Source organism: Copadichromis virginalis, linkage group LG4 (genome assembly GCF_057382275.1).
Source record: "Copadichromis virginalis isolate Kocher_CV1m ecotype Utaka linkage group LG4, C_Virginalis_male_GT1.1, whole genome shotgun sequence".
Taxonomy (NCBI): domain Eukaryota; kingdom Metazoa; phylum Chordata; class Actinopteri; order Cichliformes; family Cichlidae; genus Copadichromis; species Copadichromis virginalis.
The window spans coordinates 29,354,430-29,420,166 of record NC_140621.1 but is presented as its reverse complement, the minus strand read 5'-3'; the positions used below and the strand labels follow the sequence as shown (position 1 = coordinate 29,420,166).

General features: G+C 40.5%; 2 protein-coding genes across 2 annotated transcripts; one reads left to right on the top strand and one right to left on the bottom strand.

Annotated features, from left to right (window-relative positions):
* Window positions 1-5,429: 5,429 nt before the first annotated feature.
* Window positions 5,430-43,342, top strand: rnd2 (Rho family GTPase 2). Its single transcript, XM_085454777.1, has 5 exons — window positions 5,430-5,765; window positions 6,246-6,333; window positions 36,568-36,677; window positions 39,907-40,041; window positions 42,214-43,342. Exons 1-5 carry the CDS (start codon window positions 5,664-5,666, stop codon window positions 42,481-42,483), a joined length of 705 nt encoding a protein of 234 aa, XP_085310903.1. The 5' UTR covers window positions 5,430-5,663; the 3' UTR covers window positions 42,484-43,342.
* LOC146711781 (uncharacterized) lies at window positions 21,417-23,657 on the bottom strand. The gene is made up of 4 exons (XM_085455312.1): window positions 23,549-23,657; window positions 23,032-23,314; window positions 22,245-22,850; window positions 21,417-21,428 (listed from the first exon to the last, which is right to left on the bottom strand). Exons 1-4 carry the CDS (start codon window positions 23,632-23,634, stop codon window positions 21,417-21,419), a joined length of 987 nt encoding a protein of 328 aa, XP_085311438.1. The 5' UTR covers window positions 23,635-23,657.
* Window positions 43,343-65,737: the final 22,395 nt, after the last annotated feature.

Here is a 65,737-nt window from a genome sequence, read left to right as displayed (position 1 = left end):
TCCTTATTTGTCGAGTTTCCTCAGTTTCTTAAGGACGATTTGCACACTATGCAGAGATGTTCTAAGTTTTCAGCTAATAGCTCTTGGGGAATTGCCTTGGTGGTGCAAAACTGTCGAATTGTATTATCTTTCTCATTTTTTATAGATTCAACTAAAAAAAAAGGGCATCAAATCGTAATTTTGCAAAAAAAACCCAGTTTGTAACAAATTGCCTAAAGAGACATTTTGAAATGGATCCTTTGTTTTTTTGTTATGTTTAGACAAAACACTGATTCATTCCATGACATCCCAAACAAAAGCAAACACACACACACACACACACACACACACACACACACACACACACACACACACACACACACACACACAAACACAAATGTTAGACTGGTAAAGTTAGAGCAAACAGTTACAGAAGGCCTGTAACCAAGATAACATATAAACCCTGGCAGAATACTTTCAACATATTGTTGTGGTATGATACATAATGAAACACGGTAACACAAATGTTAATATTTAGCTCAGGTGTGCATAAGCGAGTTATCCAATGTAGAATGCAGAGGAAGGCAAAATGAACAAAAACTATGGTAAAGCAAGACAGGAAATGAAAATATTGCACAAAAAGCAATATCAACAAAAGATGGATACAAGGTAACCAAACAGATCATCTGACAAAAGCAAAGATACTCTGAATTTACCCAGATTACATTTTTTGAGCTTTTCATATGGTTTAGAGCCTTGTTTTTTCAGCACTTACTTCCACCTTTAAAATATATCAGTATTATCTCTATATTACTGTATTCTATATTCTAATCTTCCCCAGATGTATTTATTATTAAGACTTATGTCTGATTTTTAATCTCTTTAATTAATTTATATAATTGCTTATTACTGCAAATCATTGTAATTTTATTAATTTTTTTCTGCAGTTTTAATTATTGGCCTATTAGTCATCTGTGAAGCACTGAACTGCACTAAGATTCATCAAATGTGCTATAGAAAATAAGATTTGATTGAGTAATTGGTACTGATGTTTCAATTTATCCGGTATTGGTATTTTTGCAAATGATATCGTTAAACACTGAGTGGTAGCTACAGTCAGACAGTCAAAGCCCTCATAATCAAGACCACAAATAGTTAAATAGTTAGTATTTTAAATACGATTGTAAGCATTTCCTTGATTTTTTTCTCCCACGTTTTACAGGCTGTGACTAGAATAGAATCTACCTAGCTACCACACTAGGTTTACTGATGTAGACCCAGTGTAAAAATACTTTTATGATGCTTTTATCAAAATTATAGATAAACATGTGCCCTCTCACAAATTTAGAGAAAAAAGCTGAGACAATCCTTATTTTTTTTTTCTGTTCCATCTCCTCACAGAGAGAGATGCCACCTGGGCCAGAAAAGCTAAATCTGAGGCACACTGGCTGATTTTTAGACAGCTCGGAAACTCTTAAACCTCTTTAATTAAAAAAGGCCTAATCAGAATTCTACCTCAAAAACCACTGAACACCGTAATGATCCCAACTCCTTTTGGAAAATAATAAAACTTTGTACAGCGATGTAACCACAGACGAGATGTCAGCTCTTAAAGATTCAGGTAATTTAGGTGAAAAATGTGATATTCTAAAGTGCTTCAATGAACTTTTTTTTAAAATCTACATCCAGGATTAGAAAAACTTACTGAACAGAGGCATCTGTCTGCTCATAGTCCTATTCGGATTTATTTCTCTCATTAATACAAACAAACTCTTTGAGTAGTTTAAAGTTGCTTATTGCTGCATATTTTTGTTTTCTTAATTCTTGATATGTCTAATCTCTTGTTGGCTTGTCCTTAATCTTTGAAGCATTTTGAACTGCACTAACCTGCATTAAAGATGCTAAACAAATAAAGTGTGATTGATTGATTAAGTTTCAGGTAACTTGTATTGGCTTATACCATAGGTGTCAAACTCTGGCCCGCGGGCCAAATTTGGCCTGCAGCCCAATTACATTTGGCCCGCGAAGCCATACCAAATTACTATTAGAGCTGACCTACTGGTATTATACAGCTAATATATATATTGTTTAGTATTAAGCTTTGCTTGTTCCATATTCAGTTTTTCAGCAAAACTTGTTTGAGTCCATAAGAAAAGATTCATTCTTATATCTAGAGGAAGATTTTTTTTTTCAATAAATATTAGCGTTAGCCCGCGACTTTGTTCCAGTTTTGAATTTTGGCCCACTGTGTATTTGAGTTTGACACCCCTGGTTTATACGCTTATGACTTGGGGTCACTGCTGTTGTATAGCCCACATTTATATGAACTGACACTTTTTTTCGTCCACAAGGAGGCGGTGTCGGTCTTCAAACAACCAGAGTTGAGTCAAGCGCTGTGTCTTGGCACGTGGTACCGCGTCATTTCATTATCTCATTCACAAAAACATTAACTCCCCTGCGGGGCACGCACTTCTAAGGGATATCAACTAATTGAAGGGCTGCAAGAGCCATAAAACAGCCCATTCACCTCCAACTACTTAATTTGATGGACTATTTTATCATGGTATGCTGCATTTATTGTATCACCATTAAAAGGTCACGTTGGCATTAAATCGAGGGGCACAATGTCCTGAGCATTTATGCAGCTTTGCCAACAGTGAAATAAGGTTTTACATTTGGTAATTATCATAAGACAAACAGCTATCCCTCCATTTAAAAAATATTACATAACAAACATTTAATAATGTATATTCTCAAAGACACATTAGGGCTAATAAGACCATGTAAATCTTAATGGGAAATTGGAATGTACCCCTTTAACTTTTTCACATTATAGTTATAGCTCTATATTTAAAATGATGATAAACACATCCATAAGTTTAAGCCTATTTACAATAATTTATTAGCAAAAAGTATAATTCCTCCCCTGTAGCTGGTCAGTAAGTCAAAACCCATCACAAAACGTTACTGAGCAGGCTTTGAATTTTTCTTATTACGCATTTATTCATTTTATACTAAATAGGCCTTTTTTTAAAAAGGGAAAAGGCAGATTTAAGCAGATGCTCCAATTTTATGTTAAACGCGTTTCATCATGAAATATGACACAGTTAAGTTAATAAAGACATGATACTGAGTCCTTATTAACTTTGAGATAATTAGCTGTAGTCTAGTAGTGTTAGTCATAACCCTAGTGATATCATTTTTGTGGACTTAATTAGGTTTCTGATGCAACAGAATACAATCACTACAGGCATAAAATAGCACTGATTGGTTTCCATGAACACTGGGTCGCTTTTTCAGTGAAATCATACAAGAGAAAAACAAACCCTGTGAGCCATTTGTATAGTTGGACCTTAATTTCTAATAATAATAGGCCAGGTTTGAGAACAACACAAACCCAAGGCAGGTCTGGGAGGGCATCAGGGCTATCACGGACTACAAAAGAAGAACACCATCACCCTCAGCCGACAGTTCTACTCTGGCTGAGGATCTAAATCTCTTTTATGCCCGTTTTGACAGGGAGAACACCGACCCTGTCCTGTCCCCTCTCCCCTCAACCGACCCTGCTCCGGTCCTGAGCACTCATGAGCTGAGGCGTGTGTTCCGGAGCATTAACACCAGGAAGGCGGCCGGGCTGGATGGAGTGCTGGGCCGGGTGCTAAAAGACTGTGCTGCGGACCTGGCGGACGTCTTCACCTCTATATATAACACCTCGTTGTCCTGTTCACTGGTACCATCCTGTTTCAAAGCAGCAACCATCGTTCCCATCCCAAAACAGTCAAATGTCACATGTCTGAACGATTTCAGACCTGTGGCACTCACCCCCATTCCCGCCAAATGCCTGGAGAGACTGGTCATTAAACACATCAGAGCTGCTTTTCCACCATCCCTGGACTCGCACCAGTTTGCATACAGGGAGAACCGGTCAACCGAGGATGCGATCGCCACAGTGCTGCACACATTACTGAAGCACTTGGAACACAGGAACACCTATGCACGGCTCCTCTTTGTAGACTACAGCTCGGCTTTTAATACCATCCGGCCATACAAACTCCGTCCCAAACTCCACCAACTGGGACTTAACTCCTCTCTGTGCAACTGGATTGTGGACTTCCTCACTAACCGTAGACAGAGTGTCAGAGTGGGTAAGAACACCTCTTCCACCCTTGTGGTCAACACCGGTGCCCCTCAGGGGTGTGTTCTGAGCCCTCTGCTATACACTCTCTTCACCCATGACTGTATTTCCTCCTGCGCGTCCAATCTCATTGTTAAGTTTGCAGATGACACTACAGTGCTCGGACTTATATCCAACAATGATGAGACAAACTATAGGACAGAGGTGCAACAACTAGAGTCATGGTGCCACGACAATAACTTGGTCTTAAACACCAAAAAGACCAAGGAGATCATTGTAGATTTCCGGAAGAGGGGTCATAACAACCATCTGCCTCTCTTCATTGGCAGTGAGGCGGTGGAGAGGGTGAGCAGTTTTAAATTCTTGGGGGTAACTGTGACCGAGGACCTGTCCTGGGGCAACCATATCACCTCAGTTGTACGGAAGGCCCAACAGCGCCTCTACTACCTGAGGAGACTGCGGAGCGCACACATTCCCAGATCTCTGATGTTGAACTTCTACAACTGTGCCATCAGCAGCGTTCTGACGTATGGATTTCTAGTGTGGTTCCCCAGCTGCACCAAGGCCGATCAGCAAGCACTCCAGCGGGTGGTGAAAGAAGCTGGCAGAATTATTGGAACAAGTCTGCCAGAGATCAGTAATATCTTCCCCACTCGCTGTCTGAGGAGGGTGCACAGTATCCTGCGGGACCAACATCACCCTGCGCGCCACCTTTTCCATCTGCTGCCCTCAGGGAGAAGGTACAGGTCTATACAGGCCAGAACATCCAGACTGGCCAACAGCCTGTATCCACAGGCTGTGAGGCTCCTGAACTCTCTGCCCCCCTCTCACGGACAATAACCATATCCAACTTCTTAATAGCAATGAACTGGTCTGCATTGATGCATCATATCTTTATTCTCTTCCCCCTCCTGCCCCCCCCCCCCCCTCTTTCTTAAATAGATAACTATCATATCTGATATCATATCTCACAGTACAATAATATTGAATGGGTTGCATTGTTGTATTTTGTCATGTTTCTCAGGTCTTTGTCTGAATTTCTACGAACATTATTGCTAAGGATTGTCTTATTGCATTGGAGTCACACTGGGTTAAATATGTACACTTGGGTTTTAAGGGGTATTTATTATTTTCTTCTTTTTTTTGGGGTTGTATGGAAGCCCCAAACGCAATTTCATTGTTCTTGACAATGACAATAAATAAATAAATACTAAAATACTAAATACTAATAATAAGAGCAGCATACAACATGTGAACGATGTGGCTCATATGTGAAAATGAGGAAGGCGTGGCCAGTAACCAAAGTAGCGGAGTTTCCAGGGTGGGCTGTGTGCGTCCTGCTCGCAGTTACGGGAGCGGACGAGTCAGACGGAGTGTGTCAGTGGGACCGGGGCACTGCGCGTCGGACAGCAGAAGCTGGATAAAGCGCACCGGCTCTGCGCATGTATTTGCTAATTTTTCTTCAAAGTGTTGAATTCCGCTGCGCCTCTTATCGGATGCTGGATGCAACACCTTTCCGTGTCAAGAATACACGTCTGACGGACAAACCATGGACAGTCTAGGGAGCCGTTGCAAGATTGTGGTGGTCGGGGATACGCAATGTGGGAAAACTGCGCTCCTGCACGTTTTTGCCAAGGACTGCTACCCAGAGGTAGGTCCAGCTATTAAAAAAAAGTCGAAACTTCGGTCTTTCTGTAGAGGAGGGAACCGCGGAGTTTATGAATAACTACAGCACCGTCATTTAAATGTAACGCTCTACTCGGCAGCTCAGTTTCAGCACTAATCCGGCAGGTTACATCCACCTGTCTAAACACACTAATGCTCAAAGAAGAGAAGGAGAAAGAACCTTAGCGCAGACATGAAATAAAGGACTGTAAAATGACTAAATGAACTGTAGTGTCTCCAATACAGACTACAAAACTTTAAGGCTTTGTCTTTGCTGTGTTTCTAAACATAATATCCCCGAAAGCATTTGAGGCAGCCCAGCTGTGAAATGTGTCTGCCTTTATTGTATTTGTCAGCTGCATCGTTTCAAATGTCATACTCTCAGCAGTCTAATCACAGTCACTATAAACAGAGGCTTATTATGCCCCTTTTCATCGGGTAACTAAAATAAATCTTTTATTTTCAGAACTATGTGCCCACAGTGTTTGAAAACTACACAGCCAGTTTTGAAATAGAGAAGCACCGGATTGAACTGAATATGTGGGACACGTCAGGTAAGACTATTTCACGTCTCTGTCTGTGCTGTGTCTTAGAGGCTGACATTAAATCAATCGTCTCCTAGCCCTGCCGTGGTGTCTGTCCCTGGGTGCGACAGGGTGGCACTGCCTCCAACTCCCTCTCCAACTTTTTCAGCAGTCATCTCTTTGACAAATTGCTTTGACCTAGCCAACTCGAGATGCCTTTTGTTTTTAGACGGGTTTTTTTTTGTTTGTTTGTTTGTTTGTTTTTTAACTCAGGACATCTGCTAGTGCTGGAAACTTTGGTGCCAGCCATGTCTCTCTGTGTCTTGTGTGTGCATTCTTTCATGAGTTGTCCACTGTGTGTGGCTGCCTCTTCTCATGATCTGGCTCAGGGTCAGGCAACTGTGGGGAGGTGAAAGGGGTTATGGCGTGGATAATTCAGACAGGATGGGCCTGAAGGGACCCGTAACAGCTATAACCATTTAAGAGCTTTCCTCAGATTTAGATGGATGCAGCAGTTGGCTGACATACTGGCTAGTACTGGGCTAATCTTTGTCTGCTCGTTTGATTAAGTTTCCCCATTTTACACATTTTCAGACATCCGATCAAGATTTATATAAAGTTTTGTTTCCTTTGGATATTTTATTAAGTAATTTGCTGACAAATAATTCATGAATGGACTTCATTCCTCAACCCTGTGCGAAATTAATTAATTACGTTTATTTTCAACTCCATACACATTCATTACTTTCAGGGGCTTTCTAAGGGCCATATCATACCGTTCACGGTAATACCGGTATAATGTTGAGCAACGATAAGAAAATGAAATATCGTGATAGAATATGGGTAAAACACGCATGCGCAGTGCCTATGTTTACATACGCACATGGCGGAAAAAGCACGGCGGTGACAGAGAATGAGAAGGGTGAAAGCGGAACGTTGAACGAAACGGATGAACCAGAATTGGTTTGTAAAAATGCTGCAACTTCAGTGGTGTGGAACTGGTTTAGCTTTCGTCTGTCAGATACACAACAAAGCACTATTTTTGGTAGAGCATGCTAGCGGCTGTCGTTATTACCGTGTTTTTTGGAAAATACGGCACACTTAAAATCAATCCTTTGATTTTTCTGAAAATCGACAGAGCCCCTTATAATCCCGTGTGCCTTATGTATGAATTCTGGTTGTGTTTACTCACCTCGAAATGATTTTATGTACACAGCGCTCGAAAATCTGTCAAATGTTTTAGTACGACTTTGCTAAGCTACGAAGCTGCACCGCTTGATGGATTGTCGGAGCATTACAACTATAGTAGGCAGGAGCCTCGCTGAGTGATACGTACTGTGCTTCAACATAATATTACCGTATTGTGTGTGTATAACCTCTTTTTAAGATTTCTGGATATTATACATGGTTATGCTGAGGATATGTCGGCCAATTTCCACTGGAAATGCCTTTTGGTTAAACTGTCAGCAAGGAATTTGCACTGTTAAATTTTTATATAACTTTAATGCAAAAAACAGCTTCTTGTTTAAGTGAAAATACATTGATGTTTTTTTTTTTTTGCATTAATAAAGTTGTGGAGTTTTGTCTAGTGTCAATTATATAGTCAGTTATATCATTATCGCAAATTTTCAAATGTATATCGTGATAAATATTTTTGATCATATCACCCTGCTCTATTTCTAACTTAAGTTTTTTCAGTCATTAAAAATGTGTAATTTGAACATGCTGATATGTTCTGAATAACAGCATCAGTGATATCAGTGTATAAGTGTTATTGTTCCATAGAAAGGAATCCACATGTTGGGAGTGTTGTTGAATCACAGTGGAACTTTCTCTGAAAACAAATCATCTTTATTTTAGTGGTGTATGACCAGGCTGTAGGACTCCTGCATGGGAAGCCAGGATCTATCCCTGTCTTGTCAGTGTGGTTAGATTTACAGCTATGTGGATCTGAGATGCTGCATGTCACAGTCTTCTCATGCCAGAGGCTCCTGCCAGTTATCTGACCGGTGACATGGCTCAGTAGTTATAGCAGTCTGTATGGGATCCTTCCAGAGGGAATTCTTTTATGTTACCATAAACATTCCCAAACCTAAAACTGTCTTGGGAGAGACTATGAGAGCATTTTTTTGTTACAAGACCAGTCAGCCAAAGAATGTTGTTTTTTCTTGAACCTCATGTCAGCTCCAGAGAGTAAATCTGCTTGAGCCTGTCAGTCAGGGGTTCCAGGCCCTCTCAGGCCCAGGGCTACAACTTAGAAGAGATCCTTATCTATCAGCTGTAAGAGTCTAATGTGGGAATGTTGTGCTTCTGTCCATCTTTAAACGCCTAAAGCACCTTTGGCAGTTTTAGACGTTAATCTTCAATCAGGAGCCGCCCACCCTACAACAAACATGACGTCACCCAGCCCACAGGGCAAATGTGTGTGTGCATGTGTGGTTGTTTGCCTATGTGCTTCTGTGTGTGTGCACATTCAGAGGTCCTTGGTGGTCTGCCATTATTCACTGATTCACGGCAAACACAGATGTTCATATTTTCTCTCAACAAGAAAAACAATTGGCTCTCACTTAGATGGAAAAAGCTTTCATCTGAAAAGAATAGCATGTCTCCCATCGTTCCTTTATTTGAGTCTGAGTATTTTATTGCTTCACCCTCTCTCCGCCTACGGCTCCCATTCTCATGCTCTGCTTTAATTTTCTTTCATGTACCATAAGCACCGTCGCCAGCAGTTCAGTGCAGAGACTCTTGGGACTCTCTTGGGTCACACAGTCATTTATCATTTATCATTGATCAAGTATTTCAGACTTTATCAGTTAATTTAAGTAAAATCACAGTGATCAGTGCTATAAAATGTCTTGACATGCCTGGCGTACAGTCATCTTTGGTGAACTTTGACCTGTGAATTTACTCTGTGAGGCTCTTGCAAGTGTTCTTGACAAAGCTGACCTTAAAGGGAACAGACAATGAAAGACCAATAGCTGGTAAACACATGCTGTTATCTGTACAGGTGCAACTACAATCCACTGAACATTTTCATTTTGACCTGTTTGCATCAATCAATTTTCGCGTTGCGCTCCAATTTTTTCCACTCCATTTATACACGCATTATTGTCTCACTTTCAGCCTCTTCTCATAAACTTTTGTCTCCCTTTTAATTGCTGCTGTAGTCTGCACGCTGTGGCCGGGCTCAGTTCACAAAACATTATTGATTGCCGTTTGAGGCGAGGCTATTTAAACAACTTGCTTCTCGCCTGTTTCACATTTCTCCAGTAAGGATAAATGGATATAATCATTTAGAAATGCTCCCAGCGTTCACTCTTGCATGGAAGTCAACCACTGATTCACGTGGTCACCATAATTTCAGTTCTTCTACTAGGTCTCATCTTTGCAGGATGGGTGAGAACAAAGGTAAGCTGTTTATCTAATTGAGGTCGTCACTCCCTGTAAATCTGTACGTTTGTTCATGTGCAATTTTTATAGAACTCCCTAAACATATGGGTATTTTAAGACGTATTAAGCAGAAACAAGGAGGTCAGACAGCTTATGGGAATCAGAGGGCAACCTTCAGCTGTACTTTGTATTCTTCCCTGCATTCGGCTCTAGACCATCTGGAGAATTAAATCAATTAGACGGTGATTGAATGGAATTCAGAAGAGAAAATAAAAAGAGAAAATAAACACACTATATTTGGATAAATGTGTGTCCATGTTACATGACATGGTGATAGATGGTGTAGTCGGTTTCAGCAGTGCTGTATCTGTTTTTTAATTTATTTTAAAAGCAACATAAGCTGTCAAGTGGTCAAAATGTCAGCGTGGGTCGGTGATAACTTATCAGAGATCGTTAGTGATAACTGTTGATGCTCGTGGGCCTCTTTGGTAGTCAGCGAGTCAGGAGCTTTTACTGAGCCTGAGGCAATGAGGCACTCATCCTCTCTTCCCATTATGGTAAAGGTGCCTGAGAAAGATTTCTTGTAGCTTTGGCCTGAGAGTAATACTTCAGTGAGAGGTGTGCATGCTGTTTCTCAAAAAGTCCAATTCATGACAAGTCGGGTTTTCCCAAAGTTCCCACAGCAGTACCTTCTTGTCTGTTTGTGTTTCTCTTCACAGCTGTCTCTCTAATGCCTGACCTGATTCTTTTTTTTTTCCTGCCTGTCCTGTTTGGATCTTTAGCCATCAGAATTGTTGTCTGAAGGCCAAGAAAGATGCCAAGTGGATTTACTTTGCCAAGTGGATCATCATGGCCTTGCTATATTGGTCCATTTGATTGACCTTTATTATAATTATGTACTGACCTGATTCTCACGTGAAGCCCAACACTTTTAAGTGGCAGTCCACAGGCATCTTGTTTTCCTTTCTTCTTTTGCTGACATCTTTAGTACTAATCGCTCATGCTGTGGTGTTATTTTGCAACTTACTTCCTCGAGCTCGCTTGTCATTCAGATCCTATCTTCATCACTTTTAACCTGAGGAGTTCAGTAAATGAAATTTCTGAGCTTCTGTTGATTTTTCTGTGTCGGATCAGCAATGTTGTCTATAGTTTCCGATTCCAAGCACATTGTTCTTTCTCTGTTTATTTCCAACAAAGTTCTGTCGCTGCTGGGAACACTGAAGCACATCACTTGCAGTGCTGTGGAGGATGTTTTTTCCTGCAACAGACCTGCCTGACTCTGGCTGTTCACAACAAAATGTATAAAAGCTTTGTTGAACTTGTTTCAGTTTGAAGCAGTGCTCTGCAGAGAAGACAGGAAGCAGGAACTTATCTGTATGAAAATGTCACAGATTGTTAATCTACACCTGGATAACAGACTCTTAAATTTAATTACCACTCTTATGAGCTTCCGAGCCCCTAGCCTCTAATGAGTATTCCACAGTTGAAGTTGTGCGCGTTCTCATTAAAAAGCTTCCGTGTGTTTTCACAGTCAGAGGTGTGATTGTTTTTGACTTGAGAGACACTAACAAGTGTGTAACACCACTCCCAGTGCCAGCGCTTCCTTAGTCACAGTCTGGCTGTCTCCCTCCTCTCATACCAACCTTCCAACATTCCTGGTGTCTTTATGCTCTTTAAACTCCACATACTTAGTGCAGTGGACTGGTAGGACATCCAGTGGCCTGTGAAAACATTCCGTGTTCAGTGGGTTTTGCATTCCTCAACACTTTCCGCTTGATTAATATTTAATGGACAATGAATGAACTACAATCACAACGCAGAGCAGATATAAAATCAACGGAGTCTCCTCTGCACCCAAACCTACGGCTCACTGGAGGTGGAGGATGCTCAGAATGTTCTATCAGACCTGATATTATCTGAGTAGGGACTATGCTGATCACTAGAGATAACTTTGTCTGCTCTTGGCTTGTATAGTCTTTCAGCTCGCCCTCTCTGAATTACCACTGCAGGACTCAACATTAAATATTTAAATACATAAATTCTTAGATTTCTTCACTTTCCTCTGAACAAGTTCCAATTTTAGTTGCTCTATAGGTCATTGGACTTGTTGGAAAGTAGCTGCAGACTGTAAATGCACCTTTTGTTTATTTTTGTCAACACCCTGATGGGAGGATGACGACATCATTTCAAACGCTGTTCACAAGTTGTTCATACTCTTTGCTGAACCAGCCCAGGGCAATAGCTGCCTAAACGAAAACAGGTTTTGATGATGCACAGAAAGCTGGAAGGCACTCACCTGCACTGGGAACCTGTTCCAGCTTGACAGTTTCAGGTAATGAGTAAACAGAAGAAGTGCAAGGCTGGTGAAATACTGTAACCTGAAATAACCGTTTGTGTCTCTAATTAAACAAACAATTGTTGAAGAAGTTTAAAAAGTCTGGTTTCACACACAAGTTTTTGCTCACAAACAGCATACAATGCGACAATTATCTTTTATATTATTTCAATTTTTAAAGAAGTTATAGAAATGGTTACAAAATAGTTCATTCCTATGATCAGATATTTCCTTAATATTGTAGAATCTAGAGTAAAAGATCAGATTTTTGGTTTTTTTCCCCCATTAATAGCCTGTCTTTATTCCATGTTCTGGTGACCCATCAAGCTTTAAAACTACCATTCACTGTTTTGTTAGTTGTTTTAAATTTATTTGCATTTGTGAAAAACTGATTTAAAAAGAAGCTGTAACCTGGATGTTCACTGGCTACACCGGAAGAGCCCAAGAACTAGCTGTTGCTGGTCCACTGGCCACTTGGCTAGCGGAAAAGACTATTTGGTTTTTCTCAGATATTCAGTTTACTAACATGTGAGACAAGAAAAGTAACAAATTGTTACTTTTTAGGGCGTGATAAGTCATCAGCTGGCATTTTGGTAAGTATTCTACTTTCATCCAGGTGACTAATTTGGATTACTTCAACAAAGGCACGCACCATCCTTGGTGGATGAATCCCTAGGATCCACTGATGATCCCTTGATTTATACTGAATGACGTTAACATGACTTTCAGTTTTATATCTCAAACTGATGGTTGCAGGGTGTAGTGGTTAACACAATCAACTTGCATGCAACAGATGCCCACTTTGGCACAAGGAGGAGGCACAAATCCAGCATCAGAGGACTGCAAGCAAGTGGTTGTGTCAGGAAGGGCATCCAATTTGAGTCCTGCATTAGCTCCATGTGCTGTGTTAAACACTTGGGAAATAAGGGATCAGATGAAAGTACTTAGTTTAATATCTCAAACTCATGCCCTTAGTTAGAGAGATTAGTTTAAGACTAATACTTTTTTGTCTCAGTTAGCAGGATGATCAAGATAGACAGCGTTTAAGCTTACTACAAAGACATTCATTTTGACTTTGTAAGCATTATAGTGTTTAGCAGAACACCTCAGTGCCTAAGTAAGACATCAAAGAGCTACTCGGCAAACATTTAAACTCTGAACAACCATCTGCTGATGTTTTTTTTGTCATTTTCTATGTTTAAATTGTTCCAAAATTAAAGTTTAACTGATGTTGTGCACCTTACCTCAATGACGGTTCGAGGTAGTCCTTGAACGCACTGAAGCACTGGCATCAATGGGTTTATCATACTGACATCAGGGACAGAGAGGCAATAGTTGTAACAGTCCAACCGTGTAACAGATGAGACAGAACTCAGATGTACATAAATGTAAATGGCTTAAAAATTCCGTTTATTTATGTATGTTAAAATGGTCTATAAACAATGTCAACATCTGTCTATATTTCTGTTTTTTCAGGATAATGATGTTGGCTGCAGACTCTAGATAAAGCATAACAATTCATCTCAGGTGTAACTCTGGATATTTTTTTTGTAGAAAAGAATCCACATTTCAAGCTTACTGGCTATTTTTATTTTCATGGAAGCACGATTGGCACGGTTTGGGGAAAAATACTAGATTTGTGACTGTTGGAATTTTGCAAAGCTTGTAAATAGATTTTGGTCTTTGTACCTCCAAGTCAATTCTATTTAATTGAGTTTTATTTATAGAATGCCATTTCATAACAACAGCTGCCTCAAGACACTTTCTGGTGTAAGGTAAAGCCCTTTGACAGTCTCCATACACAGATACTGAAATGCCTGTGAGGATATTTTTGGAGGAGGGTCTATCACTCAGTCCTTTAGGGCTTCCTGAGCATGATAACAGAATGTATCTTCTGGTCCCTTTATGTCAACCACATGATTTTAATTTTGGGATGAGCCTGCAGTCTTTTTGGTAATAAAGTTAGCAGATAAACCTGCAAAACAAACAAAAACCCTGTTAATTATAATACTATATCTTAGAAATTAGAGAGGTAGGTCTACCTCGTGTTGTAAATAACTGAGAGAAATTTAGACTAATCTTTGCTTCCTTTTTCTTCTTCGTCTTTTAGAACAAACTCTACCCCTAAACTTTTTGAAAAATGATGGCCTTGTGCATAGTGCTTCACTCCATTGCACCATGACTTTGTGAGTGGGTTTGTAAACAATCGCTTCAAGACAGCTGGCACTCCTGGCTTCTGGGCTGGATGCCTTTATTCTGGAGCAGGCAAGCAGTACTTTGTGAATTATAGTTAGATTGTATCAAGGAATCAATAATCAATGGCTCTCTTTACATTAAAGGAGGTGTGGGAGAAGATTAAGGAAGCTAAAAGAGAACAAGTGAAGAGTTGAATTCATGCATCTTTATCTGTGTACTATCGGTTTATCCCCCCTCTTTTTGTTCAGCTGTCGATGTTCTCCATCTCTGACTGCCCATTAGTCAAGACATCACTGCGTTGGGGTCACTAGCAGTTAGGAATGTGTTAAGCAAGAGGTGTGCAGAAATGCTGCATGAAGGCAGCCAGGCACACTGATGGAACAAACAGGCTGTAATTACCACACAAAATGTCTGCTCTCTCAGTGAAACTTTGATACACACACACACACACACACACACACACACACACACACACACACACACACACACACACACACACACACACACACACACACAGAGTGCAAACTGATGTTCTGTACTACATGTGCTTACATATTCCTACCCATTTTTACATGCATACAAAAGCACCTCGAGTTGTCCAAATGCCCATCTGCCCAGCACTTCTGGCAGGTCCCAGAGGCTGTAGCATCCGAGTCCTTATGACCTTCTTCAGTGAGAGGAACCTGTAAATGTGCCCATGGATACAGCTATAAGCTAAGACTCATCAGCACACGTTCCTTCACCGCATCTCAGCCTCCGTGAACTGTCAGCTTAATGTGGAGCACCAGGCAAAAGTGTATAATCTGCTTAAATAGTATGTCCACTGCTGAACAGTACTGCACACTGCTGATAGGCTGCATATGGCTTTTACTTAGCACATTTATACAATGACATATTAACTAAGTACAGTGATAAGTTATTAGGCACTGAACATTCACTGGATAGAATTAAAAGAAGTCTTTTAGAGTCTTAAAGCTTTTGATGAGTTCATACGGACTCTTAAGTCTTGCCACGCTGTGCTACTGACAGAAAAGGCTTAAGCTATTATAATGACAGATGCACAAAAAGTAATCAAATTTTGATTGCAGCTGTTTTTACTAAAAATGACACAGAATCAAAGGGACGAGGAGTGCAACATGAGAATATATTAATATTAATAGTGTTGATGCATATTATTTTCAGTGGTTGATAGAACTGGTAATGTTAGACAATACTTATAAGTGATAAGACCTATAAATAAGCATTTTAAAAAAAGATTATATCGAGTACAAAAAATATCACATAGCATATTTATTAATATTGCCTAAACCAGTAGTTCCCAAACTACCGTACGCGTACCCTCGGGGGTACGCAAGTGGCTGTAGGGGGTACGCGTGGGTTGGGGTTGGAGTGGGGATCAAAAGTTTTAAAAGCCGAAATTTGCGCTAATGCAGTTTTTTTTGCCTGTCAAATACATGACTATATACCACCCTCTGGTGTTCAGCAAAAAAATAGCTCTGACAAAATACATGGGCGTGATTTGCCCAAATGACTGACACCTAACAGTTGAAGTTGCCTCCAAGCATTCAGTGCAGCGCGAAAATGGACAAGTGGTTAACAAGAAAAAAAGGCCCTACCACAGAGACACCGGCCACAACAACCAATAAGCTCATATCTGAAGATGCATTTTCCAGTGACCGCACAGGTGATTGTTCAACAACAATGTGTTCGTCAGATTTGGATGCTAGCAGTGCTAGCAGGGATGTATCTGTGGTTACTAGCCAAGTGGCTAGCATAGCTGGAGCCAGCCATGTGGAAAGTGATGAAGTGTCTGATGCGAAGCGTCAAAGTGGGAGAAAGCATGACAGCACGGACTGTAACACAACCTCATCAAAGAAGCGCAAATATGATGACAATTATATTTCGCTGGGGTTTACGTGTATAAATATTGGTGGATTTCCCCGGCCACAGTGTGTTATTTGTGCAAAAGTATTGTCTCAGAACTCAATGAAACCTTCACTTTTGCGCAGACATTTAGAGACAAATCATCCCCATTTGAAAAATAAACCAAGGGAATATTTTGAGCGACAGCTAAAATCACTTTCAACAAGTAAAACCTGCATTCAGGTGCCAGATCTTATGAATAAAAACAGACTACAAGCATCTTACATGGTCAGTTACAGAGTGGCTAAAAACAACAAACCCCACACTATTGTGGAGGACCTCATTCTCCCTGCTGCTTTAGATATGGTAGGGACAATGCTGGGGGAAAAGGCAAAAAAGACGATACAGTCCATTCCATCATCAAACAATACTGTCTTACGGCGCATCAATGCAATGTCAGAAAATGTTTTACAGCAGCTACTTCTGCGCATACGCCACAGTGAATGTTATGCAATACAGCTAGATGAGTCCACGGATGTGGCTGGCCTGGCGCATCTTCTCGTATATGTGCGCTACATTCATGAAGGAACCATCAAGGAGGACATGCTGTTCTGTAAACCGCTGGAACAAAGGACAACTGCCGCAGATATTTTTCAAAAGCTGGACACATTCATGAACACACATGGACTCGTGTGGGACAGATGTGTTGGCATCTGTACTGATGGCGCACGGGCCATGACTGGGAGACACGGAGGTGTGGTTTCGCGTGTGCAAGCAGTCGCGCCAGATGCCTCCTGGGTACACTGCAGCATCCACCGAGAGGCTCTTGCTGCAAAGGGAATACCTATCCGTTTGAAACATGTTTTGGACACGAGTGTAAAAATGGTTAACTTTGTGAAAGCCAGGCCGCTGAACTCCCGCTTATTTGCTGCGTTGTGCAATGAGATGGGCAGCGAGCATGAGACATTATTACTCCACACAGAGGTTCGCTGGCTATCTAGAGGGAAAGTGCTGACCCGTTTCTTTGAGTTGAGGGATGAACTTAAAGTTTTCTTCAGTAACCATCCCTTTGAGCTATCTGAACATTTGCATGATGAAGAGTACCTTACCTGCCTGGCTTATCTGTGTGATATATTTTCTCGTCTGAACGAGCTCAATCTCGGATTACAAGGCGTTTCTGCAACTATATTCAATGTTCAAGATAAAGTTGAGGCCATGATAAAGAAGTTAAACCTTTGGAAGAACTGCTTGGATACAAACAACACTGAAGTCTTTCCTGTGCTGCATGATTTTCTGTGCTCTAATGATCTCACACTATCTAAAAGTGTAAAGCGCGAATGTAACGTGCACCTTGAGGAGCTGGCGGTGCAGTTACGCCGATACTTCCCAGAGACGGACGGCTCAAATGATTGGATACGTCACCCGTTCACCGCCGTGCCTACTTCGTTATCACTGTCTGACCAGGAGAGCCTAATTGAAATCGCCACAGATGGATCTCTAAAAGTTGAACACGCTCAAAAGAACCTGGCGGATTTCTGGATAGGGCTGCGCACTGAACAGCCCGTGCTGGCTAAGCGCGCTGTCAAGACTCTGATGCCTTTCGCCACCACATACTTATGCGAAAAGGGATTTTCTGCTTTAATAAACATGAAAACAAAATACAGAGCAAGACTTTGTGTGGAAAACGATTTAAGACTCAGCCTTTCCCAAATTGAGCCAAACATTGAAGAGCTGTGTGCCTCTGCTCAAGCACATCCATCACATTAAATAAAGTTCTGTTTAATGAAAGTTCATGGCCTTTATGCTCTCGACAAAAAAGTGAATTCTAATAAATCCTTTGATACACTGCTAGTATTAAGTAGTAAAGTTTGTTATTAAAACTCTGTCATTACTAAAAAATATTGATAAATTCATTTGGTGGTGAGAAATAATCGACTGTGCAGTATTTATCTTTATGCATGCGATATTGCAATGTATTTATAGACACTAATTAAGAGTCGTTCGTAGTAGGGGGTATGCGGCTGAGGGTGACATGTCTCAAGGGGTACGTGGCTGGAAAAAGTTTGGGAAGCACTGGCCTAAACCATATGACAAGGCATATAACTAATATTACAGGTTATTTAAAATGTATATGTACAGGTAGTCCACATATCATGACTTATAAATAGGCCTGTTCTTTGTAGTTTTTCACAACTAGTGGTAAGATGTTTTATTTCTTATGTCTAATTATTGTCTTATCAGTCTTCTGTGAAGCACTTTAAACTGTAACAACCTGGATAAAAGGTAATATACAAACAGGTGATTGATAATATGAAGAAATGCTTAAATGTGTTTGTTGTCCTTCTTTCCTAATACTTGTGTATGCATAAGAGGACACAGGCAAAACACATTTCCTATTACTGGTTATTGCTATTCTGTCGATTGAAAGTTGAAGGCAGTGAGGGCAGTAAAGAAGACAATGAGCAGGTACAGCTATTTTATTTGAAAAGAAAATGCATTTGACACCTTTGTTAGATGCGGCAAATGAAATGTTTTTGTAAAAAACAATTTAATTTTGTTTCCCAGGTCAGCCTAGATGTGCATCCTGTGACTTTATTTAACTTGAAACCTCAATATCCGATTAACTGAACCACACTTGGGCAGCACAAACAAATCGTGCCGCCTAATGCATCATGATTGCAAACTGCAACAGCAGTAGTCTTTGTTCAGAGTTATCCATTAGCTCTCAATGAAATACAATTCAGTGGTAAAGGCCGAGCAAAGAAAAAGGGAAATCCACATCAATCAGACGACCCCGTATGAGGAAGCACTTGGCAACAGTGGGAAGGAAAAACTCCCTTTTAACAGGAAGAAACCTCTGGGAGAACCAGGCTGAGGGAGAGACCATGCCTGGTTGGGGATGAGGGGTGGAAGACAGGACAAAACACAGACTGAGGAAGAGAGTCAGAGATTAATAATAACTCATGATTAAATGCAGAGTGCTGTATAAACACATGGTGAGTGAAAAGAGGTGAAACAAGGTCCATTATGTGAAGCCTCCTGCCTAGCCCCAAGCCTGTTGTAATATAGTGTGGGAGGGTTCAGGGTCACCTGATCCAGCCTTAACGGTAAACTCATTCAAAAAGAGAGGTATGCTCTTCTTTCCATTCTACTTTTAAATATTATAGGCCTGCAGTCTGAGAGCAAAGTCCTTTAATGGGAAGATATGGTAATACGATGTCTTTAAGATACGATGGTGCCTGATTATTCAAGGCTTTGTGTGTTAGGAGAAGGATTTTAAATTCAATTCTAGGGTTAACAGAGAGCCAGTGAAGAGAAACCAATATAGGAGAAAAATACTCTCTCTTTCTACTCCCTGTCAATACTCTTGCTGCAGCGTTTTTGATCAACTGAAGGCTTTTTAGGGAGTTTTTAGGACAACCTGATTATAATAATCCAGCCTAGAAGTAAAAAAATGCATGAACAGCATCAGTCTGAGACACGATTTTTCAAATTTTTGAGGTACTGTGTAAATGCAAGAAAACAGTCCCACATAATTGTTTAATATACACACTGGAGGAAATATCCTGGTTAGAAATGACTCCAAGATTCCTCACAGAGGCCAAGGTAATGCCTTCCAGAAGTAAGTATCTGGTTAAACACAGTAAAAAGATACAGTAACCTCTGTTTTATCTGAATTTAGGAAATTAGAGGCCATCCAGGACTTTATGCCTTTAAGACATTTCTGCAGTTTAACTAATTGTTGTGTAACTTCTGGCTTCATGGATAAAGCTGGGTATCATCTGCATAGCAATGAAAAGGCTATGCCATATAATGTTACTGCCTAGGGGAAACATGTATAATGTAAACAGAATTGGTCTTAGCACAGAACCGTGGAAATCCACAGTTAACCTTAGTGTGTGAGACTACTGCCTCTCCATTTACAAGAACGAACTGGAGTCTCTAAAATAGATATGATAGAAACCACTGCAGCGAAGTAACTTAAACACTACTTAACATCGCATGCTCGAAACTCTGTAAAAATATTATGGTGAATGGTACTGAATCCTGCACAGAGATGAGTCAACTGTCACTAAAGCTGTTTCTGTACTGTGATGAGCTCTGAAATCTGATGGAAACTCAGTTGACTGTTTTATCACTACTCTTTCAAGAATTTGTGAGATTAAAGGAAGGTTGGAGATTGACCTATAATTAGCTGAGACAGCTGGGTCAAGTGATGGCTCTTTAAGTAATGGTTTAATTACGGCCTGTGGTACGTAGCCCAGTTATAGAGATAGATTGATCATATTTAAGATTGAAGCATTACTTAATTAATGGTAGGACTTCTTTGAGCCGTCTTGCAGGAATGGAATCTGATTGATATGTTGATGGTTTGGAGGAAGTAATTGCAAACCTTAACTCAAAAAAATGAATTGGAGAGAGAATCTAAAAAAATATCAGTTGTATTGAAAATACCTCTACATAATGATATGTCTGGGGTGGTTATGAGCATTCTTTCTCTAATGGTTAAAGTTTTATTTGTGAAGAAATTCCTTAAGTCATTACTAGTTAAGGTTAAAGGAATGCTTGGCTAAACTGAACTCAGACTTTTTGTCAGCCCGGCTACAGTGCTTAAAGAAACCTAGGGTTGTTGTTGTTTTCAATCAGTGATGAATAGTGAGATGTCCTAGGTTTATGGAAGGCTTTTTTTATATAGAGCAACAAATTCTTCTTCCAGGCTAAATGAAAATTTTCTTAATTAGTGAGATGCCATTTCCCTTCCAATTTATGAGTTATCTGCTTTAAGACGCACTGCTTCTGTCTCTATTTTTGATCTGTACCAGCTTCTAAGGGAAATGTCTGTTATTTAGGCTATGTGACTGTGTCTGGAGCTTTGCAGACAGACTGAAAATCTCATAAAGTTCATTGCTGTGTGTGGTGCCTATCATATTGTTCCATTATTTTTATACTGTAATTTGATAGCAGCAATAGCAGATTTAACTAAATTAAGATTAGTTTTCTGATACTCTTTCTGATATTTGTGTTTTTTAAAAGAAAGCACACAATACATAGAAAAAAAGAAACGAGTCATGGATATCGTGTGATCGAGTGACGATGGGAATAGCTACAGCGTTGACGCTTTAATCTTAATGTTTCTCAGCTGACCAGAGACATAATGGGTGCTGTCGAAGGACGCACAGGCAGCAGCTGGGGCACAATGAGGCTGAAAAGCGCATCTGCTGCCTCAATCAGTACTCAAAGAGGTTGGGGGAATGAGGGCTTGAAGTGACTAGAAAGAATAGTGGGTGTGTTTACCATGAGAGCAGGTTGTGAGAGCAGGAAGTGTTCACTAGATTGACATCTAGAGAAAGGAAACAGAAGGAGCAAAAAAGGAGAGGTATACATCTGTGCTTTTCCCACATTTGTGGGCTTTGTGTTTTAAGGCTTGTCTTTGGGGATCTGTCCCATTCCTTGGTCCTTGACACACAAATGCCACTTTTTTTTCAAACTGCTGTAACCTCTCCAAACAGTTGTCTATACATACATATGACAATATGAAAGAGTCATTATGAATTTATTGCAGTGCTTGTATCAGTTGATTCTGTTAACTCTGCAATTCTGTAACCTTCACTGACCTGAATTACAGTTTTTGCCCACTGCTTGAACACATTTTGCAAAACTCCGCTCTCTGTGCCAAAACTGTACACACAAGTACACATGACACAACACTGGGAAATATACCATTCACATCTGTGCCAAATTGAAACTCCACTCCCAAAACCTAAACTCTGCTGTCAAAACCTAACATTCCTTTGTCAAAATGTAACTCTGTTGACAAAATGACACATACTTGCATCATATGCAAACACTTACAGATCAGGGGGAACACACTAGTCTCCTTTACATAAAACACTGCAGTCCTTGATTTCCATTGTTTATTCAGAAGGCACATTTACAGGAGACACATTTCCAAACAACCAAAAACGCAAATAGACCTACTCAATATTGTACATTGCAGTACCATGAATTCAGATAAAGCAAAAAAAAAAAAAACAACAACAACAACACAATAATACTGCAATAGAAAAAACACTATACTGTAAACACAAAAAACCATGACAATTGTGCATAAGTGGGCTCATGGATCCTGCCGTCTGTTGGGGTCTGGCCACAGGACCTCATCAACATCGCAAGCAATGTCCTCTCCCGCTAGGCACCGGGGAAAATATCCTCTTGCGTGTCGAAACCATCCATGGATTGCTGTCACCTGAATGTCGCCGCAGGCCTGTTCCATTGCCTGCAGAAGAGGCATGCGGGCATGTGGTTGGCGGTCATATACTCGCCATCTCCAAGCCGAAAAAAATTCCTCTATAGGGTTTAAAAATGGTGAGTAAGGGGGCAAGTATACCACTTCAAGTTGACTGTGGTTGGAGAACCAGGCCTGGACCAGAGCAGCCCGATGGAAACTGACATTATCCCATATCACCACAAACCTGGGCTGATCTGGTCTGTTCTGTACAACTATATCATGGAGAGCATCTAGAAATGTGAGTATGTGTTGGCTATTGTATGGACCTAGTATTGCATGATGGTGCAGAAGCCCTCGAAGGCATATGGCGGCACATAATGTGATGTTTCCCCCGCGCTGCCCTGGGACGTGCACAATTGTCCTTTGGCCAATTACATTACGACCCCGTCGTCTTGTTTTGCTCAGGTCGAATCCAGCTTCATCAATGAAAATGTATTCATGAGGCTGTGCAGCTCCATCCATGGCCAAGATTCTCTGAAAAAAAGGGGAACATATCACTGTACTACAGTGCTACACATACAGCACCCTCACCCCATCACACAGGTACCTGTGTAGCTCTCAGAATAGATCCATGTGGTACTGATATGGTACATATTCAGCTGCTACTGGACTTCACCAATACTCTATTGTAAATGTAAGGGACAGTTACACGTACCCGTACATATTCAGCTCGAAGTCCTTTGACCCTGTCACTGTTCCTCTCGAATGGGACTCTGTAGAGCTGCTTCATGGTGATGCTGTGTTTACCCAAGATGCGTCTGATGGTGGTGATGCTCACATGGTTTATGTTGCTGAACACTCGCCTGTCTGCAAGTATTTTCCGTCGTAGCTGGTGGAGACGGATGGCATTGTCTGCCCTCACTAGGTCCACAACGGCAAGTTCCTGCTGTTGTGTGAACAGGCGTTGCCGTCCTCCCCCAGAAGGTCTTCGGGTCATTCTGGAGGAATACAACCACATATTGTCATCGGTTTGCTTATTTTTCTTACAGTACTTTACTGTATGTACTGTGTCATCCACTGTACAACACTGTACTTCAATATAAGGAATCAGCCACTTTGGCTGCAAAAGGAGCATTAGCACCCCGTACACTTGATATGGTAATGTGATATACTGTAGAACAGTGCTATGAAACCATCTGAGTAGAGCAGAAGGTATGGAGGTGAAGACAGACCTGTTTTCTAGTCGGAATGTTCGTATTACAGATGCCACTGTGAAGCGGCTTAGATGTGGGTGGACTCTCTGCCCAGCTTCCCTCATAGTCAGGCCATGGTTGATGACATGGTCCACCAAAGTTCATCAGAAATATGGGTCTGTGCATGGCCTCTTCGGCCTCCTCCTCCTCTTCCTCCTCCTCCTCTACCTCTTCCTCTTCCTCTTGCTCTCCCTCCATCCATGCTTGCAAAGTTCTTGAAATGGCTACGCTGAGGGCTTTTTGTAGTTGGCTAATTGGTGTTCGGTTTTGCAAGTAAGTGCCTTCAGGTGTGTATTTGAGTGGTTGCAATTACCCGATGTGTTTTGTATTTTGGATACATGTGTTTTCCGAATGGCACCCTGAAATTTCATTTTGTGAGCGAAGTGTCTTATGTATAAAATAGAGTGTAGCATGCAGGACCATGTGTGTTGCATAAAGGAGTAAGTGTGTTGCATAATTGGAACTGGGGTGCAAATCAGCGCTTTTGTTTAAGGTATGGGTACATGTGTTTGAGGTATGGTAACAAAAGCTTCAAGTTGTGTTACTTTAGTCTAAGCATGGGTTTATAGTGTTCAAGCAACGGGCAAAAACTGTAAAAGGATGTAAATGATACAGATATACTGTACCTCTTCCTTTAACCCCATTCCAACAATTGTATCTCTAAAAATCAACTCTCCAAACACACTTTCAAAATGATTCTTACAAAGGCTTTATTGTATTACTTAAACAAGGTAAAATTACACTCACATTATTAGGTGTACCTGTTCAACTGCTCTTTAACACAAATATCTAATCAGCCAATGACACCCCAACAACCAATGGTTCTAGGTATGTAGACAATTTCACAATGACCTGTTGAAGTTCAAACTGAACATCAGAATGAGGAAGAAAGATGGTTTAAGTGACTTTGATTGTGGCCTGGTTGACAGGCTGGTCTAAGGATTTCTGAAATCTACTGGGATTTTCTCACACAGTCTTGAGGATTTACAGAGAACTGTTTGAAAAAGAGAAAATTTCCAGTGAGTGTTCTGAGTGAGAATGCCCTGTTTATGCCAGAGGTCAGAGGAGAATGGCCAGAATACTTCCAGATAACAGGAAATCAGCAATAACTCAAATAAACACTCATTATAACCAAAGTATGCAAAAGAGGATCTTTGAACACACAACGCATCAAACCTTGAACCAGATGGGCTACAACAGCAGAAGATGACACTTGATGTCATTTCTGTCACCTAAGAACAGGAAACTGAAGGTACAAGTTACACAGGGTCAGCAAAATCGGACAAGAGAAGACTGGAAAAACATTGTCTTTGTTGTTGCTGACCATCTCTACCTTTTATGACACAGTGTACCCATGTTCTCATGTATGCTTCCAGCAGGATAACATGCCATGTCACAAATGATCTCAAACTGGTTTCTTATACATGACAGCGAACTAACTGTACTAAACAGCTTCCACAGTCACCAGATCTCACTTCGATAGAGTAGCTATTGGATGTGGTGGAATGGGAGAGTGACGTCAAGGATGATAAATTTGCTTTAACTAAGACGATCAGGTCAACATGGACCAAATTCTCTGAGGAATGTTTCTGACAGCTTGCTGAATTTATGCCATAAAGAGGATCCAACGCTGTGTTATAAGTCATGTATAAGTGGCCAGCCAGCGTAAAAAACAGCACCAATAATAAGAATATTACTAGTATTACCTAATAATATTACCCAATCCACTTAGTAAAGTAGATTCAGTACTAGCAGTTGGTGCTTAAATATTTATACAATCATAAAGCACCTTTATGTCATCATAATGCACTCTACCTACTCCCCTCATCAGCAGCACATACACATTGATGTCTTGTCTTATACTTCGCTGCACCCCCTCAGTCTGTGCACCTCAGTCTTTTCCAGAGGGTGATTGGCTGTGTCGGCATTATCCTTAAAGAGATGGTGAGTGACTACAAAAAGGGAAGTAAAAATGTCTTTTTAATGTCCTCCATCACTCGTTCTAAGTGTCTGCCCACACAAAAGAATCCAGTGACACACCAAGAAATTATTGATCATATATAAGTTACTTGAAGGGCATATTAAGATGACCAGGTGAGCTGCAGCTTTCTTAGTTTAAAATGTAAGCTTATATATTGTAGCTACATTATTATTGCCCAAATATGCTTTGGCCATTAAGCTTGGTTAAAAGCATCATTTTGCCCATTATATATTCTCATAGAGGAAATTATGTTCTTCTTAATCATTAATTTAACAAATACACAACAGATGATAATTCTATTAAAACTTTTTTGGGCTGCTAATTTTGCTTGTTTAATCTTACCCGGTAACAGTAAAAATTAATTACGCTTAATACATATTTATGCAGGTTTTAATTAAATGTCTCACAAGAATGTAATATAAAACAAAGTAGGAGTGCATGTTTTATTTAAAAAATGTAATGACTAAAAAAAAAAAATCACTGTGTAACCTGGAGAAGTAATAGCATTACAGTAATATCTAATACCCCTCCAGCACTGTTCATGTGGGACACAAACTAATCCACCCTGACACTGAACCAGACGCTTGCTCCTTTTCAAGCTGCAGCAGCGGCAGGAGCAGCAGTGAATTCCTCTGTCATTCAGTCAGATGGGAAATCCACCCAGAGAACCATGGCTCTGTGTGTTTTCACCCAGTCCACTCCACTCTGCTGACTGCAACTGTACCCGATTCCGCCCCAGCTTTGATCAATTCACTTCAAACAGCCACACTGACTCGTTCTGCTTCTCATAAAGCTAACTCTCAGTCCTGATGGCCCTCCACCTCCAGAGGAGCAAAACCCTCTCAGCATCTGTCTGGAACCCATCCGAGCGTAAGGGGATACACAGAGAGAGGCCATATTTCACCTCCATCCTTCACCTCCCACCTGCACCTCACTCACGCACACTTGACAGATGCCATCATTTATGAATGACTTTATTTATAAACAAGATCCAGCCCGCTCTTTTTCTCACTGCTGCAACTTTTGTGGATGTGAAATTGCACTTGAAGTAGTGTCCTGTCTATCTGTTGGCCTCCCGTGGGGGTTGCAGAGCGGGGAGCTGGGGTGGCGGGGGTGCATAGATAGCTGAATGATAGAGATGCGCTTGCATGGCTGTGCAGCAGAGGAAGTGGAGCAGAGGATCCCCCTTTTTCACTCAAGTTTTCCTTTCATATATATGTGGTTGTAGCTGCTGACTGAATATTCTCACCTCTGCTTTCTTATCAGACTGACAGCTGTGGACAGAGAAGCCGCAGTCAGTGTTATTACAAGTTTTAATGAAAAGCTTCCAGACTGGGTACAAATTCCGAACGGAGAGTATGAAACTCAAAGGTGTAGGGGAGTGGGAATAAAGGATGTGATCACTCCTTTTTTACAGGTGAAAAGGAATATAAAGACATGAATTTGAATACTGTGTATGTGTGTGCGTGTAAGAGAGAGAGAGGTGATATTTGAGCAGGGCTGAGAGCTTTTCAAAGCAGATTTCATTGTGGCATGGCAGTCCCCAGTGCTCAAAGAATTGGGTGTCAGTGGGTGATGCTGGCAGCGTTGGCAGATAACTTGAAACGACTTGGAGAGTTTTCACAGACTGTCAGAATTGGCGCTTTAAAACAAAACAAAACACATTCTCCGTCCTCACCAGATGGTGGTGTTAAGGTGGTACAGACTCGGAAAACTGCAGCCACTGGGGTTTAAGCCAACTTTTTTCAAACCATTTTTAACCTTGAGTCAAGTGATGACTGTGTAAAAAAAGAAAGATGGACATACCCACCATAATGTCACACACTGGTTTTAGAAGCCTCAGCATTAGCATTTTGGCACCATCATGTTTGCATGGTCAGAAGTGAACGTGTGTGGATGATAGGGTAGACTTGGCTAACAAACATAAATACCTGCTAATTAGTGCTCAGTAATTTACAATCACTCACTACAACTGTACTGGGAACACAATCCTCCACACGGCAAGCCATAAAAATTGCATTAAATATGCTCCAAAAGGCTTTAACACCACAGTCCCAGTAGGCGGTTTGAGTTCTGTGACTGGAATTAAGGAGAGGTGAAGCCTGGTAGACAGCTGCTGCCCCACCAGCCCATGTCAGAATCCACCTGCTGGGTAGATCAGCCCTGGTGTTTGCCACTAAGTTTAAACTAGTGTGTATAATCTGCAAGGATAAATGCCTCTTTTATTTATGTGCAGCATAGGGCTTGGTGTTGAGTTTCATTTCCTGGATGAATGGGTGGATTTGTGGTCGAGCTGTGTGTGTTGACAAACTTGATTAAATTAGCAGGTATTAAATAAGCAGGTTATCTATTAAGTATCGTGCTGAGCCCCAGAGTGCTTGGGCTCTCGCACTCTGGGGCCTCTGGATGTCTGGGGTCTGGATCTCCTCCATGCCTGCTTCATGCCCTGGTTGGACGGGGCTATGGCTCCCTACACCCTCTAGAAGACCGTTACATGGTGAAACCTTTTGAATACAAGTGCGCTGATCCACACAGGTGTGCTCACAGGTGTTCACTGTCCATAGACATAAACTACACCTTTCTTGGCTGCTACCTCAAAGCACATTGTGCGCTGTCTATCCTGCGTGCTGCTCCACAACATTCAATATTTACTGCTGTTTACACTTAGCTAGATTAATGCGATGGTGTTATGTTTATTATGTTGCTCTCTTTTTTTGCTTGTTTTCTCTTCTTTTTCTCTCAACAGGTGATCTGGGAGTTTTTTTTCTCTCTCTCTTTTTAAGTGCCCTTTCTCACTGTTCCTCTTTCTCTCTGTTTTTCTTTTCCTTCATCTTTCCTTCTCCCTTTCCTATCCCCTAGTCATGTCTGTCCCGTCTGTAACAACTGAAAATAAAATAAAATAAATAATAACAAAAAAGGTCGATCAAATGGACCAATACGGCAAGGCCGTGATGATCCACTTGGCAAAGTAAATCCATTGGGTATCCTTGTTGGCCTTCAGACAACAATTCTGACGGCTAAAGAACCAAATGGGACAACAACAAAAAAATTATCGTGCTGAGCGACTGTGAAATTATCTTTTAAATTCCCAAATTTGCAGAAGATTTTTAACCATGTAGTTAAAATGTACACAGTATGGCAACATTACATCGATTTTATTTTCTTCTTCTCAAATAGTTTTCTATATTTTGGTCAGAAAATCACTGATTTAATTTTATAACTAATGTTTTATTTTGTTTTATCTCATTTTTAAGTCCTTTTTTTAAAAATCAGGGTTTAAAATTGCAATCCTACAAGCTAATGATCCTTGTGAAAAATTACTCCTCCTCTAAGATTCTTCTCTATCTGAAGTTGAGCCGACAAAAGCAAAACAAAAAGATGGATCTATGTCGGAGATATTTAAACCAGATTTTTGTTTGAGCTGCAAAATGACTGTGCATGGAAAAAAAAAAAAGCAAAAACAAAAAACTGTTATGAAGATGGTATTTGTTGTCCTTTAATTCTGGTCTGTTTTTTTTTTTTTTTTTTATTTGGATTTGGTGGATTTGGACCCACCAGTCTGCTGCTTCTATTGAAGCAGATGAACCTCGATGATTGGGGTAAGCCTGGAGACTATAAAAAAGATGAAAACTGGGTGTGTGCGTGCCTCCTGTACATAACCAGAAGTCATTCACAGCTACTTGAGTTCCTCACACAAACAAACGCTTGGGAGTTTTTATATTATAACATCTAAACACACAAAGATCCCCAAAGGTTTAAGAGTAGCCCAATGTAGACTCCCACACCAGTCACCTATTTCTCAAACAGTTCACAGGGGAAAACCAAAGTACTGACACATCTGGTGTGTTGTTTTTTTAATATATCAAAAGATGAAGTGAGAGACAAAGAAGCATAGTGATCTTTAAAAGAAAAACACAAGTTGAACCACAGACACAGGAGATGAAATGCATAGCTGTTACTGTGATGGAATGAAAGTGTGTCTGTGTGTGAAGCAAGGAGTAGGGGTGAGGAGAAGCTGAAAGGGGACACAGTATTCTATCTCTATACCCCTGGGGCAACCAGGAGACAGACAGTAATGCTGCTCTGTCTCCAGCCTGCGCTGTCAGTACTTTGGCTGGCCCTTCTTTTCAACCTTCGATTGGATGACAGACACAGGTATTAACTCCTTGGCAGCAGAGCTCAGAGCAGATCTGTGGAAGGTGCTTTATGCTCTCCAAAGGCTGCACTTCCTCCACAGGGAAAGTGTGGGGGCTTTGATCAATATCTTCTGCGTATAGGCTGCAGACATGCAAGGTTAATGGCCATTTAACCCAGTGTCACCTCCACTGTCCTGGCTGTGCACTAATGCTTTTGAAAACTTGACACAGCCATCTCTATTACAAATCGGTAGCTTTACCTGTGTGTGAGAAGTGTGTGTGTGTGTGTGTGTAATATATGTCAACCTGAAAGAGCAGCAAAAGATGTAAGCATAGATCAGAGTTCAGGCCAGCCGGGGTTTGGTAATTACAGGATTATTATTTTTCTTGTTTTTGGTGGCTGTGGCTCCAAAGATGGAGCAGGTCATCAGCCAAGCAGGAGGTCAGTGATTCGATCCTTAGCTTTTCCGGGTTGCACGACAAACTGTCAATATACTGAATGCCAAAACTCCCTAGGATGTGTGTGTGTTTGTGTGTGTGTGTGTGATAAGAAAGAGGTGTATGCAATGAATAAAAAAACGTGAATGTGGTGGAGAGTGGTCAGTAAGACCAGAAAAGTGTTAAAATTTATGTAAGAATAGCTGCAGTTCATTGGCTTACATGTGTTCCATCTTTTTCACTTCATTACATTTCGTTTTCATTTAGGAATTCATTGCCTCAAGCTTCTCATATAAAGTGTATGTCAAGTATGTCTGAGCTGTAAATAGTCGAATTAAGATATTGCACAAAATCTGGCAAAGATTTCATGTCGTGGCGTAATATGAATGTTGCAATTGCAGTATTAGCTTTCAGGTCCAATATTTTTTAGACACTTTCAACATTTTGATGGGATACGCACAAGGTCAAGTCTCTACAATATATTTAAAAGCTAAAATTAAACATAGCTAATTTCTCTTTGACTATTAATGAATTACATATAGGTACTTATGAATTAGTTGTAGGTGATAAGAAATGAATGATTTTTCATGTATGAATGAGTATGAAATCATGGCATGAAACTCTGAACATGCAGATGAATTTACACTAGTCCACGTGAAAAACAACTCTTTCACACGAGGTAGTCTGTTTTTGAAATTGGAGGCACAGAAGTAAAAGTTATTTCACCTGGTGAAGAAATAGGCTGGCACAGTAACATTGTGTTAAATCACAATGTGATATTTTTACACATTTTTGCATGGATTCATCAAACTAAAATTACAAAGATTTTTAAGCAAGAACAGTGAGATGCAAAGTTTTTAAAAATAATGTTATAAATGTGTGTTAAACTTGTAATTAAAACTAAGAAAGTAAACAGATAAATGCAAAATCAAGCCGATAACTGGTGTGACCACATGTTTCCTTAGCAAATTCTGCCTGTTACAGCTGCAGCACTCTTGTTGCAGCAGTTTCTGTTCTTATCATTCAAAGATGGGTCTTGATTGCTTTGGCTGTAATGTGTTGTGTGTTGTTGCAGATTTAGATAATAATCTGATGCCTCTTTGATGGACGGATAAGATTGCAAACATAATCTCTTTGCTTTTTTTCCCAAAATGTTAGCTTTCTCTTTAAACAGCATTATTATGAAATGACAATTTAGCACTGCACAAACCAGCGTAACCTTGTCAGTGATGAATTAAATAGCTGAAGCAGGGACATGTTAGCTTTCCCCAGTATGACATGGGAAACATATCATGTAGGAGTAAAAATTAGAAGTATTTATTGGCAGGTCAATATTATTGGCCAATATCAGTTATTTACTGATAAATTAGTAGTATCCTTTATAATTGCTGATAATTGCAGAAAATTAAAGACCAGAGAAACAGCCAATCGTGTTAGGAGTGTTGACATTGCATAGTTTATTCACAAGAGGGCACTCTGCAGCTTCCCTCTTTGGTGATGTGTTTGGAATGCTACAAACACAATATCCACCTGGGAAAAAAAAGACTAAATAAATACACATAAAAATTGTTCAGGAACCAGTTTGCTTTGTGTATCTGAATAATAGGGAATAAAAATACTGGCTGATATATCAGAATATTGGATTTTTGTATCACCAAATATCGGCATTGATATCGGTCTAAAAATCCTATACTGGTCGGGCTCTATCAAAAATGTAACATAAATTATCCAAACTTGCTTGTCAGTACTTCTGAATATGTATTTATGAAAAACCAGATGATATTAAAAGTGAAAAAAAAATCTCGAATTTGCAATATATGTCGTACTTTTATCTACTGGTTAGATTTTTTTGCATGACAGTTTAGATAAGGTCAGTGGCTCGATGTGCACCTGTATGGCTTCAAGATGTGGACTTCAAAAAGAACGCAGGCTTACATTCACATAAAACACACGCTGTCTTGTACAGTAGTAGGCTACATTAGGTCAGAGTAACTACTTCCTCTCAAAGGGTGTCTTGGCAGCTGTATGTTTATTTCTATTTGAGCTGAGCCTTAATTGAGAAGAAATCACAACACAGCTTGGAGCTTCAGTGTTTGAAAGTCTTCTCAACCTCTTAAAGGTTGGAGCACCAACTCTCCTTTTAGTCACCTCTAATCAGCAATGCACTGAAGTGTCTTCAGTCTCCTGCTCTCTTCTTTCTTTCTTCCTTTCTAAGGCCTCGCAATGAAGCCATTTGCATCCCCCAGGTTGCTAAGATACTCTGCCACCGCGACTTAAAATGTTTTCCCTTCACACTGAAGGTGGATTTCAAGAGGAAAACAGCTGAAGGAGAAGAAAAAAGATCCCGTTTTCGCTAATTTGGCGATTTGGTCACATTTGGGAGGGTGTTCGTTACCCTGCCTTTGTCTGCATGGGTGTTTTTCAGGATTTCTATATGGCCTAATGAGGCTCTTAGTTGCTGTTGACTACCTGCCATATGTGCATGAACACATCAGAGAGCTTAGAGGCAAAGCCCCCCCCCCCCCCCCCCCCCCCCCCCACACACACACACACACACGCTCATAATGGTTGGCTTTTTAGCTGCGCCTGAAATAAGCATGCAACAAAAACAGAAAGGAGATCATTCCTGCTGTGATATTACAGATTAATGTATTGAAAAATATAAGGTTTTTTGAAGTGTTGGATTCCCAAAGACTCTGCCCTGTTACATGTTCTGTTTGTGTGTTATTGTGATTTTTCTTTTCTTCTCAGCTCTATCAGAAAATGAGTTTTTCACAGAAGAGCTTTTGAATGAGCAGATAGAGAGCTGTCATGTCTCAGATAGATTGTCCCTACAGGAGAGTCGATGTGTCAAGGGACAGGAGGCATAAATGAAGTCATACCGCAAACCCTCAAGTCTTATTACTGTACATTAGCGCTCCACTAAGTTCCTGTCCGCCTCAGCATCCTCTGGGACATTTCTGGCCTTTGATGAAGCTCAAGTGACGGCAGACAAGGACTGCTTTCCTCCTAACTCTGTCATTATGTTTAGGTGCAACCTCTTGTGTGGTTCTGCAGTGTGGCTTTGCACTAATTAGTCCTGTGGATATAAATGCAGAAATCCACTTTCCACTGTGAGAGATCTCCTGTACTAAATTAGGCTAATGCTAGGCTAATGCTAATGTTTAAGGAGGTTTTGTGAGGGGTGTTTTATGCCTGTCCTTGGCACGGCGTGGCAGGGCCCCGCTTCTTGCCAGGCGTGATGATTTTTAGTGGTTCCTGCCAGGCTACGCTCCCCTCCCACACTCTTCTGGCCCATCCATCTCATGCTGCCTATGTCTGAAATTCAATTGACCTTTTGTTCCACCTCACAGTGAATGGGCACAGGCCAACTTCACCAATAGCCAACCCAGCCAGAGCTCTCATACCTCTTTATTTGATCTGTCCTGCCGAGTCCAGTGCTTTCATTACCTACCCAAACACCCACTCCAACCCTACCCTCAGTGACATCCTCTTTTATCTCTGGTCATGTCTTTTTGTTGGAGAAATGGCAGGAGAAAATGCTTTCTCCCTTTTTTTCCCCTCGTGCTCTTGATTGTTATGTTGATTGGTTTTTATTTGTGCCTGCTCGGCTTCTTTTAAACACAGCACTTTTCTCCGCTCCCTCAGAGGACTTTTTTCCCCCGACTTTGCAAAAGTGCTGAGGTAGCTTTCCTGTCATTCAGGGCAGAGGAGCTCTGAATTGCTGTGCTGTGACAAGCCCTGCCGTGACCATGACCTGTCAATCATTTTGATCTTTGGGACTGACAAATTGATCCCAATGGCCTCATTTCAGCTTCTAATTACATGTTGAGTCAAACTAGTACTGTTGTCTCAACTTTGCTTCATCTGACGTCTTTTTCTCTTCATCTTGATTTTGCTTTAATCCCGTGGTTGCTACTCTCTCTCTCTGTTGCAAAAAACCGCTACACGCCCTAGCTCCGGCATCAAACTCATTAAATCTTTTTTGTCCCTACTCCATCCCCACAGGGGTGTCTCATTTCTTCTTCATCTCTAACCTTAGTACAGGTCTGCTGCACTGCGATACATACTAAAGACTGACTTCAGCAGCTACAGCACCTCATGTGTGACCGCTACCCATCACAGCTTGCTGTCTTACAAAGTGAGCTTTGCTGAGTGTCGGACTTGGCATCCTTTTCTGGGGATGTGGTTGTGTGTGCTTGTGTTAGTCCTGCTCTCTCAGCAATACAGAACTGTAGCAATATTGTGTTAATAAGATGAAGAGGAGACTATGAATTCCTGATAATGCCCTGCAAGGTGTAGGCTAAAATTACTTTTTCTTTCCTGTATATTGCACTGAAATTGCAACATAAATATTTTAAAGTTAGCAAAGGAATGTTGTTAAATGTATTTTGCCCAGCATCCTTAAGGATTTTGCAGAGTTCAATTGTTGTGGTGTTGCTGCTTGAGAGCATTCCTAATTTAGATTTAATGTATTATTTGTGTCTTCTGTTCTATGTCCAGGTGCATGAGGATGTGCAAAGCTGATCAAACATGCCATTAGCTCAGAAGTGCAGTGCTGCAGCTAAACTTGGTTTCTATGCATCAAATTTAAAAAACAAAACAAAACACATGTATTACTGGTTATTTAAGCTGCTGTAGTCTACTTGTGGTTACAATCCACTTGAAAGCTCACTTGCAACCCACCTCTATTTGTCTGTGCTGGGTTCCTACTGTTCCTCCTCCCACCTCCAACTATTCAGAAGGGCAGGGAGGTCCTAAACAGGGCCATATAAGAACTACAAATTACTGTAAATGGAAACAATAATCTTCTTTTGACAAGCATCATTCATGTGTTAAAGAGTCAGCCAGCAGATTAATGGTTGTGTGCATGTGGTGAGCAAGATTTTATAAAAATTAATTGAATGCTATTTTGAAACGCACTATCTAGTCACCACACTGTGAGAATGTGGTAATATGTATTATTGCCAGCTGTAGGGGGTAGCAATTTGTATAAACAATGATATCAAAGTCAGTAGTGTTAAACCAAGAGAAATCTGAAGCCACTGTAAACAAAGCATACTTGTTTTTTCTCTGATTTAATTGATATTTCAGGTCATTTTTTTAAGCGTTTGATGTTAATATGGATTTTTAGTGACAAACAAATGTCACTAAACAAAACCATTCCAGCTTGTGAGGATGTGACAGGCAGCCTGTTGCATTGTTCTCAAAGAGCAATGAGCAGGTCACTACAGGAAAGCAAGCTGAATGATGGGGTTGCGGGCCACGTGCAGCTATTGTCACATACTCATTCCATCATTAACAAAGAGAACATAGTGATGCGGGGTGTAGTGCTTTTGTGCAGAACACCAGACTAAAGCATGCAGCTCTAACAGTCTGTTTATTGTGTGGCAGGTCAGGTTTGGTATGAAGCACAGACACACCAAACAAACATAAACTTTGGTTTTGTATAAATATTAAAAATCATCAGCTTGTATGAACCTAAATCATATGTTTAATCTTCCAAAGCGTTTAATATTTATTTACGGTGTAATGTGATTAGCTAATTTTGGCAAATTTGATGCACAATGTGACAAACCTTTGAGTTATGGAGGCTTGAAATTTATGCAGAACATAAGGTCTACAGCAGCTTCTGACGGTAGGAGGGAGGGTGCCCGTGGCCGCAGCCACACATCCACGAGAGCCCAGATATTTTTACAAGCCTCCTAATGAGAGCTGCAAGAGAGCAGGAACTGTGGAAGTGAGCAACTTGTGGAAGTACAGAGGCGCCACTCTGCCCTCAAATTTGATCAAGGTACAAAATTGAAAAGCAAGAGTGGTGAGAAGCGTGTGAGCGCATGTGAATCTCATAGAGTCTAAAAGAAAATGGAAGATTTTAAATCAAGGACCATTTGCAAGTGAGACAGAAAGAGGGATGAGATGAGAGAATTAAGGGGTTCAACCTTTAGTTTGGCCTTTGTGCTGGCATTCGCTGTCGTTTCAAGATGATTATGGATCGTATGTACCAGTCCTCCAATTCTCAAGCCACTATAATTCACCTTTGTGTGTATGCGTGTGTATGTGTGTGTGTGCTGCTATGACTAACTCTTTAACATTCCTCCTGAAGTACTGTGACAGAAGAGGCACAGCTGTGTGGAAGCCCAAGAGAAAAAGATGCACAAATATGTGCACATAACTGCTAAGATCAAGGTTCATTTACATCTGGAGAGTGTGTTCGAGCTGCAGCATGTCGATGTGTGTGCCACACCGCCTGCTTTAATGGGCTATTCATGTATTAATGACCTTTGGATCACTTTCCGGGGGTGTGCAGTATGCTTCTAATTGACAGAGTAGGCCATATGGTTGGGATGCAGAGTCTTGCAGGGTTAAATCAGGTTAAAAACAGTTAGGAATTTCCCCAAAGACACCATGACCTTACACCATATGTTATTGTGTGTTCACAGGTTCTTCTTATTACGATAATGTGAGGCCGTTGGCGTATCCTGATTCAGATGCAGTGCTTATCTGTTTCGACATCAGCCGTCCAGAGACTTTGGACAGTGTCATAAAGAAGGTCAGTATTTTTTACTCCCCCTCTCAATACTTTGGATCAGCATTTAATATCGCAGTGAAAGTGGAGAACCAACGAAAAACCAATTCAATTCACTTTTTCCTGATCAGCATCTTGTATCGACTTAGATTTCTGTGCCAGCAGCTTTTCACGGCTTAACAATGGAGCAAATCAGCACTGAGGTTAAAGTCTCGCTTTCCTTTATCTCATCAAAACGTCCATGGATACTTGACCCGTGTCCCTGCAAACAATAGAAGGTCAATGCGAAGAATGAAATAAGAGGGCTTGCAGCCGGGTGGGTTCAAGAGGAATATCAGATACGCATATTAGACACACCAGACATATCAGAGAAGACATTTCAGAGAATGTTGAGGAGTGTTAGAAACAGACTTTCTGTGAACATTTAAAATATAAAATCTGAGTTTTATGCTGAATACTTCACTTGTTGGTGTCTGTTAACATTTGCAAGGTGGCTAATGGCTGGGAACAGTGCAGTTGGGATGGGTGTAATAGCCGGGTGGCGTCATCAAATGTGGTTTTGGACGTGTTTTTACAGCCAGTGGCAGATTGTGTGCCCACATAGTATAGTGAAACACCCATGGTGTAATTATACCCAACTTAATGGGTCTGTTTGCATGCATGTGTATCACGAAAAGCAGACCTGTGCCTTTTAGTGGTGTCTCATCTTGAAGCCATGTGTGTGTGAGTTTGCCTTTGAACTGCACCCCTTGTGAGCTGAAGACAGTTCCCATGGCTGGTCTGTTGACGTGTTTAGTGGTCTGAAGGGAGCTGCTAAAATGCCCCTGCAGACTTTTGTAGATCTAACCCGGGACACCATTTCTTTAACCCGCCAATATCTCTCCAGCCTCCGTGGAATCTGTCAACAGGGGAAGCAGCACTGCTCCTCAGCTTTAGCTTTTCCCATGCATCACTTGGCAGGGGGCTGCCATGACCCCTGCCCCCTAGTTGTCATCCCAATAATCCCTGAAACTCAGGCGCACATGGAAAACCTGTTGCACAATCACCATCCTAAATTAGACTCTTGACCTCCAGGAGCTAGGGGGGGGGGTCACCAATATTTCTAGACGACAGCTGGGGGAGGAAAGAGGGTTAAACAATCAAAGGTTTTGATTGGATGTCATTGACAGAATGGGGATGTGCCTGAAAGGTCAGAGGTTGTTTTCAGTACAAGGGATGAATGGACACCCTGACATTCTGCACATGGCATGCGGAATATTTCAGTGCTGTCATGTATTTGTGCTGCCAGGAGGAGACTGTGTTGGTTCAGCTGAGTTTCAGTAGTGACATTTAATCTCAGGGTGATTTTAGAAGGAAGACTGCTCAACCTTTTCGGAACAGAACCTGAAATAGATTTTGTTGATGGAGACTGAGTAAGGAAAGTATAACACACCACACAGACGTCCAAACTAAGCTGGCACGAGTGAAAAAGTCACAGTACGTGGCCCTATAGCTGTTGCAGTAAAATAGTGAACATTGCCTTGTATCATAAAAAAACAGGAAGTCTCTTTAATCTGATTAGAGGTAAAATAATTACTTGATTAATCCTGGATGGTTGACAGCACCAGTTAATCTGTGGCTTTTTTGCTGATCACTTCATCTTTGAGCCATTTTTCAAGCAAAACTGCCAAATATTTCTAGTTTTAGCTTCTTACTCATGATAATTTACAGATTTTATGCCAAGATTTTTCCATTCCCGTCCTTTTTGTTTTGTTTTATGAATTTTTTAACAGTCTGACAATTCATTAATTAAACAATTGAAAATGTAAAATGTACCCACAATGAATGTAACTTTAAATAAATCTCTACAGTTATCACCCCTTTCCATCACACTTAAGATTAATTAGTTGTCTGTTTTGCGCTGAAAATGCCAATAATGAGCTGCTTTCGTAAAATTTCACAAATCTGCCCATTTAAAAAATAAAACAAAAAATGCAAAAAACCCCAAACATACCCAATTTAAATTTGGCACATTGCACCGTTAAGGTCTTCTGTTTGTAGACCTCTGAAACACTTCCAGCACTGCTGCTGTTTTGCCCTTTTATTCATATGAGATTTTACCATGGAGCCCAAACTTGAGAGGAAATCAAACATCAAACTCAACTGACTTTCATGTGGAGGATATTCCCTGTTGATGAGATCTGCATATCTGCAGTGTCCAAGCCAAAAGGCAGTTCATAAAGGCCAGATGTACAAACTAAAAGAATGTACATTGTTTTATTTTTCCTTTTTTAATTTTGAGATTTTTGGAATTGTGCGCTGTAAATTAATTTCCCTGGGTCAGACTCTCAATGTTCTCAGGTGTCTGAAGAAGAGCATATGAACTGTGGGGTTCGTCACTGTGTCATTGTGCACCAGCACACAGAACAGTGATAAGTTTTTTTGGCGACACCAACACAATAATCGCTCATCCACACTGCTTGCCAGATTTGGCTTCCCGCAACTTTGTCCTCTACTGCAAAAAGAAATGAAAGCTGAAGAGTTGACATTTTGACACAGTGAGGGGATTCAGCGCACAAAAAGGGACTTAAAAGGAGCAATATCTGAAAATAGCAGCCATGCTGGAAGTGGTGACGACAAATTCAAAGAAAGTAGGATGCTTGATGTTTACTGGCAGAATAGTTGAACTTTTTCATTCCACCTGGTACAATTACCAAGGGGATTGTCTTCAAAAATGTTTGTTTATCTCAAACAAAAGTAAAACAAAAAATCATATTCATCATACAGCGGTATCCAGCAGAAGCTTAACACAACCTCCGGCATTTGTGGTTGACAAATGACTGGAACAAAATATTTAGTTTTGCTGACTGATGAATGGCTTTGTTGACAAAAAATAAAGAGAACAGACATCAATGGATGAATGGATTAGTCAAGTTAAAAAGTCTTTACTGAATTACATTGAGTAATTTGCTGAGAACAAAATGACATAAGAAAGGTCACTGGGAACCAAAATCCCCAACCCTTTGAAGGCTGGACTTAAATTCCCACAAAAAAACACACCAAAGTTATGCATTTGTTTTTGCTGTGTTTGCTAAGCTGAACAAATGTCTTTTAGCAAGAGAGCATTAATCTCCCTCAAACTCAGGTATCCAGTGTCTGAGTAGCCAAAAGGTCATCTCTGTACTTCAGCAAAGGCAGCTCAGCGCTCAGTGCTCATGTTTGACATAATCAAGAGTGTCTTTCAGTTTTTCTCTGTCGGCTCACGTTCCTGCAGTGGCAAGGAGAGACGCAAGAGTTTTGTCCAAATGCCAAGGTGGTGCTGGTGGGCTGTAAGCTGGACATGAGGACAGACGTCAACACCCTGAGGGAACTCTCCAAACAGCGCCTCATCCCTGTCACCCACGAGCAGGTGAGCGCTAGCAGATGATGGATATTAGAGGAGAATGGAGTGAGATAAATAATAAGATTGAGACTTGCAAGGTGCCCTGGGAAGACAGACAGATTTGAAAACAGATGTGGAAAAGAAATTAGAAAGCAATAAAGCGATAAAATGAGATTTTTCTGTGTTGTATCAGCAGAGGCATTACCTCTCTTTTGCGGTCCCACAGGAAAGGAGTGTGAGAAAAGGCTCATGCAACACAATAAAATACCACATGACTGCTATTAGAACAGCATTAAACCCCTCGGGGACATGTTGCTGGGGTTGGCGTTTTGGCCAAAATTTGCTGACAGGGAATGTAATGTTGCTTATGGCAAGGGCTGCGGAAGAAGCACAAGTGGTTAGTCTAGTTTATGTCTAGGGAAACATTTTTTTCCCCCTGAAATGAAATATTCATGCAGATTTACAGATTTTCAAAATGCAGGATGAATAGAAAATGGACATTGATAAATGAGTGAGTCCTTTTATCACATGCTGCCGTGACCTCTAAGCCAAGGGGATGGGGGAAAAGAGGGAGGGGATGATAAACTGCTCTGTAAATCTGTGAATTTTAATCAGCTTTCAGTGTGTTCAATTTGTGTGCTCTCCTGTGTTCGACATACAAAAAGTGGAGGGGCTTTTTTCACCACCATACAAAAGCCCTCAAAACAAAGGAGCCTTTTTCCCGCTACTGTCTAAGAGCTTACTGGAGGCTAAAAGCATGCTGTTTCTAAAAAAACTCAGCAACTGAAAAAAACAGACAGGTCATATAAATAAGACACATAAACAAAAGAAGAGTGACAAACCACGGAGGTAATGTAAAATAGCTGGGACCATTTACTGGCTAGAACCATAGAAAACATTTGTCATGGTCCTTCTCAGTCTCTCTTTTGGTTTGAGACACCTACTGTTTGCCTCTCTAATATGCCCAGAAAATGTGTGTCACATGGCAGATGCCAAAGCTGTGCACAATAAACATTTCGGTGCTCTAATCTAATAGCCTGTGTTGCTATCCTGTTGCTGATCTTTAAATTGAATTCCAACAGAGCTGAGAAGTCACCTTGCGAATGACCACTGGGTGAACTCCAGACATTTCCACACTAATCTGCCCGAGATTCGATCGAGCATTTCCACTTGTCACTACAATCTACCTCTTTCCCCTCCCACCGCCACCCTGGAATCTAAATCTGCTGTTTCACCTAATGAGGCCTTCATCGCTTCTTATACACGCCTCAGTGCAGCTGTGATGAAAATCAAACCACTTCCACTTGAGATGAAAAGCTTTCTCTGTGCTGGAGAACATGCAGTTGTAGGGGTCATGGGAAATGCAGTTCTGTCTCATCTGTTAGATCCTTGGCATGTGCTGATCCTGTGTGAAAACAGCTTTAAACTCTGATCATTAAACAACAGATGAGGATATGTAGTACTGTAATGAAGGCAGGGGCTCAGGGGTTTTCAAATTAAATTTGTGTCTGATTTGATCACGAGCAAACAATTTACAATTTCAAATAACTCAGTTATTGTAAGTTTACTCAGGGGTAAGCTCTGGTACCTAGTGTGAATGTCTTCCCTGTAAATAGCCTCATAGACCATATCAAAACTGGCCCAGCGGATTCCCATCCTTTTGTTTTACTGCAGACTGAGGAGTCAGCATCTACATTATTCATGCTTCAGTTGGAGGAAATTCATTTATCTACAGACAGGTTCAGATCGCTGGCTTTCAGTCATCAGTTTAGATCAACATCTATATCTCAGAATTGCTGCCTCTTTTTTGGGGGACATTTAGTTTTCTGCTGTTGAGCTATAGTGTCTGCTTGTGCCAAGAAACAATGAAGGATGGAGTGCATATGGGGATATTTAATTTTCTTTTTGAAACACTGAAAAAGGACATGAAGGAAACTTATGTCTTACACGACCTCTTAAAAGCCTGAGGAAACTAATGAAAAGCCACTGTTGAGAGATATTCAGGATTTCACATACAAAAAAAAGAAGAATGCACAAGTACTCAAAATCACGAGAGGACAATGAATGTTAAGAGGATTTACACCATATGATTTCTGATTGTTAAAATGATGCGTGTTTCCCCTGTCTTCTTCTTCTTGTACTTTCAAATTTAGCTTTGCTTCCTTTTTCATTTCTTCTTTGCCCGTCTCCATGTTCCAGGGAAGCACGATAGCTCGTCAGATGGGAGCGGTGGCGTATGTGGAGTGCACCTCCAAGGTTTCTGAAAACAGTGTTCGGGATGTGTTCCACATCACCACCTTGGCGTCAGTGCGACGGCCGCACAAGCCGCAGCTAAAACGCAGCAGCTCCCGCAGAGGCCTGAAACGAGTCTCGCAACTGCCCCTTCCACCTCTGCCGGGTCGGACTGAGCAAATAGACCAGGCCCCGGCCATGAGGAAGGACCGGGCCAAGAGCTGTGTGCTCATGTAGAGACCTATCATTACAAATATATATATATATGTATAAACACAGAAATATATATATGAAAGAGAAAGTCTATTTATTATTTGATGCTTTTTTTTCTCGTATTTTCCTTTTTTGCACTGCAGAGGAGTGAGAAAAAAGAAACACTGCACTGTGGAAACAAATGCTTTGGATTTCTTTCCTTTTTGTTGCGTGTGTGCATACTTTATAAGCTGTTTACATATTTGTCTTGTTTTGAAATTATGGCAAATTGGACTAAGCCTCTGGACATGAGGAAGCTGTGATAGTGGATGTGCTGTCTAGTCCCTGGAATTAAAGTGGAATTAATTTCCTGAAACGGCTCTAATAACAGGGATGGCACGGCGGCGTATTGACGGAGAGTGCGCGAGTGCGCGGAACCATGTTGAAGCAGAATGTCTGGAGATGAAACAAAGGCAGTGTTGTCCAGCAGACATGCGGAGTCGTTGTTTAACTTTTCTGCCTGACACTGCTTCCTGTTGCCATGGATGAGAAAAACCTGTATGTACGGTAATGCTGGAAAGGAATTCTAGTGAATGATGGCAAATTAAGAGCTTAAAATTAGATTTTTTTAAGACTGAGTGAAGAACCATGAAGGTGTGTGCGAGCATAACTACCACAAGTGCATTTTAGAAGCAAAGTATCTGATTTTATTTTGCTCATTTAACAGCATTTTCCTCGTCAGCTACATTCATGCCAATTGGATTCACTGTAATGAATGCTATTGTTGCTACTTTAAATATGTTTCTTTGTGGAAGATAAGTGGTAAAATGTTAGGGCTATTTTGTTGTACTTTGACTAAACTCTAAAATAAAGCAAGAGCCTGCCTGTATTGGGGAAAATATCATTTTTGGCTGAAGTTTCTTTCCTGATCTTTGTTATTTAAATGCCATCGCAAATCTTAGACTGTATGCTCATCACAATGGAACAAATAAATCATTCAGAGTGCTGAATTTTTGCGTAGTTAAACACTTCCACGTGCTTTCCTCTTCCAGCCTTCAGAAATGACATTTGTAAGCTAACTGCCCATTTCTTGTGTTAATGCCGTCTCTGTGCTCTCATGTTGCCCTGCAAGATAAACAACATTGCAGCCAGGGGAGTGAGTCAGTCCTTCAAGGTGTTGTTCACACTATGAAGACCTCTCAGCTGGCACAAATAAAATTGAACTGCACTGCATCAGCACCAGAGCACTGATGTGCTGTTGTTTAAATGACTGACTCAATACTGTTTCAGAAGCTTTAGGTGAGATGATGCGTGAGTTCTTCAATCAACAGAGAGCATCCAGCTGATGCTGGGACTCCAGATACTTTAAAGTTTTTGGTTTTTTTTTTCTATAGTTTGTTCCTATAAAAGTCAGCTGGTCAGTTCATTTCTGGCAGCAAGACCTGCAGTCTTGAGAAGCCATTGTATTATAACAATTCTTAGGTGGAGGTGAGAGTCGATAAGCCTGTAAGTCACATCATTCAAGCAGCAAGTAAAAGCTTTGCCTTTATAACAGCTGCTGTTTCCCTGTTAGACATTAAACAATAGACAAGATGAGCTCCACAGACGGAGTGAATGTCAGAGAAGCTGGATTAGATAATAAGAGAAACAAGCCAAGACGTAAAAACAAAAAAAGTGTAAGGTGTGTGGGGGAAGTGCTAAAGGATTGGGTCGCAAAAATATTTTGAGTATTCAAAGTGATAATGTCTTGCCAGGGGTCAGGCTATTTAAAAAAAATACATTTCAGCTACACACACAATACCTATTTTGAAGTGAAACATTCCTCTTTGGTTAAATTGCCCTCAGATCATGATTTTTTTCAAAAACAGTAAAATTGAATGTACCGTTACCGCAGTTTAGACGCACCAAATTCTGTAATCCCCGTACGTCAGTCAGTGACAGCTGGGCTCTGCCCCAGACTTTGCTGCTGGCTAAATTCATACCTCTCTACAGATCCTATTGGCAGATCTCATCACTGTTAGTTGCTTTAGATGACCCAGAGCTGCTGCTCCATCTGCAAAACACTTTTCAACCTATCTTAACCCAATATCTGTGCTGTGTCTGATATGGCATGTCTGTTGTTGTTGATGTCTGCTCAACTCTGTGTGGGAGTCCCAGAAAACAGCAATACTACCGAATATTACCAATACCTGTAGATGAAAATGACACTTCTTTTGACTAAAGTGGTCCTTACTGAATTACTGCTATTTTGTATACTTTTGAGTTATTAGTATCTCTGTTGAGGCAAATTTGTGTTTAAGGCGAAGATTTTAGTAAAGCCACTTTGATGCCCCACAAAGGTGCTCGCTTAGAACCGCCCACATTTCAAGCCCCCAAGGAAGTAAATATCTCATTTTTAAATATTAGAGAAATAGAGCAGAAAAAATAGAAGTGGGGCATTGTTGGATGGACACAAGAGTCACAGAATAGCTGCAGAAAGGTGTTGCCCAGGGCAGGAAATGAGCAATGGAAATAAGGCCAGCACACACAGTGGGGGCACAAGACCTGTTGTGCCCCTACAGTTCAGACTGACACTTAAGAGGATTAGTATTATGGTGCCGATGTGTGTCTATCTGTGTTTGGGTGTGTGTGTTTAATGGGGGAGGGGTTGTGGGTATGGTGGAGGCACTGGGCAAAATCATCTCAGTTGCACTGGCCCACATTTCCCCATCAACCTGCATATCCATCAAAAAAAGGCAGCCATCCATACATTAATACAGCCTGTACATGTCATCTGGATGAAGGCAAATCAACTGCTGCTTTGTTTGTGAAATTAGACTGCCATTGCAGTTTATCTTGACAATCTACTCCCACTCACACTCAGGTTTATTACTGCAGGATGTCTAGCCTCAATTTCAGCAATCTGATCAGCCATTTGCCCTTTACCGCTGAGACGCCAGGAGGATTAGAAGTACCTTTGTGGGTTCATGCTCTGATTTTGCATTCTTGAGTTTCTCTTCTCTTTTCCGATATTCCAAGCAGCTCCGACGAGCACAGAGAATCCAGTCATCTTATCCTCAAATGGCCAGAACTGACGTCATTCGCCCAGGAAACAAACAATTGTAGATGTTCTTGGCTAATTACTACAATTTGCACTTTAGGTCCACAGAAATGTCAGCATGAGAAAGAGAGAGAGCGAGCGAGAGAGAAAGAAACAGAGTGATTGACAAATATGCACTGAGGAGGGATGATGGAGACCAAAGGAGACAGAGAGAGATGGTACTTGGCCTGCCTGCTGATAAAAGGCTACAGAGCAGAGGCACAAATTGCATACAGTCATGAGAGGATTTGTAATGAGAAGCAGTATGTGACCAAGCTGAACTCACACATAACCTGCACACACACACACGCTCATACACATATTCACACAAAACAGACACACACAGAAAGCCAGCAGAGATAGTTGACATTCCACATTCATGGCACGGGACTTGACCATCAGTGTACTGCATAAGCAAATACTTTTAACAGCATATTAATCTGATGGCCTTTCCCTTGTTGCCTTATAATATTTTCAACTTTATTGTTTCCTGTTTCCCAGCAGATAAACTCCTTAACGTAGAGGCAAACCTGGACCCCTCCCTAAGGTGGTTTCGCAGCGAAAACACAGACTGTGGAGATTAATTAGCCTACGGTTTAGTGCTTTCTGCACTAAAGTGCTGCTAATTAAAATGTGTGAGTGTGCGCTTTCAAATAGTTTGCCTGTGTGTTTGTGTGTGTGTATATGTCTTTATCTGTATTTGTCTGAATTTACATCTGGGACAAGACTGATATTACAGAGAAAAAAATTTAATGCCTTTCAACATCAAAAGTAAAACAGGGACAGATTGCCTGATAGGAGTAATTGATATTTTGTGGGTAATGTTTTTCCATCACCGGAAAAACTTTGTGCTCTCAGGTGGGTGAGCACAAATTTCCCAGAGGGATTAGAGATTGTGTGTGTGTTGTTTGTGTGACTGAGCTGTGCAAGAGGAGGTCTGATAAGATGAAAAAGATGGGAAGGTTTGGCAGTGATATTCAGTATCCACTGCTTGAGTTTTTAAATTGGAGTCCACAGACTGAGAGACATCAAGGAGGGCATCAATGGAGAATAAACCAGCTTTTATCCATGACTATGAAAAACAAATTTGGAGAGTTTATCAAGAAATTCATGGCCAGCTGATGTGGGCTGTGTTCTTCTCAATAGGTGGACTAAAAGTTAGACATATATCTCTGTAACTATTTGATAAATTGCCATGAAAGTCTCAACAGAATCCTAGAAGAGGAATGCCAGGAGGTCAAAACTTTCGATTATCCTGTGAAATAACCCAACAGCTACTTAGTGTTACTCCAATTGCATCCAAATGTCTTTAATTAGTGCCCCTTAGAGAAAATTGTAGACCTTTGATACACGATTCAGTTAATTTCTTTTAAGCTAGTACCATCATTATTAGCTTTACTCTTTTTTTTAATTTTTAATTTTTATTTTTCATTGGCAAAGGCCGCAGAAACAGACTAGAGGTTTCTGGCACAAATTCACCTAATTCCAGAGCAAAGAGCATAAAGTCTAATGGGGTCAGAGCTCCAGCAGCAGTTTACAGAACAACTTTATTTTTTTGACCAAAACATTTCTCTCAGAGATTGCAATATCATGACACAGATGGAAGACACAGAAGAGAAACTTAATTAATAAAAAGCAAGACATTTTATTAGGCTATTGAAGAAAACACAAAGTCCAAAAACAAGCCAAGTGAAACCCAAAGCAATCACAGGAGTACACAAGGTAAACACACTGGAAAGTACGACAGCTGAGCGACAAATATTAAATAGAAGGCAGGGCTATTGATACACAAAGGGAGGGTGGAAACAGAAGGGTATCGAGACACAGCTAAATTAAATCTATACAATGAGACCAGGAGGGAAATATAGCTAAAAGCAATGGACAAGAAACAACTATTAAAGTAAAACAGGAAATAATACAAAGATAACTCTGCAAAAAAGTCACATTAGGAAGCATCTATTCTTTTCTGCTTATCCAATCCAGGTTCACAGGGTGGAGGGTGGGGTATAAAACTTATGGATACTAACCAAGAGTTCAAGACAGAAAACCAGGCTCAGAACTGCTTGCAAAAATAAATAAAAAATGCTCTATATACTAAAGAATGGTCTAACCTCTTCTCATTAGCCAAAGATGCCATATCAACATGGTTAGTATAGTAAAAAAAATATGAAAATGAATGAATGAAAATGAGAAATACCATAGGCTATATCTCTCATGGCAGCTGTGATGAATTAGTCTGTCAGAGAACCTTTTCCACTTTGCTGTCCAGTAATTGTTAGAGAAGGTGGTCAGGATCAGTCGCGATGAATAACAGTTTGTTTAGTGACCACCAGCTTCAAACCTGACCAATCTGCAGCCAGTCACAGAGCCAGCCTTCCTAATCAGCTTTATTTCGTTTGTTGGTATCACCAACTCCAATGGTGCTCCCTCAACAGACCACTGCACTCGCCACAGCTGACTGATCTCCATCATTTTTCACCACACACTTTGCCAAACACATAACCTCATGCACCTGCTCATTTGTATTAATCTTCCTGTTCAACCTGTGGTTGATGTTGGCATGCAGTTGGCATGCAGTTATGGTTACTTACTTCACTATGTCAGCATCCCCTCCCAGTAAAAACACAGGTCATGCTGGTGTCCATTTCAATCATTATCTCTCTGGTTTTATTTTCAGAAGCAGATGATTCCTCCAAGGCTACTCCATAATATCATCCCCTCATTCTCTGTACTCCTTATCTATCCAACCATTGCAGAATAATCAGAGTAGGTGGCGTGACTGAGAATTGTACTGAGAGTCTGAGATGTACAAGGTGAACATGAATGGAGACAGCAGAGTCCCTTGTGGAGCTCCTGTACTGCACATCTCCAAATCAGACAGAGCATTGGCCCATCTCACATACTGTGGCCTTTCTGTCAGGTAGTCAGTAGTGCATGATGTTGGATGTTTTTACTGACATTTCCTGCAGTTTCTCTCTCAGTAGCTGCAGGTGAATCATGTTAAATGCACTTGGGAACTCAAAGAAGGTGATCACCTCACTTCTCCCGCTGTAACTATCTAAATGTGACTGAGCTCTCTGGAGCATCGACTCTCAGATTTGGTCTATATGGAAACTGCAGAGAGGCCAAGACAAAACATAAAAACATCTAGGTGGGCCAAGATTACCTTCATCACACTATATGCTGGCAAGCACTAATTACTCTTTGAGCACACACACCTTCAAATGTTCCAGACTCAGGATGTAAATGTTACTCAGGATGACAGACAGCTGGCTAGCACAGATACTACTGCAGTTTATCAGTTTATGCCTGCGTGTAGTGCAACAATGCAGGTGAACAGTTTATTTAAATAGTCTCTCGTCTGTTTGTGTCAGCTTGAGTGGGTCAATAAATCCCAACACAACCCCCCCACCCCCCCACCCCCCCACCAGCCACTCCAGGTTGGAATTGTCATATTTGCTGCAGGGTGTTTCCCATTTACATAGTGACACATTAGGGAGATGCCCTTTAAGCTGTTCACTGTTTGGCCACCGAGCAGCTTGAGTGGAGCAGCTAGGGGTTTAGTGCATTAATAAAGGCCATGTCACTGTCAATCTCTAAGGATGGGGAGAGCAATATCTATTTAATTCTGTCAAATGGAGTAAGATCATTCACCTATCACTGCTACACTGCTTCAGTTTCACCTGAAAGAGATCAATATCTTCTTATAATTGCTTTATTTTCATAGTTTAGTCAGCCAGCTCATGTAGAAAATATAATCAGAGCATAAAAGTAATTTTGGGGCTGATTAAAATCTATAGTGAGGATCAGCAGAGATGCTTATGGTGAGCAAAAGCAGAGAATACATAACAAGAAAACACATTACAAAAGCTTGCACATGTTTTTCTTTAGGGCCTTAAGTTGTCACACCCTCTGACTCACATACTGCACAAGGGTACGCAGAATGTTTACTATAGAAAGTGGACTATGTCCCACATGCGAGTCGCACAATGAATGGAATTTACTTATAAGTGGATTTTAAAGTTTGCAGCATTTTTATGTCTAGTAGTTATGAAAGGGAAAATGTTAAAGGTGCCAGATGTAAAAAGAAAAAAAATGGGTGGGGTTTCTTGTTTTTCTTTAATTTCTGCGGCACATGGACATGGTGATGTCTTCCTTCTTCAGATGTTGTGCAGCAGCATAGAAATTATCCAACAACCAACCAGCATGATTTTCTGTTGTAGGAGTTACAGGATTTCAGCCTCTAGTCTTCAGTGTCATCTACTGGGGTAGGGTGCGTTGTAAGCGATGTAAAAAGCAGAATAAGAGCATAAGATCTAATTGGCTGGGTCTACTTTTACTCCTGCTCGCCAATGGTGCCTGTAACTGTTTGAGGTATTCTTCAGCACAAAAATTTTTCAAATGTAAGTGTATGATGACTGAATTAGATACGAGCATATGCTGTTGCATTATCATCATCAACAAATATATTTAAAAATCCAAGTAAACAACAGCTGTGTAAACAACAATCAGTGCTAAAAGAAATTGGGACAAAATGTGAAAAAAATCAAGCGACAGTGAAGTCCAGATTTAATTGAGCCCATATGTGACGAAAATACAAATACTAAACACAAATACTTTGACTTGTCAAGAAGAACACTCTTGCTCCAGTTTCCTCTCAACTTGTTATCCACACACAGTGAAGGAATATAGCCAGAAAATAATGAAACCAGATTGAAATAAAAGACCAGTCATTATTTTCTCAAATGTTTTAAACTGTTAAACTTTAAGCTGTTGCTTAACAAACAGTTTTACATAATCCACCTTTAGTCTTATTGGCCTTCAATCTAATGCACTACAAAGCTGCTTAGTAGTTTAGAGACACTGGTAGGGCTATTTTGTTTTTCCACTTCCACAGGTAGATAAAATGAAAATGTCTGATCAATAGTGTAATCAGCTCACTATATTTCTGCCATGAAGCTTGTCAATAAATTATGTTGGAAAAAGAACAGCAATATTAAGGCATAGCAGAAAGTTGGAAATAAAACTTTTGTCCTTGTTGTTGCCCTCTTCAGTAGTAAGTGCTAATTAATTTTGATATTTAATATGCAAGAAAAATGGCATTGCATTCAGCAGTCCTTATGATGATATTGTCTAAGTTTAAATTTTAATTTTATTATCTTCAAGGTTAAAACAGTCTTTCATATACAGCCACAAAAAAAAAGGCACCCCCCCCCCCCCCCCGCCCCCAGAGAGAGACAGATATAATTAAGATAGATAAGGCAGCTGCTGAACCCTGCAGCACATAGTCACATAGCTAAATACAAGTATTGTCAACCAATCAAATATAATCTTCAATGATGTTTAAACTAGGGATGAAGTGGTTGTGGCTTTTGTTGTGGAAGATGTGTGTGGTGAAATTATGCTGACGTTAACAAAAGTGCAGATGATGTGATTTAAAACCAATTTAACCGCATATCTTGTGATTTGAACACACAATTATTATTGCTGTTATTCCACCAACATTGATATGTAATAGAAACATGAGCCACGCATAGCAGATGTAACCATTCAGAGCACATTTCTGCAATTTAACAATGGAGAAAACATAACACACAGCATTTAAAAAAATACTGATGGCGTTTGAGGGAATTTTTTACTGAGGTACAGAAAAAAACCAGTCACTTGCAAAATTTGGATTTAAACACTTCTGAAGTTATTCTTTTTTCAATACTATACCTTTGTGGGCCCCATACACACACTCATGCAGACCTCACACATCAACCCTGAATCAACTAATCCAATCCTTGCAGGCCTGGATTGGTGCGAATGCTGCCACTCATTGGTCGCTGAGCATCCATGAAGAGGAGGCGCCCTTATCTGTCCCACCATGCTGTGTATATCACAGGAAGAAGAGGAGGGAGCTTACTTCAATGGAAATGCAATGTCCTCAGCCTGGTTGGTGTGAGGCCTTCCATCCTGTTTGGTCCTGAGTGTAACTGTAGAGTCTGTCACTGAGGATAACTCCTTTGTTAGCATTGTTAGCCAACTTAGCGGCAAGACAGCGGTGTGCTGGCCAGTCTGCACTAGCCCACCTTTGCTAATGTCCACTCTCTTGGCCATGGATACTGGACGGATTATAATCCCTCATGAATGTCCCAGTTGATGCCATCTGTCCAGATGCTAATATAGACAAACAGAAAGCAAAAGAAAAATACATTAGTCCATAGAGATAATGAATTCATCTGTAAGAAATAAAGTTGAGTTTTGTGTCCACAGGTCTTCACGCTACAATGTCTCTGCATATGAAAATAAGCTATCCCAGCGCTAGGAAAACGAGGCTGTGATTATTTATTGTCTCTGGAAAAAAGTGTCTCAATCACTCAGTAGGGGTGAGTACGGCGTAATAAAACCCTTGTCCACTCATGTATCACAGAACAGAACTAATCTCAGGCCGAAATCCGTCCTCCTGCTCATATGAGCTTTCAGGCTGGTTTGGACAATTAAACACACATTAGCGAGTCAGTGAGGTGTTTTGTCACCTCTCACCGCGGTTGGATTTCTCTTCCTCTACATGTGCCCTGCAGGTGTTTCAGACTATTTATCAGCAGCAGCAGCACAGAACAACAATGTTGATTGTAAATGATAGCTATTATGGGAACAGCAAACAGATTGAGAGACACACAACGATTATTCAAAGTGTGTTCTCTGACAACCTGACAGAAGGAATTTTAATATGGTTGCGGCACAATGTGAATCTGACCCTTATCCCCGAATGAGTTTCCACAGAGACGCTGACGTCATGTAACTGTTCCGGTGGTGATGCTTCAGAATGCTAATGGGCTCACTGGTGTCCAATATATGTTGTCAGTTACCTGGCAGAGGTGAGTCACTCAGAGCACAAACAAAAAGTGCAGCTTGTTGAGAGGAAACAGAAGAAGAAGAGGAAGGAGAAAAAAACCAAGTGAGCGAGAGAGAAAATGTGGACATGCTTGGTTTATTGGTACGGAAAAAGTCACCGATCCATTCCTAATCAGACCTATGTAGCCCTAAGCACACACTCCAATATGACGCAAAGGCTGGAGTGTGTTTAGACGGCTGCCCACCTCCTCTCTCTTCATCCTGCTTTGTCTGCCTCTGCATTATAAAAGGTCACTTCTGTCTGGCCCACTACTCAGGACATTTTTTGCCATAATTGTCAGGACCAAAACTCCTCACGCTTAGAAAAAACCCTTACTTTAAGCTGCGATGCATCTGTCTTAGATGAGTTTTCTCAGATGAGTTTTGGTAATTTGGTGTTCTCTGTGTATTTGTGGATTTATACGTGTGTGTGTCTTTCTCTCTATAGATCTGTATGCAGTAAACACAAACATGCTTATGTAGAACATGTCTACAACTCAATTTCCACTGAAGACTCAACTTGTTGAGAGGAAACAGAAGAAGAAGAGGGACTGTAAAATGTAATGAAATCTAAAATGTCGCAGTTTCAAATCATTTAAGCCGTATTCTTCATTTGACAAAATATTACATATTGAAAATTTGAAACTGTAAAATTATTACTTTTTCAAAATATGCTCATCTGTGGTGACAGCAATATGTTTCAGAAGAGTTCAGACAAGAGAACAAAAGGCAGAACGAATTTCTATAAAGCTAGAAAAGAAATCCCCATAGCTATTAAAGTTTATTGATAACAGGTCAATAACCATGAGAGAGGCTTAATTTTTCAGAATTAAAGATAAGGAATGGTTCAACATTCTGTAAGAAACCGCATTGGGAAATTGTTAAAGAATGCCCTTTTCATTGTCAAACTGCAGAATGTAAGGATTTCATCATCTATGTTACATAATATCAGTAAAAGAACCCAGAGAAATCTTTATTCTATGTAAAGGACAAGGCTTTAACACCAATACTGTATTGAAATGGGGATGGCACTGTAGTGGAAATCACTGAATGGGCTCCAGAACACTTGTGAAAACCAGTGTCAGTGACAACAGTTTGTTGCCGCAATCACAAATCCAATTTAAAACTCAGCACTCCAAAAGAAAAAAAAAACATAAGCAGAATACATAAATGTTGCTGTACTCGTGGAGGCACAGCAGAACACTGTCCTCTGGGTAATCAATATTTGAAATTCCTTTTGAAAAAACATAAATATAGTATCATCCAGCTGAAGAGCAGAGGGAAAGTGTAATCATTAATGCACGTGGCATGAGTACAATGCTTGGGCTTAACACTCACTGGACACTTTGATATTTGAGTTACTCTTTGGCTCGAAGCTGTCGGGCCATTCTGATCTAAGCTCTGAAGTCAATAACTCATTTTTGTCCAAAGAACTGTCGCTCACTAGATCCATTATCCATTGATTCATTACCTACTGCTTATCCGTAATTGGGTCATCATGGCAGCAGGTTAAGCAGGGTATTCCAGATGTCTTTCTTCTCTAGCCATACCTTCCAGTTCATCCTGGAGGAATTCCAAGGCTGGACAAGATATAAAATTTCTTGACCAGGTTCTTGCTCTACCCTATCATCTCTTCCCAGTGGGGAGTACCTTGAAACACCTTTCTCCTAACAAGATACCACCTCCATTGGTCCTTCTGATATGCAGGAGTACCATATATGTCTTTGTTTTTTATCCCGAGTTAGGGTTAGAACACAAGTTTCCTACAAAGATTAGGATAATGGCATGAATTCATTCTCTGTAAAACCTAGAGATGGTTGTGTGTGTAAATTACATCAACCATGCCATGTTTAAAGTTTGTTAAATCACATCCCCCCCCCCCCCCATGTTTAGTTTGAACTTCAGCAGGCCATCTGGACCATGTCTACATGCCTAAAAGCTTTGGGTTGCTGCCATGTAATTGGCTGATTAGATATTTGTGTTAATGAGCAGTTGAATGGGTGAATCTGAAAAATTGGTCAAATTAGTGTATATGCATGGTCATCCATCCATCCATCCGTCCATCCATCCATCCATCCATCCATCCATCCATCCATCCATCCATCCATCCATTTCAGGGAAAAGACAATGCCAAACCATTTTCTATGCATGTTCTACCAGCATTGCTCTGTAATAAAAGAGTCTGTGAGATAAACATTTTAAGGTATAACCAAAAAAAGACAAAGCAGGCACTCAGCTGTTGAGCTTCTGAAATGTTATAAAAAAAATCAACATATGATTTTGTTTTGTAACATTGTCTATTACAAATATTAATTTAAAATGAGTTTTAAATAATTAACACAAAGCCCTAGCTTTTTGGGGTAAAGGGGCTGTAAATTTGCACTGGCTTTGCGAACACAGCTGTCTATTATTCTGCGAGCACGTGTAGTTCATAAGAAGGTTGTGGGTGGGGGGGCTATGCTGGCTGTAGTCCAGACCCAGATGAGCAGTAGTGGCCAGTTTTGGATGGCATATGACCAATTTGGCAGCAATTGCTGTCAGACTCGGAGGCCAGACTGAGTAACAGACTGGCAACTTTGTTATGTGAAGCGCTTCTGCAGAGCTTGTTGTATGTTGCCTCTGCAGTTACTAAATGGCAGCTGTATAAAAGCTATCTGGCTCTGACTTGCAATTGGTAATTCAGAAGAGTGAAGCGAAGAAGAGGCTGCCACCTCAAGACCATGACCACAAATCTATGCATGTTATTTATGTGTGTTATCATGCACTTACATGCATAAAGAGAACAATAGTATATTCTCTGAGTTCTGCTCCATATTGTCACGGACAACAATTGCATCCATCAGCCTGTGTCCTTCTGATAAGATAATGACTATAGACCTTGTTAATTAAAAAAAAAAGATACTGCTGAGAAACAATCTACTAATAAACCAATTCTAATTAGCATGTTTCCCGTCCATCTGAATGCCCATACGTTTGCAGCTGATTTTCATAAACTGGGAGGGTATTTCTGTTTGCATGTGTGAATGTGTTTAAACATGCTTATTTACTGTGTGATTTGGTCTCTTTGCTTTGCATCGCATGTGTGCATCTATGCCTGTGTGCATGTGTTGATCCATGTTTATTTATGCTTCGTGGTAATGCATACATTTCTTGCTGGGCAAAGAGGAGCAGATGAGCAAACAGCCAATGAAGGAGGGTTGGCCTGGAGGCTTTGTACGCCTGTGTGTGCATATTTCTGTTTGTTTGTGTGTGTGTGTGTGTGTGTGTGTGTGTGTGTGTGTGTGTGTGTGTGTGTGTGTGAGTGAGAGAGTGAGAAAGTGTGAGGTAATAACTAAAGTTTATTTTATGTCCTGTTTTGGTCCACCTTCAGTTTGCTTTGTGTACTTGGGTGGACATAACTCCTTTGGATGGCTGGATTGTGTCAGCAAGATGTGTAGCCTCCCTCCTGCACGACACATAAATCACTGTCTCCCCTGCTGACTGACTTTACACCACACAAACCCATCACCGAAAACAACTCTGGCCACAGTAAAGAAATACCCAACAAAGTATTTCTTCACCCGAACTATTAGACACTTTGCTACCCCCCGAATATTCACAAAATCTATATATAGTGTTGTTTTTCAATAAGCAAAACTAAGAAGAAAACCACCGTCCTCTTTACTACCCTTTAAAATATATATATTTATATACAGAGATGTATTTCTGTTCTTAGTTCATATTTCATCTGAAAACTTCTGACAACGACAGAGGAGAAAAAAATCAAAGCGGTAGGATCTTTGTCCATTCACATTCCTATAAGACACAAGCTGCTGCGTGTGGCTTGTCCAATAAAAATTTCAGACCAGTCAGAAACCAGCCAAGACAGTTATGAGGAAGCATCCAGGACCAGAAAGTCATTCTGGCTTAGAAATGAGTCGCACGCCCCTCAGGCAGGCTTGGAGCCAGGGTCAGACTCTGGCACACTGGTGGAAAGTTATCTCAACAGAGTCAGAAGAGCACATTGAATGCCCAGAGCTGGCCACTGTAGCCATGCAAGCGTAAATGCATCTCACACTGGGGAAATTTCCCACGGCAAAAACAAGTGCACAAGTATTAGGTTTGTTGACTTGACTATGACGATGTGTGATTTCGTCAGAGGTGCTGTTTTCAGCTGCTTGCCTGAAAGAAATACTTATGATCCCCCCCCCCCCCCCCCCCCCCCCACCAAGTTTGTCCTTTATTTCCCTGGCTGCACTGCCATTTCCCATTTTCCACATGGAGACATTTCATCGTGCATGGCTTTCTTGTACAGACTGCTACTTTCATTTAAATACCACTTAAATCCACAAAAATGTACTGCAGGCATCTTAATTATTATTACATTATACCCACTAGGGAAGAAATTGATATGTACATTTTTGATTTTAACGAGCACCTGTAACATAATGTTTTAGAAATCCAATATTTGCCACCAGGCTGAAAAGAACAACAAGAAAATGCATTTTAGTTAATACACTTCATGTTGATAAATGGTGCTTATCTTTCGCTTTCTGACGCACAGCATATGCTAAGACCTGTAGTCCGACAGGGTATGGGGAAGATTAATTTTAGACAAGTAATGATCGTGAATGTGGTTAAACAAGCAGAATAACAAAAAACAGCTAGTCTTTCAGATGCTTTTCAGGGTACTGTTTCCAAGTACAGTTGTGGCTGTGATTAAAATAGCACTACATTGGCTATTAGTGTCACAGTATGTACGCCAGACAACAAATGGCAGTAAAAAAAGAGCTCCCTTACCTCAGAACAGAAAGTGCTTGCCAAGGAAAATGGAAGTATTTAAAAATGGATTGCCTGTTTAAACACCATGTAAAATTAAGCAGATTATAGATGTATACATCCAGCACTTGCCTACACAAAGGTTCTCTCTATTTTTCTCTGTCAAACTCCCATCCTCTCAACCTCTCTTTTTTCCTGTCACCTATTCGGCTATAATTCAGTCTCTATCTCGCTAACACTAATTACTTTTTTGCTAAGACAATGACATAGGCCCATTCTCAATTGCCAGTTATGAGGAGAGATGTTTTCCCCATGCCATTCCCAGGAAATTAGCCTGTTTGTGATTTAATTTCAGATTTTCAGACGTAATTACTTGTGTAAGTGTTTGTGTGCGTGTCTTGCAGGGTGTAAATGTTTATAAGTGCCGTGATGTGTTCTCCAGCACATGTGCACAAATCATTTGTGTGGGTAATGAAAATTAAGTAGTTTGACTATAAAGTAGCACATATGTGGGCACCAGTAATGATGGGACTAGTAATGATAGCTTGACTCAGGTCTGTCTCCTAGAAACGAGCAACGAGGGCTTTTGTGATTCAAAAATAAATGTCTGTTATTTGCAGAACTATATATTTTCTAAAGCTGGGTAGAAGTGGAAAAAAGAAAGCCCAGCCTGGCAATCAAATTGGGAGAATGAGACTCATTGCAGGAATGGACATATTCATTGTAGAACCCTTGAGATAAATTCATAATAAATAAGTAAATAGTTGTTTGGTCATCTCTCGTGTGTCACCGCTTTGACTTAACCCATGTCACCAGATGGGAATGTTACATTTCACAATTGATGAAGATTTAAGGAGATGAGACCAAAAAGTTGCATACGTCAGTCCAGACACATACTGTAAATATTCTTATCCACTTTGTGGGTAATGTGGCTGTGTGAAAAACTAGTTTATAGTTCTAGGCTGTACTATTGTAATTTGTTGTTATGAGGCTACTCTAAAAGCGCTCTAAAAAGTCTTGACTTGAGCCATAATGCCACATCAAGAAAAGTAATTACATTACATTTTTAATCATTATTTTTCAGCTCTGGCTCTCATTCACAGTGATTCTTTTACCCGGTCTTCCCCCCATCATCCCCAGCCAGTGGCGACAGATAGCTGCCCCTCCCTAAGTCTGGTCCTGCCAGATGTTTTTTCCAGTTAAAATGGAGTTCTTTTTTATCTCACCAATACCAGTGGCTTTTGGCTTCACTTTGTATTATTGTAGTGCGTTTACCTTGCAATATGAAGAATTGTGTGGTGTCTGTTGTTGTGAAGTGGTGCAATAAAAATAAAAATAAACTGAATTAAACCCCATCTATTATGTCAAAACAATGAACTCACAACTTTTGGAAACTAAAAAAAGATGCGGGTGGGCTTCTGGTGAGTAGGGCAGATGGGGAAAGCTTGTTAGGGTGAGGCATTGTGTCAAATGTCCTCCCTTACTCTGGATTTTACACCTCCTTTGTTTCTGAGTCGTAGCTAGAGGCCAAATCTCTCCACCACCTACGATCATCGACATGAACGTTGTGTTCTGTTCAACACGTTCATATGTGCTCCCTACACAACTTACATTCCAAGGTGAAATTGCAAATGTGCACCTGCAAGTGGTCAGAGTTGGGCTTCCAGGGTTGGAGAGTTGGGAAATAGAGGGCAAGGAGACAACCTTGAAGTCATGTTTTAAATTTACCCTTTGACAATGGCTGTATATGAAAACAACTGTATGTATAAAGAATTACTTAATACACCTTTAAAATCCTGTTTTTGCCAACCTTGAACTATTCAGTATTCTTACTGCACAGTTTTTTAATGGTGTTATTACACCTGTAGGTTATTTCCTGTGGTCTGAAACAGTTAATGACTTGGTAAACTTGCAGCTTTTTCTCGTGGTTTGTTTTCTTTTCACACAGACAAAACTCCAAATGAACTCAACAAAACAAGGGAGCCAAAATGCATCACTACAAACCACATAAGTACAAGAAGAAGGTGCGGTGTTTGGCACAAGCAGATAACATGGAGAATTTACTCATAACATTCATATTTATAGTTTATGTAATCTGCATTTATCTTGTACTCTACTTTATACCAGAATGCAAAGCACGCCTGGCTATGGGAAAGTGTTGAGCTCAGACTTAACTCTGTTTAGCAGCATAAACCTAATAGGTGGGGTTAGATCAAGATCACATTCTTACTAAACAAACTAACTGAATTGCTCTAGAGTTTGTTGGAAACCATAGGCTTCCTCTTCCAAGGGGCCTTAATGTGGTTGTTTTGTTCTGTAGCCGAGTGCCTGCAAATTCATTGAGAGAGGAGAAAAAAACAATGATTTTGATTTTAGTATCAAGTTACTTTTTAGGATTAGAAATGATAGCTATGTCATATAAAATGTTCATCAGGTACAGTGGGGGTAAGATGACTGACTTGGTTAAGAGCAGATAGCGGCTGAGGTTAATAAAAAGCCAAGTGTTAATTACAGGTCTGAGACATGATGCATATTCCAATATCCTGCACAAATGTCAGAGTACTGACATTTGTATTCTCTGGTATTCTCACCGAACAAGGCACTCAAAGTAAATCAAGTTCTGCAATTGTCCAATATATTTACCTATTTATTTAGTTTTTAGACTGAAAATTTGTGTTTAGGACATAAATATGGATTAAAATAGTAGTTAAAAAGTTAAGATATACATTTTTGCTTGATTTTATAGTGCCTTTAATTACTGATTCAATGGTTATGTCACTGCACTGTATGTGTAATATCGTAGGGCATTACTTCAAGATGCCACTAGGTGGCGCATAGCGCTCAGGAGGAACGTAAACCTTTATTGAGGCAAGCGTTAACAAAATAAAATCAGTTAAATCCAAGGTCATGAAATGTGCCTCTTTCTGTTATTAATAGGTTAATAGTCCTCAAAATGACGTGTACGTAAAATATTAGAAATTATAAGACTGTTGTGAAGCAGTTAAACTTAAGTTTAAATATAAAATAAAATGTTATGAGATTGTAACTGCTAGTATTAAGTGCAAGGTCATGCTAACAGACTTGTCACTAGCGGGTAAAGTGAGCTTAAAGTAAAATATCCAAGCTGATGAAGCACAAATGGTCTTTGTGACAGTAAGCTAAATGGGCTTATTGACATATGTTGTGTTATTGAAATAAGGTGAAGGTGATGCAAATGCAGTAATTAATGTAATTTAATGTAATTAAATGAATTTACTACGGACTTGCTATGCGTTATATTGTGCAATTCAAGTACCACTGAAGAAGAAAAACGGTCATGGACATATGATTTACTTTGTTGTGTTCCAGTTGCCATGTAATTATACTTGCTAGGTTATTCATGCAATTCCTGACAATGTATCAACATCTGTGACAACATACTTTACAAAAGGTTGTTAATTATATCACGATGGCCATGTAGCAGGCAGGTCAGGTTCCAAACCAGGACACCAAAGTACAAAGTAAAACTCAAAACAGATTTATTGCTAAATGAAAGAAAGCAAAAAATACAAAATAATCCTGATGGCGCAAAAATAAGGAACTAATGAACTAATGACAAAACAGAACACAGTGCACAAGGGATGAGAGGCTATCAAAGTAAAACAATGAAGTGACTTACACTGAGACCTGGACTAAGACATGACACAAGCTCGACACAAAGACAGAAGATAAGAAAACATGGAGACAAGACTGAATAAACAGAATAGGGATAAACAACTTCCTGTTAACTTAATACACATATAACTGGAACATAACCATAACAAAAAGCCAGAATGTCAGTCATACAGAATATAGAACTATAATACAAAGATAATAAAAACAACCCCCAACCCCCTCCAAACATTCCCAAAACCTATGAATACGTGGCAGGTATTCATGGGAATTCATTTATGAGTTTGTGTTTCCTTGTTTAAAGCTGTTTTTTAGTTCATTTAAATCAACCTTGGGTTTGTTTTGTATTCTCAATGTGGAAAGGCTTTATAGATGTGCAAAGGTCTGTATGGGCTAGCAACTAGGCTTGAAATAAACATAAATTCGTCGTTTGTTTTTTTTACACAGCACCTTTTTCCTGTACAGAGATGGGCAGTAACACTGTAATCCGATTACTTTTTTCAAGTAACGAGTAAAGTAAGGGATTACTATTGCAAAAAAGGTAATTAGATTACTGTTACTTTCCCGTAAGCACGTTGCGTTTTGCAAGAGTGTCTCATGACAAGCGAGTGCAACGTTCGTGGCAACAGCTGTGTGCAGATCAACAATGGATAATATATCGAGTGCAGGAGAGAGTACGAGCATGCAGCGTTTAAAGCGTGGAAGTACTGACCTTACTTTGAGTTTGATTCCGTAAAAAGTGACAAAAACATTAGCGTCCGCTGTTCACTACGTGGGAAGAAAACTTCTTTTTACAGCGAAAAAACCCCTCAACTTCCGCGCAAGCACCGAGTACGCTACCAGGGAATGGGAAATTCACAGACAAACTCGTGGATTCTTCCAATGACCGCTGCGGCGGACCTGCATTAGGGCAAACCTCCACCTGCTATACAGTTGAAAATAGAGGATACAGGACCTGGAATGTGCAGAAAATAGGTTTAAATGTTAAACAAATTTCTTCCATTCAGAGAATGTTGCATATAATTTAATTTTTGCTTGATGGAATAAAGTTAAAAGATTAAAACTAATAAAACAAGTTTTAAAAAGAGACTTTTCCATTTGATTACATTTTGTATGATGGATTATGCAGAAAAAGTAGAATTTGGCTGAAAGATCTATCACTTTATCACCTATTCAGGTTGTAAATCATGTTTTAAAAAAGTAACTGAGTAATTAATTACTTTTGAAAATAAGTAATCAGTAAAGTAACGGAATTACTTTTTGGGGCAAGTAATCAGTAATTAGTTACTGATTACTTTTTTCAAGTAACTTGACCAACCTCATCAGCTGATTCATACCAAACAAACTATAGGTGTAAATGCTCTTAGGAAGCAAAATAAATCCTTCAAGCTCATGATCTCTGCAATCGCAGGATTTAGGATCACACCCTTCCATTACGCCCACCAGCCCACGGGGTTATGATATTTGTTTTGAAATATAAAGTCAGGATATATTTACCGGTATTTATATTTATGTATTACTTAAATTTCACACGTAGGTGTATAACCAAAGAGAAAAAAAAACACACATACTCATAAATCCTATGTGCCATTCATAGAATCTACACTAGTTATTTACAGGGATAAGTGGCAGACATGGTGCTGAAATTCTGTTTCCCTGACACAGGGGTGTCTTTCTGCCATCTGCTCTTGGGATCAACAACACACACACACACACACACACACACACACACACACACACACACACACACACACACACAACCAAAAACACACAACTTCAAACACCACACACCTTTACAATCACAATTTAGAGACAGTTAGAAAAATGACGAAGCAGGAACGATACAAGTGAGCCTTGAGCTCAACATCAATATCTCCTATTGATTTCCCTTTTGTCCTGACACAGAAAAATGAACAATTTTACAACAATAGACTGCACTATTCAGTTTTCTGTTCCCTCCCCTGCTCTTATCTCTCTTCATTTTCCTTTTCAGCCTTTTATTGCAGAGGCTGGAAATAATGACATAATAGCTGTAGGTTTTTGTTGCAAGCAGCAGATGAGGATCACCCACAGTCAGAGATGGGAGATTGTTATTTCCTCTTGGTAACCTCATCTTTCTGGTTTCTGGCCACCCAGATTCAGGGTCATTCACGGTCAAGGAGAAAAGTGCTAGAGCGGTGAACTGTAGAGGGCAAAGGACACAGTAAATTATTCTGCCCTGTTGATCACTTCTTTATGGTTAAAGTTCAGATGTGAAATATTATAGGCCTATAAAATGTATTTTTATATTCGTTATCAAAAGATAAATGACAGGGACTACAAGCATGTGCACATGGCTCCTCTTGAAAGACCCACTGAGTATGGAGTTGCTGGAGTTGTGTGCTATAAAGTGCTTTCTAAGACCTCTTGAGTTACACAACTGTCCTTTGGCACTTTTGCTGCACATCACTACGCTCATTTTCTCATTTTCTTGATAAATGAGACCAACCGCTAGCTTTGCAGTGATCTCATAACGCTTGATTTACGTCTAACAATGCTTCAAAGGCTGGAGTGAAATATATGGGTGACAGCAACACTCATACTCTGTCCAGGCAGCTCTGTTGGCCTGCATCTACACACTCAAAAGACCCAAGAACAGAAAGCAGACCCTCTGGACTCCTGGTTGGGTGACTGTTAAGTTGGCACTGGTGGGTGTGTTATTGGTATTCTGATAGCAAAGAGGCAGAACACTGACTGGCCACCCCTGGAGAGATTGAGGAAAAAAAAAATCAAATTAGTTCAAAAACAAAAAGGCATCCGCTGAAAAGCAGCTACATCCATGGTGACTGGCAGACTGACAAAACCACTCCCAGTGGCCCTCCTGAGAGGAAGAGAAGGGCCTCCTCTCCCCATGTGGTCACAGCACAAATAAGCCAGAATCAAGGACTTCAAAGGAGCCAGGGACAAACACCACACACAGGGTCTGTCTGAGACATCTCCGGTCATGTGACTCCAGGCCAGGTGCACTCTGACTGGGTACTTGGCAAACCAGCATGATCGCTGGCCCTGTCAGTATTGATCCTCAGCCAATCAGAGGATCTCCCTTCTTCGAGGTGACCATTCTGGGGGCTTAGGCCACCTCCCAGATTGGCTGAGCACCTGCTGCTCTCCAATATGCCCACCCGCTCCCCACAGGGACACAACAGGCCTCTCATTCACGCTACTTCAAGCCCCCTCCCCGTCCATCTCCCCCTGCCAGGTGGGACCAAACACATGCCCGCTGTCTCATAAACACGAAGACTTGCCAGCGTTGCCCAGCTAGCTGCAAGGAGTCCTGAGAGAAATCCAACTATCACACAAACCTGTTTTGGAGCCAAACAGTTCAGGGAGGAACAAGACAGCCAATAAGCAGAACAAATCCTACAGAACTTTAAAACAGAGCAGCACAAAAGCAGCTGACAGGCAAGAAGCACACACAGACACACACACGCTTTCAACATTTATCAGAAAAGAAAAAAAAAGAAACAAAAGCACAGAAAGAAAAAATGGTAACTGTTGTCTACAAAGCAGAGGCTGATAATAAAAGATTTTCAGCATGAATAAACACGATACAGCAAGTCTGTTCACTGTGCTTATAGGAGAGAAATGAAAGGGAAGCCAAATAAGAAATTGCCTTCCCCCTCAGTTTGTTCATTTCCTGCAAAGAGTCAGTGATGACCAATATGTCTGACCATCAAACTACAGCGGCTTCCTGGAAATAGCCATGTGATGTAGGTAGGAGTGGCGTTATGAGCTGCATCGGAGCTCCAGGCCAGCTGATGGAGCCAGACGAGCTGTCCATTAATGACAGACACACAGGTGAAATCAAGCCCATCACTCAATCCCCCTTCACACCTCCGCATCCCTCACTCCTCTCCTTACATCTAAATAAGCACACTCCTGCTCTTCTTTATCCGTCTGTATCACTCTCTCTGCCTCCTCAGACGTCGCTCTATTAACCCGTCCCTCTCAGCAGAGGAGTCGTGGCAATCTCAGCTGGGCAAAACCAATTCAACAGACAGTGTAATGCTCTTCACTCCTGCTAAGCTCTGGCTGGAGCTCTTGAACTGGAAATTACATTTTCACAGCTTTCTAACACTGAATTAATGCAAATTATAATGAGTGTTTGAAATGAAGATGCAGTAATAACAGCAACTATATTTTATGCCAAAGGAGCATATTTGTCTGAGCCAAATGTTAATATCACAGCTTTTGACAGCTGCAATTTGTATTCAGACAACACTAGCCGCGTTTTATTCCCACTTCTTTTTCTCTCACTGCACCATCTCCTTTCTGTGAAGTGGTGTTAAAAAAAAGACGTTGAAAGACAGCCTGCAAAAATGAAGAGCATGGTAACAGACATGTTATATACATCATGCATGGGGTTTTTTTTTGCTGTTAACAGTAAGCAGTGAGAGTGAGAGAAGGACCATGAGACAAAATGTTGTTATGTCTGGAAATGAGAGGAGGAGAGAAAAACAGAGAGAAAATGATAGCACTTGGGAGGGAAGTTAATAGTGATAAAGCACTCCGCTTGAGAAGAGTACACTTCAATCCACACAGCTGTAGCTGCTCAACTGCAACCAAGACAAGGTAATCTAAACAGTTATTTTGTGACGGTTTTTTGAAAACAGCCTACAGTGAGTGCTTGAAGACATAAATATAGACTCTCTTTCTCTCACATTCACACAAAGCACCGTAAGATAAGTTACCATTAGGTCAAATTACATTTTTTTACTGGCAGAACTCAGCTTTTCTGTCCGACAGCGTTGAGCAGAGACAATATAAATGTCCCCACACTTTGCAGCATTTACGTCTTTGCTGGTAAATGTATTTTGTTCACTGGTGTAATAAAGAGCAACAAAATCATTAAACAAACAAGGAAATGTGAAAGTCCAAACAAAGCATTGGAAC

What these genes read in the sequence shown, in the direction of transcription:
- LOC146711781 (XM_085455312.1), bottom strand. Translation starts at nt 23,634, where the DNA reads ATGAGGGAAGCTGGGCAGAGAGTCCACCCACATCTAAGCCGCTTCACA. An exon ending in ACATTCCGACTAGAAAACAG is followed by an intron (nt 23,315 to 23,548) that starts GTCTGTCTTCAC and finishes GTATTCCTCCAG; the next exon opens with AATGACCCGAAGACCTTCTG. An exon ending in TTCGAGCTGAATATGTACGG is followed by an intron (nt 22,851 to 23,031) that starts GTACGTGTAACT and finishes CCTTTTTTTCAG; the next exon opens with AGAATCTTGGCCATGGATGG.
- rnd2 (XM_085454777.1), top strand. Translation starts at nt 5,664, where the DNA reads ATGGACAGTCTAGGGAGCCGTTGCAAGATTGTGGTGGTCGGGGATACG. An exon ending in TGGACAGTGTCATAAAGAAG is followed by an intron (nt 36,678 to 39,906) that starts GTCAGTATTTTT and finishes ACGTTCCTGCAG; the next exon opens with TGGCAAGGAGAGACGCAAGA. An exon ending in TCCCTGTCACCCACGAGCAG is followed by an intron (nt 40,042 to 42,213) that starts GTGAGCGCTAGC and finishes TCCATGTTCCAG; the next exon opens with GGAAGCACGATAGCTCGTCA.